The sequence below is a fragment of the Manis javanica genome, chromosome 4, assembly GCF_040802235.1.
Source record: "Manis javanica isolate MJ-LG chromosome 4, MJ_LKY, whole genome shotgun sequence".
Lineage (NCBI taxonomy): Eukaryota > Metazoa > Chordata > Mammalia > Pholidota > Manidae > Manis > Manis javanica.
This window is the reverse complement of record NC_133159.1, coordinates 74,081,334-74,153,422: the sequence shown is the minus strand read 5'-3', so window position 1 is coordinate 74,153,422 and position 72,089 is coordinate 74,081,334. Positions and strand designations below refer to the sequence as shown.

At 38.1% G+C, this 72,089-nt stretch overlaps 1 long non-coding RNA gene across 3 annotated transcripts; it reads left to right on the top strand.

Moving 5' to 3' along the window:
• Window positions 1-22,032: 22,032 nt before the first annotated feature.
• LOC118971362 (uncharacterized) lies at window positions 22,033-61,928 on the top strand. 3 transcript variants are annotated; one of them, XR_005059770.2, is made up of 4 exons: window positions 22,062-22,145; window positions 53,514-53,664; window positions 57,159-57,378; window positions 60,803-61,928. It is a non-coding gene; the product is annotated as an uncharacterized lncRNA (long non-coding RNA). The 3 variants fall into 3 exon arrangements; XR_005059771.2 differs by lacking the exon at window positions 53,514-53,664 and having other exon boundaries at window positions 22,033-22,145; window positions 60,885-61,928; XR_005059769.2 differs by lacking the exon at window positions 53,514-53,664 and having other exon boundaries at window positions 22,033-22,145.
• Window positions 61,929-72,089: the final 10,161 nt, after the last annotated feature.

The window sequence follows — 72,089 nt, the reverse complement described above, 5'->3', positions numbered from 1 at the left end:
CACGTGGCATTTCCCACTCAGAAAGTGCCACCTGAACCTAGGCTGGGGAATGGCACATAGTAGGTGCATAATAAATACTTGTTGAATGAATGATGATAAAATAAACAATTGTTTCCCAAGTGTTATTACTTATCTGGTTGTGTTTCACTTGATTTGGGGAAAAGTCTGTTTGGTCAGGACCTAGCTAGGATTGCAAAGAGAATGTGGTTTAGGCTGTGTATCTAATCATTCAGCCTACATGGATGTGTGCTCACTGTGCACCAGGCATGTGGAGATGACAGCAAACCATGTGGAACTGCTACCCTTGTGGGGCTCGCAGTCTAATGAGACGAATCAGACATGTGTTTCCTCTCTGCAGACAGGTTATTTATGTTTTAATGCCCCAGTGTCTTCATATGTCAAAAAAAGTATAATAAGAGCACCTCATTAAATTAAAGCACTTAGAATACTGTGCGACATTTAAAAAGCACTATATAAATGTTTGTGACTACTTCATATACTGCTGTGAGGATTAAATATGAAAATGCATGTAAAGAGCTGACCACGACATTGGCACATATTGAGTACTTCATAAATGGCAAATATTATTATTGCCCATTAGGAAGAGCTTCAAACATTACAGCAGGTCTAAACTTGGTGTGGAGGAGGTGGGAAGTGGTAGGGAGTGGGTTAGGGGGAGAGTAAGCTGGGTCTCATGCAACTAAAGTTTAATCTGTTTTCTGATTCTTAGATGCTTTGAGCAGCACACACACACACACACACACACACTTTTAGCATTTGTAAGGGGTTCCCGTGTCCCTGAATTAAATCTCCCTGAAAGTTGAAATCCATTCTCCTGGATTCACTCAGTTATTTTAGTTGGCTCAGCTAGAAGGCAACTGTAGGGCATTGCCCAGGAAGACCAGGATGCCGTGCCAGCTAGAGTACTTCTGTGTGTTGGGGAGGAGTAGCTCCTTTCTGTTCTTCAGGGATTTTCCCCATCCTCACAGCCTGTCAGCATCTGCAGAAGGATGTCTTTTCCTTCACACTTATGCTCCTTTCCTGTATCAAGTGTTTCTTATTCTGTATTGCCCTGTTCCTTTGGATCCAGTGAAACCATTAGAGATCTACCATTAATCATTCTTAATTTTATTCCCTTCTTCCTTTTCCACTGGACTTCTTCTAGGGCCTCTCCTCCTGTACGTAATCACTCCAACCTGTTATTTTTCTTTCTCTGTGGGTTTCTTCCTGCATCTGAATAGCTCACTCATAAACAGCATCATTGAAACTCAAAATAAGTAGATGTACAAGTGCCTCTGTACTTGAAGCTTCCCATCTGGGCACATCCTCATCGTCCACTGAAGCACGTCTATGACTTAAGCTTCCACAACCCTCTTCAGCTGCAGAGAAACGTATGCTCCCTTTTCCTCCCTCCCCTCGCTCACCAGTGAGTATGGTGCCCACAGAGTCACACCCAGGCTGCCAAGCAGCCCCAGGTCAGCCACGCACCCCGCAGGCACCTGTGTAGCAGAGCAGGAGAGTAGTGTTGGGATGGCAGGAGGGGCGGAAGGAGCGGTAAGAACATAAGAACACACATCTGAAGGGCCAAACATAGAAGAGTGGACTTAGTAACAGTACAAATAAAAAGAGTTATTATGAGCAAGATTCCAAAGAGTTGCTCTTTGTTTTCACAGGAAATAGGAGAAAAAACGTGGCCTTATATTGCAGCGGGGGAGAGTTTTGCTAAACATGCAGGAGAAACACTTGACAGAAGAGGTGAATTATCCCAGAAACAAGCACCAAGCCAGTTCTGAAAGCTGTATCATACAATGAAAGATGATCATTGTTGAGCGGTTTAGAAAGAGATTTTCCTGGAGCTTCGGTTGGGAGTGGGGTGGGGTTTGACTAGACAAATAATATGTAATACTAGAACTGGAAGGTGCATTAAAGGCCCACAACATCTGTTTCACAGGAAAGGCACAGAATACACTTGCCCAAGGTTACAGGACTAGTTCCTATTTGACACTCCAGGCTTTCTAATTCCAAGTCCACTGCTCCTCTTGGAACCCCATTGTAACTTAGGGATGGTGTCCCAAAGATGGTTGAGATTGTTTTGTTGTTTTAGAGGGAGGAAGAAGATAAAAACAAAAATGATGGGTGGTTGGATTCTGGTAAATCCAGGGTGTGTGAAGGATGACATTTCCTTCCTGGGGAGAAGGAACTGTTAACATAACAGGGAACCATCAGCCCTGAAGGCGACTACTAAACCAGGCCTGTGAAGACTTGCACTTACCTCTTCATTCTGCTGTTTGAAGGGCTGGGCTCCATAGGCAGAGACAGAGCTGTGCTGAATAGCGGTACTTAGCATTTGCTCCTCCAAACACATTCCGTAGGAGGGCGTGGGATTTCACAGCAGTGAGAGCAAGACTATTCCCAGCAGTACCATATGCTCCCCACCATCAGGAGCGGCGGTCCTGGTCACTGGACTTGGCAGGCAAATCAGCTGAATGGAAATTCTGAAGACCACAGTAGGAGTCTTCCCTTTGTGGGTTTTGGGTGGTGAAATCTTCAATCTGTTCCTCAGGCAGAAACCAGAGTGAGAAATAATTCCCCACAAATCGTGTGTGTGTGTAGGAGCATTAGTATATGTTATTTCTAGAAAAGTTAAGGGGAAACAAAGGATCAGCCTTTATCTGGTACCATCCCACAGAGGTAGGCAGTCACACCCTGAATGCAAGAGAGGAAAAGAGAAAGAAAGTAAAAAATGGAGAAGGGTTATTTTTAGTATAAACTCCATGTTTTCAGTTTTTTTTCTCTAAGAAAAAAAGTTAAGATTCAGAAGAATTTCCCAAATGCCAAGACCATTTAATAGCAGAATTACAACTGACGATAAATGCAGCAGTTTTTAAAGCTTGTCCTTTCTCTGTTATTAACTTTGTTCTTTCAGTTGTGCCAGAGAAAGCACAGGAGACAGAAATTGGCAGAAATATGGGTCTGAAGAACAGAAATTCAACTCAAGTGAAAATACCGTGAAAGCCTCTAGTAAAAAAAGTCTTTGGTTTAATAGCACAACTTTCATCATCAAGAAAAGGTTTATTTGAATTAAAAGTAAAATTTAGGACAGTCTATTAGCTAAGCATTAGGAATTCTGCACACGTAAGGGCTATTTTGTATTTCCAAAGTGGTTTGCAATCATTAGTTAATCCACTCAGCATGCTTAGTCTAAATTGTGTTATATGCATATAATAGATAAGGCCGGTGGTTGGTGAGAGGCAGCATGACACAGTGGGCTGAGTAATGGACTGGTAAGTCAGAGGCTGGGAGTTCTCATCTGAACCACCCCGTTAGTCTGCAGTGGGAGCCAGGCCCCTACCCCAGGACTCCAAAACAAGGATTCAACTTGTTTAAACAATAAATACCTATATAATATTAAATATAGTTTCCAACAGTTGTTGGGAGGCCTGGAGTTTTAATTTTCCATTAAGTCCCTGGGGCATCATGTGGGCCCATTCTCAGTTTTCCAATAGGTAAAATATAGTTTAAAGAGCCAATCTCTCTGACCTGTCACCATTGCAGGACAACACCGTGTATGGTGGTGAACGAGGATACGTGTATAGGTTAACCGATACCTTCTTTCTACCGATATCTTCTTAACATAAGGGAAACAGTCTGGAAAGTTTCAATGACTGAAAAAAAATCAGAGGTGTAATTTTCCTTTCTTTCTTTTTCTTTTTGTCCATCAATAATTGTCTACATTGTTATCCGAGGTTTGCCAACTTCAATTTTTAACTTGATAAAAAGAATCCTCTAAGCAAGATGTTGCCTTTAAGTGTTCTAATGTAATTTGCTCAAAGATGAACCAGGGTTCGTGCCCAGCGGAGCTTGTCCACATCACGCCTGAATTACAACCCCATCGCCTCCCTTTATTTTCATTTGTTTGCTCCCACCCTATCCAAACACATTAATATGTGGCTCAGTAATGTATTCCATATGTTTAATTAGCCATCACATGAAATGTAGGAAGGCGGGACTTTTTAAGTGCGTTCTCCATTTGCTCCCAGCCTCCTGACTTCTAACTCAGATTCTCTGGTGTCTTCATTAATTTGTTTGTTTTTTGTTACTGTTGTCTTTAATTCTTTTCACAATAAAGAGTCTGTCCAGGCTAAACTTTCTGGCTGTTTCAAGTTCTAGATTTCCTATGGGTAATAAAAATTTAGTTTGGTCTAGAAACAGCTTAAATTGATTAGGCCCTATCTTACACGCGTGTAGAATGTAGTCACTGCTCAATAAGGATACACATAATAAAATATTACTTAAATAAACTTGCGTTAAGAAGTACCCTTTTGTGATGTGTCTTGATTTTTGAACTGCATTTAAATGCCCATTTCCAATTTCTTCCTAAATAACTTGCTCAGTAAGATTTTAATTTCTTGAAAGATGTCTAATATGTCATAACTGTGTCCTGCTGATGTCAAAAAAACAAAACACAACAAAACAAACACCTTACAGTACTTCCTTTGAAGGCAATTCTGAAATTCTTTATGTGCACTAATTTATTACCAGTAGAGCAGCCCCCAGAAGCGCCCCCCCCAGAGCATATAGCCAGCCTCGGGGTGATTCACTCTGGCGTCACTGGGAGACTTCACGCAGCCAGGACTGCAGTGGTGCCAGTTGCTGCCTTCTCAATGACAAAGCATGCAGGCTCCACGTGTTAATCTAGCCACAAAATAGGAGACGGCTAAGTCGCCTGGAATGTCTGGCTGCTGGTTGGCAGACGCAGCCCTTTCTTCACCTTGGATATGCTGGGCTCAGGATGCTTTCATAGTAATTTTCCGATGTCTTCCTTGATCAGTAGACTGCAGCATTTTATCATTTTGGGGATTTTGTTTTCTTCATGGGCTATTACTTCCACTGAACTGCACTTAACATCTATTAGCTTAGGTCTCCAGAAGATCAAAGTCCCTCTGTATCTGATTATTCTGCTCTTTGCAATTTGTGTCTCCACCTCACCCTAACCCCCCTGCCCACCAGCCCAGGAGCCTTGCACGTTTACAGATTTGGTTTCAATGTCTTCCCCTAAGTCATTTATAGACATAAAAGCATCATAAAGAGGGCATCATGTCTCTAGAAAAAGAAGACCAGAGGAAAAATGTGAAGACAGCAATAGTAATTATTTCTATCTTAATATGAATCTTTTAAAACGTGTTGAAATATTTTTCTTTTTTAAACAGGGTGGGCGAGAGAAGGTGGCAAAAATGCTAATGTCATAGATGTTAAATTCCTGTTGAGATTTATTCTCTTTTATAAGTTATTCACTCTACTTCCCTTCTTTTCTCTGAAAGCCCTGCCCTGTCTCCCCACACTTTAGTGATAAAAATTTGCATTATCTTCTTTGGGGAACCTTCCACAGGGCCAGCATTCCATTCATTTTATGATTTACTATGAACCTGAATGACTAGTTCTAATGGAGAATTTTATTTCTTTCTGAACTTTTAGTAAATAATAATCATCCTCTAAATTTGGTCTCACGGCTGTGATGTACCAAAGATCCTCTATCAGGTGTTGACCCAGTCTCAGCAATAGACCAAAGTGGGTCCAATCAGAGCATTTGCACTAGCCCTAGAAAGCATGTTTTTAGAAGCCACCTAAGAGGCCCAGTACACATCTATCAGCAGACATGAAGTGGGTGCTTGTGAGTTAAGACAGCTATTAAAAACTCAAACTATGTCTGGAAGCTGAAAAAATTAATTCTAAGGAAATTTAAATCTGAAGAGATTATTGAAATAAAGACCAGGAGCTTTTTCTGCAAGGATATTTCCTTATCAGAAGAGCTCAACACTATTTTCCATGGTGAATACAAGAAGCCAAAGCAAGAGGGACAGGAAAGAGAGATGAAGTGCGGGCTACAACATAGCTTCTCAAACTCAGATGGGTATCCAGATCACATGGGAACCTTGTTAAAATGAAGTCTGTGATCCAGTAGCTCTCAAGTGGGTCCTCAGAGTTTAACCTGCTCCCAAGTGCTTCAGATGCCTCTAATCAGGGACCACACTTCAGCAAAGAGTTAGCGTGCCGTATAGCTAGTCTGACTGTAGAACAGTCTTCTTACTCTACCTAGCACAGGGACCATCTCCCTGAGGGACATTAGTCTCTGGGTAAGGATGCTGAGAAACCAAAGAGCAATGGTTCTCAAATTTTCCTACTGTAGGAAATTTCGTATATGTAAGAACTTAAAAAAAATGCTCAGGCTAAACCCCATATTAATTAAATCAGAGTCTCTGGGAATAGTACTCTGGCATCAATATTTAAAAAAATTCTCCAGGTGATTCCAATGTGCAGCCAACTTTGGGAACCAATAGTTTAAAAAATAGTACTAATTAGAATGACAACAACAGCCCATGTGTGTTGGCTGCTTTTGTAAAAGTACTAGGCATTCTGACAAATATATACACCCTTTTTCATTGGATCATCAAATAAATCCCTTTTACAGACCAGGAAAATGAGGCATAGATTATATAATTTACCCCCAGCTAAAAAGCTGGTGGAGCTGATATCAGAAGACAGAAAGAGTGTTTACTCCTCTGGGAGTAAACATACGATGGAGGAGGAGAGAACTCGTTAGCTTAGTATACCTGTGAATTCATGGTTTTCCTTTACTTGTATTTTTTAAATTTTCAGCCAACATTTGGTAGTGCCATGTTTAAAATTCAATCCCTTTCTCTCACTGCACCTTGTCCCCTGCCTTCAAAAACCCAAGCCTGTGCTAGATTCTTGAGCTGAGGCTGTCTTCAATTGCAGGCTCCTAGGGCAGACTTGACTCCAAGCTTTGCTTTGTCTTATTTCAGATTCCTTTGGCCTTTCTTGCCCCTAACTGGGCAGCAGGGGGAGCTATGGCTACCAGGAAAAAGAGCCAGAAAAACTGCCCCGAAATTGATATTCAATGTTCTTCCCTTAAAAGAAAAACTTCTTAGCAGCTCTTCACCCCAAAGCCAGTGCCTATTGCCCCAAGCCCCAGAGGCCAGGCAAATAGTCCACAGGCACACTGACAGCAGAAAATTCAAAGAACCCCATGAGACCAAGAGACAACCGAGAAGGAGCCACGTGGGTACAACAGTCAGTACAGACAGGATGGTCAGTCAGTCCAGAGAGGAGCTGTAAGAAGTCAACTGCATCTTCCTGAATGATGCTTCTCATTCAGCAAGGATTGAGCGACTAAAAATATGTACAATATAAATGTGAGCTTTCTTTTTAAACTCTGCTCAATGACTTGAATAGGAGTTTTTGTGTCTAAATATCATATGTTTTTTTGTCTTTAAATATCATATATGTTCATTTAACTCAGGTAGTACCTATATAAGAGAACATAGGGCTGGGTGAGGAGTTCAAATCCCTGTCATGTCAAAAGAGTTTAGAGATAATACAAAAAAACCATGGAAAGAGAAAATTCTCCCTCAATTCACTACAGAGCAGGGTACCTATTTACCCTAAAACATAAATTTAGAGAGGCTGCTTCTCACACCTGAGACGATTTTCTTTTTTTTATTTCCCAGAAACTGGCTCAGACCCTTCAATGTTGATGTTCCCAGAGGAGATCAAGGCATGCTGCTATGACCGCATTAAGATGTGTAATGTAACTAGGACAGGAAGTAAACATACCAACTCTTGCCGTAAGAAACTCCTGCTCTTCCAGCTACTCCGAACTGTGCCTTGTTTACCTCCTCTCCTCATCCCTGATACAGGAAATCACAAGGGAAAGGGTGCTGAGTGTCCAATGCCATATACTATTCACAGAGAAAAATCCCTTTAGAATTCTTAGTTTACCCTTGGGTTTGGGGTTTTTATGTGTCATCTCTGGAAAGAATTGAAGAATGATGGAATCAGAACATTTTCTCTTGAACAGATTTTGGCAACTATGATTCTAGGGGCTTTTAATTCATGTGTTGACATGAATTGATGAAGCTCTTGGACAATCGATATGTAAACTTCATGAAGGGCATCATAGTGTCTCTGCAATGGATTTTCAGAGTGTAGTCTATATGGCTTTGAGTCATTGGAGCAAGTGCCAGCAGAGTGATGTGAAAATATATTCAGTGCTTATTAACCTTAATTTCACTTACTGTATTGTTCACAAATGTGTCCTAATTGTGTGTGAGCTTGCTTCTCTTCTCCTGGATGCACTCAATCTAGTAAAGGAACTGGGCTATCGCATTGCAAGCAGACAGATTAGTAGTGGCACAAATGCATGCAAAAATACACAGACAAGGCTTTGCTCTGTAGTCAGAACCTCCCTGGTAATTCTCCTGTGTCCTTGAAATTGAGTTGCCAGCTCACTTACACCAGCTAAAGAATCTGCTTCTCCTCACTGAGCTCTGTCTGAAAGCCCCTGCATTACTTCACTAGCATGTGAGTTATATGCTCCACTCCAGCTTCATTGAATCTATCAGGGATCCTGAGCCAGACTGGGACATTGGAAAACACATACACGTCCTGTCTGTGGGAAAACATTTCACTTGAAAAAAAGGGGAAGTGACAATCTCACTAAGGAAGCTGAGTTTTTAAACAGGATTCTTTTTTTTTTTTTTTTGAGTTTCAATGACTAAGGAGGTTTACGTAATGCTGAAAGCTCAAAGGAAAGGTGATCTGTGGTTTCAAAGTCTTTCTAGTCATGGCACAGTTCAAGCTCACCATTCAGTAGGATCAGAGGCCAAGGAGCCATGGGTAAGTGGTCAGACCTGGGAGTTGTCCTTCCTCTCTAGGAATAGGAATTGTAATTCTGCATGTTTTATTTCCAGGTTGAAAAAGAAAAGTGGTGGGCAGTTTTTCCCTAATGTCCTAAAAAGCTGCCTGAGGTGTGTAAGCATGAAAATAAACTTTGTTCAGTGATAATCTGAAAAGGAAAATTGAGACTTCATTAAAATTTGATGGAGAAAACACACTTGCACTCTCCCTGCCATCTTGTCCAAAGCAGAGGAAGGCTTTCTACAGGAAGCAGGAGAGAATCTGCATATTGAAGGGCCATCCAATGTGGAAACTGGGAACACATTCAACTGTACCATCATTTTACTCCTGTGTCCCCAAATGCTGGGTCAGTAACTCTTATAAGGGCATCACACAAATAAATAATTTGATTTTTCTTTCCTGGGCGTGGTTTCTGCCCTTCACACCCCACAATGAACAAATGAACAAGTCTGAAGGGTGAGAGACAAACTAGGCTTCTTCAGGAATTGGCTCCTATCCCACTTCCCACTTTCATGACTACCTCTTTGTCTCTTCTGTTCTCTACTTGCACTTTTAGTTCATTGCTAAGTCTACCTGCTAGATAAAGAAATCAGATTTCTCTCTAATTCACTTTCTGGGGTGGGCTGAATTTTCACAGATTTGAAGCAAAGAAATTATTTGAAAGCTCCCACCAAATTTGAAGCAAACTCCTAAGTGAGGGCTGCCTTTCCAAAGCCTTGGCCGACCTGAGTCGCTCCCCAGCTTTTCATGGCACTCTGGTTAGCAGGTGTGACGGGTGCTGTTGATTTGCTCACTCAGCACTTTATTCCCAGCCCCCTCTTTCCTTGCCCGCTTTCACAGTGGAAGCAGGAAAAGCTCTGTCGCGCTTTCTCAGTGGCTGTCCTGGGATCAGGGTGGAGGGGGTGGGTGGGGTTTGCAGTTCTGTTGATGGAAGTCCGAGGCGATTATGGCACTGCCTCTGGAAAAGTGCTTTTCTTCCTAAAAAATGGCAAAAATGAAGCTGGCACCATCTATTCTTAGTTTTTTCCTGCCGAATGTAGGTACGGGTCTTGAAGGTACAGCTGCTATTCAGCCTTAAGGAAATGCTCAGACTATCAGTGAAGATTAGCAGTAACTCGGGTTCTCGGTGCTCGGTTGAGTTACCATTAGCTCTGTGCATCTCATATGTATGTCCTAGACTGCCTATCTGCCAATTTCTTATGTTATCAAAAAAATAAATAAATAAATAAATCATTGAAACCAGAATTATCAGGTATTCTATACTTAGAGATGAATATGTCCTCAATAGAATAAATAACATAAAAGCCAAACTCAAATCAACCCGCCACTCTCACCCCCGAAAAAGTTCTATCTCATTCAATTCTATCACATTGAAGCATCTGTGGTCACATGATCCATCATGTTCGCATTTCTGCCATTTTACAGATAGGGCAACTAAAGGCTGGGGCTCTAGCACAGCTTCAGCGAGGTCACACTGCAAGCCGGTAAGAGCTGGGGAACAGAGCCAAGAGCTCCGTAATCCCAGGCGAAGCCTCCTCTGCTTCGTCTCTCCCCCTCAGCTGGGAAAATGTCACAGGACTTATCAAAAACAGCCTGAAGCTAGATTAGGTATTTTAATACCCAAAGCACTTAATTACTAATACAGTTTAAGGTACATTAACCTAATTGGAAACTTTCTGCATATGGCATAGGCTTTTTTTCCCCTGAAAAAAATGAATAGTATTTTTTCCAACTTTTCTACTAGCCTGCCTCTTCTTTATATGTTATTATTGGTTTTCAAAGTTAGAAAGACTATCATAGCTGAGTCATTGTCATATTCTCCTATAGAAGAACAACTAAGATTTGAAAAAATAATAACAACATAAGAGGAAAAGTAAAGATTAAGTTGTACCTGATAATTCTATGTCTTAAGCACTTAGCATGCTGGGAAGCTGGCAGGATGCTGTCATCAGAACCCAGGGGTCATCCTTGGCTTCTCCTCTCCCTCACATCCCACAGGTAATCAGCACACGTCCTGCTGTGTCTGACCATTGCTTGCCATCCCCAGCAGCTCCCTGAGGCCAGGCCCTCGACATTCTTCTCTGGATAACTGTGATGGCCATCAAGCCGATCTCTCGTTTGGCTCCAATCTGTTCCCCATGCTACAGTTGGAGAGATCCTTGTAAAATGCAAATCAGATCTGTCAGCCCCCAGTTTAAAGCATTCAGTGGTTCCCCATGGTCCTGAGGATAAGTCCAAACTCCTTGCTATGACTTCAAATGCCCTTCGTTACCTGTTTTATGTTCTCCAGTCTTGGTGCCCCAGCTGTATCAAACTCTTTGCATTTCTCTAGACTGGCTATGCTTTTCCTCCCCCCTAAGCCTTGGCAGAAGCTGATCACTGCAAGAAACATCCCCTTGCTCTTCCTGTCTCTTCCTCCCACCAACTCCCAAGCTAACTTCTGGTCGTCACCCGCTTCCCAAGCACCGCTTCCTGTGGAATCCTCCCCTGGCCACCTTCTCCCCAGACTGGGGTAAGGGCCTTGACCAATGTGTTCCCATAGCAACCAGGTACAAAAAAGCACACTGAGATACTGCTGAAATTAATGTTTATATCTCTATCTTCCCGGAGGCATGGGGGCAGCCATCTTGAGAGCAGAGAATATACTTTGCTTACCTTTGCATCATTATGTCACCCAGCACTGTGACATTTACAAAACAGATACTCAGTGAATGAATAAAAGAGTGGACAAACTAATGTTGCATCAAGAACTAAGCAAAAGACTCACAGACAGGTGGGCCGGATGGCCTTTTATGTTCACAAAGTCACAGAGAGCTTGTTTACCCTGCACTTAGTTAGGAAAGCGCAAACACTGTGTCGCAGGTTAGCCTCAGTTAACAAATTCCAAATGGAGGAAAGGGCAGAGGCTGACCTATGCTGTCTGAGAAGGAATGCATGTGGGATATTCTTGCAGGTCCTCACACTCCTCACGGAGGTGGAGTGTGGGAAAGAGGGATATCAGGATGCCAATGGTCATGCAGAGTTTGGGGCTCCTCTTTCTCCTTGCCTCTTCTTCACTTCTCCTTCATTCCTTTCTTTTAACGCCATCATCCTAATGTTTTTAGCAGCAAAACCAGAAGTGCCCAGAATCCACTTCTCCTTTACAAGCTGGATAACTTCATAAATTATCCACACACAGATAACCTGTAGACGCTAACGCTGACATTTCGCACTAGAACATTATGTATGAAGAAGCAGTAAGTGGGGAACAGATGACATTTCTCTGCACTCTCTCCTAATGTACCTTGTTACCTCTAAGTAACAAAGTAGTTCGCATAGTCTGTACCGGTGTTAGCCTTCAGCCAGCAGTAGCTTAACCACAAACGGGTGGCCTGTGTGTGGAAATACCATACCTCTGAGGACCATCAGGGTCTATATTCATGACATAAGTATACCAGCTGATTAGGCTGCCTTTGTTTCTCCACAGGCCAGCAAGTATGGCAGCCTGTAGGCATGGTAGCGTGTGTTAATCACAATTCTGAGAGATGGACCTCAATGTCAGGAAAGCTGTAAGTGAAACTTTCAAGAAACAGGCAAACTGCCTTTGAGAGATTGATTATCTGGAGCTGGTTTCTGAGCACAAGGGAGGAACCCATGTTAGAGTGAGTCAGTGAATGTCAGAAGTGGGCTGCATATGCATTTGGGACAACCATCTTCCGTATATCTTTAAATTGTCCATAGTAGCTCCCGATTTGAATTGCCACAGCCAGCTTCGGATAGGAGTTGGGGTTACGGGGAGGTAGTCTCCTACAAGTATCTCAAAAGACCGAGACATGGTCAAAACTAATGTCTAGAAGTCCTTTAAAAGCAATATAAAAGATAAGAGTAATGGCAGTAACAGCTCCAGGGTACACAGAGCCCTCTTGCCTGGTTCTCCATGACATTTTATATTCCGTCAATCAAGAAAAACATTTATTGAGGGTTTAATGTATGCAGGACAGACATGACATTCTGTGCTGTGAATACTATGAAGTGAATGACAGAGTCCTTACCTTCAAGGAGCTCTCCCTCTAATTTGCATGGTAAGAGATTTACCCAATGCATTCATACAGTGACTGAAAAAAAAATTTCCTCAGTGAAACAAGCAAACATAATGGGAATCAGAGAAAGGGCAAAACACACACAGCCAGTCAGGATGCCCTGGAAGGCTCTTCGGAAGTCTAGTCAGCTGATCAGCCTTTGCTGGAGTAATAGGGCTGGCGCAGGGACTCACCTCTTCCCCGCCCTCCTGACACCCTCCTCACCTTCTGTACGCTTAAGACTGAGGTCTAAGTGGCTGTCATCTTTAAAAATCCCCTGGTGGGCACTAAGAACATGTGGAAACAATAACCAACTTCACTAACTTAATACTTAGTGGAATTTGGGGCCTCTGGGAACTCTGCTATCTTTTATTTTCCTATAGGACCAAAATATCCCTATTCTCTACTCCCACCTGAGGAAAAGTGTCTGTTTCCCTCAAAATGATAACTTGCTATATCAATGCTCCTTCTAAAGGATACTTTGTAATTAATGCTTTCACATGCAAAGGATAAATTGATAATATCCACATTATAAACACTGATCAACCTAATTTCAGTTCTTTTCCCCTTAGTTTCTCTTTCCTCTTAGCCCTCTGGTGCTTTTATTTTCTGTCTTTTTTTCTGATTATGGAGCATGATTAAACCTTTTGACCAACCCAGGGAACGCTTTGTACCCATATCAGAAGGCTTTGTTCTTCCTCCCTGGCTCTTAAGAAGGCCTCATAAAAACCTTTCAGCATGGGAGCCCTCCCTCCCTTCAAATCCTTTCTCACTTTCCCCTTCACTCTCCAGCTCAGCTACTTTGAAAGTTTTGCCCTGTGGCAGAGGATTTTAACCTTCTGAAGCTTACCTGAAACTCCTATGTGTGGAAGAAGGGGAGCTTATGGTCTACCTTTTCGTTGGTGTTATTTTAACCAGGTTGTTGTACAAGGAAGCAGAGTGTCATAGGAAGGGTAGGAAGCTACTGCCTTTTGACATTTATGCAAATTGGCTTTCTTCTAGGCTCCTGTTGACAAGATTCTTACACATTGCCTGTCCCACCACTCCTACCCGTAAGTGCATACATGGACTCCTGCACTCTCACGAGCACACGCACACAGTTTTGCCTCAGGGATGAGAGTTGAGGTACAATCAACGGTAAAATACCCTTATTCCTGAGCATAACGATGGCAACTGAGGAAAGGCACCAAAGCAGCAAGGCATAGAAGAAGAGCACAGACCGTGTTTCCTTTGTTGTTCCCAATCTACCTGATGTCTTAATTTCTTCTCCTTTACAAGAGGACTGACACAAGTGCCTGCTTCACAGGTTACATGGATTAAAGTCTGTAAAGCACTGAGAACAGAGCCTGGCACGTTGTGAGTACCATAAGTGGTTAGGAAATAGATAAAATAAATATCTAAGTCCAGAGCCCAGCACATGATACGTCCTTGACATGTTATTGAAGAAGCTCTATTATTGGCTATTCCTTTACAAACCTCTCAACGTCCCTCCAGGAGCCATTAGGGCAGAGCTCTCTTCTTGAACCACTGCTGGGCAGTGCTGGTTCTCCATTCACCACCTTCTCCATGTGGTGCACCTTTCTGCAACCTCTTAAGGGAATTCTTATATTGAAGCAAGGATTATCTGTATCAAACCTGGGGAGCACCTCTCTGTTCTGAAATGGGGCTAAGGCTTGAATAAGTCCAACCTGCAGAAGTGTAAAGACACTAGATTTCTTCCTGAAGCTATTAGACGATTTCATTGCAATTTTTGGGGGCTAGTGATTTACACTAAGAGAAACATTTTCTATTGTGACCCAGGACACAGGCACACGTCTGTGGTTGACATGAAAGCTTCCTAAAACAATATCCCTGCTATACACAACATGCTTGGATATTTTCTCTTTCTTCTATTTCATTTTTTAAAAATGCTATTTATGACTGTTCAATTGATATTACAACCCACCAATGGGTTTGACGCACAAGTCAGATCAACAGTTTCTTCAGGAACGGGATAATGATAAGAAATGGACTCCTATAAAAGACTCTAGAAGTTCTTTAATGGAAGAAAGATGACTATTGATTTGGGTTTGTGTATCCATGTTCCATTCTCCTTGAGAATTCAAATTGCAAAAATAAATTCTCAGTTTCAGGTGTGCTTAGGAAAAAAATGCCTTTGTCTCATAAAATAGAAGTAATGGCACACCAGGTGTCATTCTGGGGCACACAGGTGTCTGTAGGACCACTCATTTTATTGAGGATTATCCAACTGAGTCTGAAAGGCATGACCACATAATGGAGTACGGGGGGAGCTACTACAACTGCTTCTCTCGGCCTTGCTCCTGATTTGCAAAAATCTTTGAAATACATGAATACTTCAGTCTGCCAGTGCTTTTGGCAACTGATAATCAAAATAATTCAAAATTGACATCCCATTCCTACTGGAGAAGTTTCCATGGCACTCTGGATTCCCATATAGCAAAAATCAGTAATGTCTTACTTTTGTTCAGTGCTGGGCAATTTACAACATATTTTAATGCATATTATCTTAGCCTCTTAATAATCCTGTGAGATACTGGGCAGGTACTTTCATACTTTGTATTTGTGACTGTAATGCCTTTTAAGACTTAATGGTTTCCATTTTCATCATAAAGAGGGATCATTTTGAAACATGCTGTTAGCTAATAAACAAGAGACAGTGTAATGTGGAAAGAACACTAGATTTGACCTCAAAGAATGAGTTAAAATTAATAGTGTGCTAATTACCATGTTTGTGCTCTGTGGAATTTCTCCTAAGCATATCCTCATGTTACACATAGCGATAGAAAGGCATAAGTCATACTCACAAGAGGAGGATTGATGTGGTAGAAAGTAACATGAACTTGTTTCAAATCCTGTCTCTGACACAAGCTGTGTCAACTTAGGCAAGTAGTACAGCTTCTCTGAACTTTAGTTTTTTCATATGTAAAATAAGCATTATAATGAAACTTCACTGGCCAATTAAAATGTCCTTCTAATTGATATACTATACCTGCTTCCAACTGTCTCTAATTTATTCAATATAATGCCAACTCTAAAAAGCAAATCTAAGTGACTTTCCTACTTTGAAACCTTCCACTTTTCCATTCTCTACTGCATTTCCAATAGACCAAAATCTTTGCCTTGGCCTCCAAGGCACTGTATGAATCAGTCCCTGTCCATCTCTCCAGCCTTATTTCATACCACTCCCTTTGCTTCCATCACAAACACTGAGCCAATTCTGGGCTTCATTGAATTCTTTGTGACTCCAGGCATTTTGCTCTTTAGAGTCTATATCACCTGCTGTTTCTTCTGCTTGAAATGATCACTCCATCATGACCCCAGTCCACACTCACTCTCCCACTCACTCTTAGGTCTCAGTGTAAATGTCACTGCATTGAGGAAGACCTACTGAACTCCTAGATGAGTTCAGGTCCTCATGTTCTATACCATCATGGAAGTCTATTCTTGGTCTTTAGAACTCACAGATATAATTAAACCATTGTTTGTATAAATAGTTGTGTAATGGGCTCCTCCCTCTGGGCTTAAATTCCCAGAGGGCAGGAAGTCAATCTTATTTGTGGCCGTTATCTCAAGGCATGGTCTCTGGGGTCACACTCTCTTCACTTGAATCCTTCTACCTGACTAATCTTGGAAAAGTTATCTCCCCTCTCTGTGCTTCACTTCTTTTGGTAAAGTGAGGGATATCAATAGCACTTATTCACACAATAGCACTTATTTAGAAGCTAAAATGAAAAAACATATGATAAAGTGCTTTAGTCCAGTTCTCAACACACAGAATAATCGAAGCCAGCTATCATGGGTGATAAATATTGGTCAAATTAACAAACAAAATAGTTAATTAAATGAGATAGAGCTTGTGAATAACCATAGACACAGTCTGGAATAAAAGTAGACAATAAATGTTAGTACTTCTTTCCTTCAATATTGAAAGAATCCTACAAGGGAAGCTATCATAAAGAGTTGAAAGAAAAGTTGAATGGACAGAGTTACAAGGGAAAGAGGTGAGAGTTTGTTAGTCAGTCAGTCAACTCTTAAACTGCTCGCTGGTCACTTCTGAGTGAGATGATCCTATGGACTCTTACCACTGAGTGTAAATTCTGGCAGTGGATTGGGAAGACGAGGGAGCCTGTGGTACACTGAGGCTTTGGGACCAGGTTTGCAGTACGGATAGCATGTGACGCTGGCACAATGTGAGAGAGAGGCATCCAGGGCCGCTGGGGCTTTATGATTGATACAAATGACGGCTTGGAACAGTAGTAATAGGAAAATCTGGAACTCAGCAGATCTTGGAAGACTGGAAGTAGGAAGTGGGGAGAGAACAAAGGGAGTCTGAAGAATAAGAAGTAGAGGTAATGGAAAAATCTTAATTTCTATAAGGACCTGTAAAAGAGAAAGAAGCTTCTCGTAACAAAAAGCGCAGAATGAAAGAAGAAACCATTTTTGCCTGGGCTACCAGAGACATTCCCTTGCAACATGAATTAGCAGCGAGTATGTTCAGAAACTAAAAGAAAACTGGATGATTTTCACAGGTGTTAAGATGCACTGATCTTGCCTGGTATACAGACATGGATAGGGTTTGACAGCAGGACTCACTGGGGGTTTGAACTGAAGATCATCGAAGATCACAGCTCATCAAGGAAAGATGGAGAAGTAAAGGGAGAGCCAAAGAATTGCCTATAAGGATTGAATGTAGAGAAGAGTTTTAAGGAGGCAGTTGATGGTTAAATAAATAAGCAAATAAATAAATTTTAAAAAATACATAAGAGATCAAGAAAAGAGATCTTTGATGTTATACAAGATTCAAGATTGAAGTTCACATAGTCACCCCAACCTAAGAGAATGTAACAAGTGTATATGACACGGTTTTGCATCTGATAAGATTCATGTGCATTCTCTCCAATCAAATCTTCCCACCTAGAAATTGATTCTTGAACTCTACAATAAGCCCACAGTGGTGACTTGACTTTTCAAATACAGGATACCATTTAGCAGGCAGAAAGGAAGGGGTTAAAGAAGCATGGTTGCGACACAGCTGGGAAACATTAACAATTAAGTTCTTGTACAGAAACCCAGCAGGAAGCTGACAAGGGGCTGTAAAGACACAATGGCCTCTAAAAAGTAAAAACTTGATTCAGAAATGAATGAGCTGTCTTTACCAGTGAACCTTTAGCAAAACCTAAACCCCCTAATTAAAAATGAGCAGATATTGGTTAAGAATTTATATTATGCCTAGCCATAAATCAGGATTCTTAATAGGGAAGATAATGAGTAAGTTAATAATATCTAGAAATATATATTTTTAAACAACATAAGATATGAGAATGGTCCTGAACTGATTTAAAAGTTCTAGTTGGTGAGTCAGCGTAAGACACCATAATGCCTTCAGCCATTTGTTTCTTAATTCTGTTTCTATTTTTAATGCTAATAAGTTTGATTTTGGAATTATAGTAGTAAATCTAGTACTTTATAGGTAAGATTATCTCAGAGTTTCCAGGCCTCATGCTTTCCAGTTTATTTTCTCCCTGTCTCTGATCCCCTCAGTTCAAAGACCCCAACTTCCTAGTGATTCCTCTTGTTTCAGTCCCACCAGGATCCATACAAGACACTCACGTTTCCCTAATATCCTTAATAAAACTTAATTCATGATAAATTTGCATAAACCTATGTGTTACTTTAAGTAGTTTACCCCCAATATTCTGTGTTAATTTTCTGAAGAATTCCAACCAGTCATCATTTCTTCTTTCTCTTATCACCTGTAGTCCTCACTTGTATGCTCCATCTCTACCAGCCCTATTGATCCAATGCGGTCTGGCACTTGATTTCATGCTGTCTTTGATCCATTCAGTTCTCTAATATATAAAGTGTTACCTTCTACTAAAGATTACAAACTACTTGATATTAGAGATATGATTCGTTTTTATCTTCTGTACTGCTGTATACAGTGTTATTTGTACAATAAAAGTTAAAATTAATAAGTCCCTTTAGAACTGAATTGAACACCTCCACATAACTGAAAATTGCCCAGGCTGCTTCAGAAGGTAGAGAGGAAGCGAAAAGTATGTGAATATATAAAATAACAGATCTGGTCAAAAAGGCTTCTCTGCTTAGTGCCCCTAGGAGCATATAATATAAAAAGTCAAATGAAAAATATACAGCCACCATAACTTACATACAAGACTTAGGACAGAATGAATCTGAGAAAAAACTATTTCCTTACTTGATCACCATCACTACTGTTGAGCACACCTAACACAAAAGAGGAACTCAATCATATGTGTTGGATGAATAGATGAAAATGATCAATTGAGAATCAATGATAATATTAGTAATTGGCTGGATTAACCAGGGAATAGTTCCCAAACAAATTGGGAAAAGTATTATTTTAATATTGGGAAGGGATATAGTTTGGGGTTCACAAAGAATGAGACAGCTTAGGCAAAAGTCATGGCTTAAGCAATCATAGGGAAGAGAAGGTCGTAGAATTCTTTTTTCTTTTTAAGAGAGTCTTATGGGATGATGCAAGAAGGATTATCATGAGCTCCAGAGAGTTCTGAGCATTGGATAAGTGAGTATAGAAAGAGCTAGGAGTAGAGAATAATTTAAGTTGGTAGAGTCAGAAGTTTGAAAGGCCATCAGAAAATCACAGCAATTGGTAGAGATTAACTCAGACTGACTGTCTGGATAGTCTATCAGAAACAGAACAATATGGGAAAAAAGTAGGGGGAGGTTGCTTTGGCTATATGCTGTAAGGCAGTATCATTTTCTGGGACTTACTAGTAAGTCTTCTGTGATATTAACTCAAGTTGGTAAGTCCCTGCAGGACTTGGAAGGCATTTTACTGCCCTCATTTGGAAGGTGAAGCCATTGACATCAAACCTTAGGAATGTGTTATTTTGTTCTCTTAATAATAATAATAATAATAAATTTTCCCAGACCTAGCAATATACAAATGCAAGTCACCTGGACTGAACTGTAAGTGCCCTGCAAAATGGATGGTCCCAAAAATGATTGGCCTTAGATATCTGTGCCGGTGAGCCCAGCTCTGACCAGCCCAACAGAGTCATCTGACCAGTCGTCACAGCTGAATAAGAACTAAAAAGTTAAGACAAAGGATTCCCTGATGATTAGGTTGTGTCAGGAGCAAAAAACTACATAAGTAGCCCCATTTCACTGGCACCAAGAGTTACCCTGACCCTTCATCTCTTTGAAATGTCAGTTAGAATTTTGTAAGCCCACAATAAAGAGGATGCAACTACACTAGGTGACCATCAATTCATAATGAATTGGCAAGATATTCTGAAAGAGGTGTAAGTAGTGCTGATGTACAGCACTTCTGGGATGAGATTTTTATCTTTTTTTGAGAGATAGCCCAAAGTTTAGCAGGATCCTTGGCTGGAAGGAAAATGCAACCTCAAATCTCTATCAACTTTGATTTAAATTCATTTTCTGCATGAATTTGACACACGTTTGTCAAGGAAAAAAATATTCCATAGAAACATTTTTTTTTAATGCTGTAGGTAGGAATTGTCTGTGCTTCCTAATTAGACCCTATAAAAAGCCATGTCCCATGTGCACAAAAGTTCCCTTGGGTTACCAATAGCAGGCCTCATAGGAATGTCGGGAAATTCAGGCAGAATCTCTGGGGCCAATCTTATGCCATCTGCTCAGTATCCTCAAAAATGCTATTCCAGAAGGCAGTTCTTCGAGTTCTTAAGCATCTTTTTGACTTGACTCAGTGTGGTTGATAAAAATAACTTTCTTCATATTTTGAATCACAATCCCATGCACACTTTCCTAAAAAAATTGGGCAAGATTTGTCAGTCTTTCTAGTCTCACTCATTGTCTGTCTCACAAACTGTGCTTAGCTCGAAGAACTCTCCTTTCTTAATGACTGTGTATTAAGAGATGTTGTCATCTTGTTAAAGAGTGTGCCAAGTGGACGTCTCCCTTTGATCACTTGTCCTCTCTTTCTGTGGACTTAAGAGTTGAAGCAGCCTCTATTGTCTGAAAGATAAGTCCGTATCTGGTGAACAGAGGAGTTCCTGTTATCAGGGTAATAGCAATGTCTTTAACTATTTATTATCTTCTTTCCATAAACTCAACTCAAATATAGAAGGAGGCGGGCAGAAACCAAAATCATGTCCTGTTAAGAGTCGCAGTGTTTTCTCTGAAAGAACATAGTCTTTATTAAGGACTGAGAAAGGGTACTTTTCCCTTTTCCTTTAGCATATGAAATATTTACTTGTTAGGCTGCCACTGAAATAACTTTTCCATGGAGTTACAGCAGCCCAGCCCATCAGTGTGCTGGTTAATTAAGTGTGACCTAAACCAACTTGACTTGAGCTTTGCATTAAATGCACAAAACCCATTTGAGCTGACCAGCAGCAGAAGTGGTACTCAGAGAAATTGGAAAGGATTTCTCCCAAATGCTTTCTACTTACTTACAGCACTCAAGTAATGGTTGAAGATTAGCATATGACATGACAGATTACATTAAGTCATGTCTTTCCAGTGCTTTATGACAGCACTATCACATTAGCTTCTTAGCACTGGCACACTGAGGCATGCAAATGTTTTCAGACCCTCTTATTCAAATCTACAAGCTGACATGGCAGCCCTGATATGATTATTAGTCATTTGAGAGACTTTAATTCACGTCATCAGATAACAGGTTCTGCTAAAAGGTTAGAGAAACTGTCTGCTTTTAATGAAGCTCTCAAAAAGACCCTCAAAAACCCTGTTACACACCAAGAGCCTGGTTTGACTTTATTGACAAGACCCCCCCACCCTTAGATGAACTTGAGTAGAATAACTAAACAGGCATTCAGGCACTAGAAATATAGTCTATTTTTCAGAGAAGACCATGTTGAGTGGTCAGTTTTCTCCTCCCTCACTGCGCTCTATCCAGCCCATTCTAATTTGACTGTGGCCTCCAGTACATAGCATGGATGACCCCCAGACATTTTTAAAATCTGATATCCAGTGTGAGTCTAACAGGCATACAGGTAATTATTCTCAGAACATTCATTGCAGCTGGGCACAAGCACTGCCATAGCTCACAGTAATGGGTTAATGGAATCTGGCCAAGCATGGCAGAATTCAGTGGTGATGTGACTGAAGATCACTGGCATTTGTAATCCAGTTTGTTTGCTGCAAATCGGTTTGTAGTCAAATGTTTTGTTTTATAATGCAGTGATCTGCACTTAGATGCCCATAGAAACCCTCTTTTCAAAGGACTTCCACATAGATCAATGGTGTTTGGCTATGATGACCACGCTGAATGAAGATGGCGCTGGGAAGATGAGCCGGTGTGTTGCGGCGAGCAGAACCAGAGAGGGACCTCTGCAGGTGAGAAAATATTTGATGAAGGCACAGAGAAAAATATTTCTGGAAATCTGGAAAAGCGAATGCAGATGCACTTTGTGCTTTCCTTTTCCCTTTTTTTTTTAAGGTTTGAAACAGTGAGTACTGAAAAACTGTTGCTAGAAGCTTCTGAAGAATAGACAGTGAAAGTGTTGCACAGTTTCTAAAGTCTGTTTTTTGTTCTTTATTTTTCTTCTCTTAGTGGTTAGTATCAAACAGTTCACTCAGATTTCTGGAGAAAAGAAATATATTTACAGTTTAAAGTAAACTAATTTATAGCCTTTCTACTATCTAAGAACATATTTAAAATTGTTTACTTGTGGTTGATTGCATTTCTCTCTAAGCATAGTTGTTAACATATACTGCCTTAACTGAATTATGAATTTAATGCAATTCATACCACCTTTTTCTCCAGCTTTCTTTTTCTTGTTTCTCATCAATTCAACAACTGTTTTTGACATCTTCTTGTATATATTATACCTTTTTTTTTCTTGTAGTTTTTCTTCTAACCTAAATTACGATGTTTTCTAAAGTAATCTTGGCTGAAAAGGCAAGTAAGCTACCAAATTTAGAGACTATAAAGGGGCATTGATAAACTATCGTGCAAACAAGTTCTGATTTAACTCTGAGCTGCTCTAAGAAAATGGTCTGAAGAAAGCAAAGAAATCAAGGGAAAGGCATTAGATTACATAAATCAGACCATTCTCTTTTGCTGTTGACCCTGCCAGCCTGTGATCACCCTGTGATCCTGAACTTTCAGACTACTAGACAAAGCATAAATGCATACTGTGTGTCTGACAGAAGAGAATTCTCTGGAGAATTTCCATGGCCATCAGGAAAATGCTGCTGACGCTCCCCTCCCAACTCATTGTTTCCTGCCACTCTGACCCACCAGGCAAGAACTGGTGGACATTTCAGTTGTGCAACCCTATAGTATCTGCCCTAAGTTAGACTCTGTTCAGTCTAGAAGGTCAAGCCAATGCACAGCCTCTCCATTCAGGCTGCAAAGCAAGAAGGTGAGCAACCCTCTTTTTTACAGGCTGATTTGTTTTTTCATGAAAATTCTACTTTCTCCATATTCTGAAAGTATATTATCAGGCCTATTCCTTAGTATCTCTAAATTCACTTTCCATTTTGGTATATGTCTCCCATCTTCTAAGGCTTTCAAACACACCTTATTTTGCTTCTTTCAATTAGAACTGGCCTCCTCTTCACTTTCAATCAGATCATTAAAAAAAATCTTCATTCCTCTTTTCAGTGCTCTTCTCCAAAATGCAATTCCTCTAGATTCCAAGTACCCCAAAGATGGTGGTGCCATATTCATCTTTGTATGCCCACCACCTAGTACAGTTCCTGATATATACTGCATGTGATCAACAGGTGTTCAGTGACAGAAGGAATGAGTAAACAGAGAAATAACTTTGGAAGGTATCATAACTATACAGAGAGCCATATACTCATTCCTGGTCATATTCTCCTTTACCACTCCTAGTAAGATAGTGTTTGTCTTTTGATGGCCCCATTTGCCTCCCTGTGAATCTCACTTCCTGTACGTATGTATGTTTGAGTGTATGTGTATTGCATGTTAACTTCATTTTTAATGTTTCTTTCATATCAGAGATTTTTGACTCATAGACACTTGCCCATGGACTGTAGTAAAATTATGAGCAATGAGCAACTATCTACTGCTAATACTTTACTCTCCTCTGCCTCCTTGACATGGTAGCCACCACTAGAACTTGGAGCTGGTCACCTGTACAAACTCCCCTTCGATTCTGGCTCCCAATCCTCCCAGTATTTTTGAAAGAAATGACTTAACAAATGTCCTGAATGTGTTCTTGGCTCACCTGCTTATTCTGTGGGGCTTGGTTACCAAACTGGTTTTCTGGTCTCCAAAACATATAAAGAATATACAAATAATTTATAAATATCATGTGGATACCAACATTTAACATCCCACAAAATTTGCACTGGCTTACACCAATTTCCCAGCACAGTGTTCTCCCATTTCTATTTCTCTCCAACTCAGAGTTTTAAAAGAAAACAAACTTCTGCATGCAGAGATTAGAGCCCTTCCATAAACACATGTTCCTATCAAAACCAATCAAAATGGAAAAAAGAAAGAACAGAATATTATACATTTTTCTTTAGATCTGATGTCTGATTTTCATTAGGCTTAGCCTTATTTCTTTTTAGATCCTAGGCAGTGACCCAGTATTTATTTTCCTGGCTGGGCCCTGCTCTTGCCAATATTTCCCTGTGGCTCCTGGAGGCCTTGCTGAGGAGTTCAAGGCTCTCACACTCCTGTTACTCTTCTGCTGCCCCCTGGAGACACACATTTGTCACGTGTATCATTCATTTCATCTCAGAGTTACTTCGGAGTCCTTTCTCTCCTCCCATTCACTACTTAATTTCTCCCTTTCTTATTGGATTTATGACTGAACACTTTAATTTATTCTTCATATAATGTCTTTGTAACTCGTTTTTTCTAGTAATTTACACTGGGCCATATGCTTTCCGCTGCTGCCTTCTATTATATTGATCTGTAAAGCTTCTGGGGGCAGTGATTAGCATGAAAGAAGCTCTGCAAATGGAAGTGGTATCAGAGCTTATTTTTCTCTTTCACACAAAATATATTTTAGAATTTTCCCAGTGGTATCAGATGTCCTTTAATTTTGCAGCATATTGTATGCTTTCAGTCATACATATGCATATGTGTGTATATATAAATAAATAAATATATATATACACATATATGTGGATTATATATATATATACTTATGCATGTTCTTCATGCATAAAACCCATGTATATCTATCTGTGTGTACATATATAAAACCCAAATACCTTTTCTGAAACTCAAAACAAAACATTATTTTTTTTAAAGTGGACATTGGCTTGAAATTAATATAGTCCTCAGATTCAGTTCACTAGTTGTATTTCATAGACAGGATCCACAAAGTCAAAACTTCTCCTAAAATTCTTTATAAAAGGAGCTTGAACCACATAGCAGTTAGGCTGTGTGCAGAGAGGATCCTCTGTTAGATCCATCTGATCTGTTTGCATAGGTCATATGAGATAATAAATAGCCCAGTACTTTGTTGACCGTAGACACGGTACAAACACCAACATAGGAAATGTACTCTGGGGTGGCACTCACCTCTCTGAGATAGATCTTTTTTGATCTCCTCATGCATAAAACAAAAATGACATTAATTCCTAGAAATGTTCTGAGGATCGTGGGATAAAATGTGTGTGAAAAAAGTTTATCAATAGAAGAGAAGTTTACAAAACATTGATAAATATTATTTAAAAGGTAAAATGTAAGATTCATATTCTTTGTTCTTTGTTCATATTCTTTGTTCTTCAAGTTTCACAGGGACTAAAGCATGTTCATTTGAATTCCATAAACAAAGCCTTGGCTGGGGTTATTTGTGCTAACAAGTAACATGCCATGTCAACTTAAAGATATCAATCAACCAAAATTATACAGTGCAGCTTTTTCTAAACAAGACCTTAGAACAAAATCGGTGGCTTTCTGTACTTGACACACTGATACAATCAATAAGTAGTCCTGCAATCCTTAAGTGGTCTTTCCTGGGTCAGGGTGTATTGAATGCTAGGAATTTTGCATCTCCAGGTAAATTTAAGAATTAACCCTAGGCCCAGTCCATAAATCTAAGATTAACTTCCTCAAATCAGAGGGATGCCAGCAAAGACTGGAGAATTTTACTGGGGAAGCCAAAGGGAAAATTGGGACAATAGTTTAACTAGGCCTCTGCCACCAGATTCCAATATTACCGTGAGACAGTTTCCTCTGTGAGTTTATCAGAGAAGTGGACTGAACCATAGGTTCACCAAGATTATCAGTGGAAACCTGAATTCAAATGCAATGTACATGAAAGCCCATTTTATAAAGCATATAGATGGAATTGTTGAAATTCAAATAGGGGTGGGTGTCTGAAGCCCTGCTCATCCTATACCTTGCCAGCACCCCCAACCCCAACTGAGAGTCCACAAGGTACCTCAGAAAAAACACTGCAAGAAATGACTTGGCTTCTTCCGATGAGGCCTTTTTCCCTCTGTCTTATGTCATCCAAGAACTGGCTCAAAGTCTTTTCTGCCTTCTCTCCTCCAATCTCAAACTTTGCTCCTTTATTCTTATTTTGAGAAATGTAAGTGATAGAAAAAAATAGAAAAACAATCGAATGCTTATATTCATACCACCTACATTAGTACCTTTGTCTTATTTGTTTATAATATTTTTAAGAAATAAAACTTTACATATATATATTTAAGAGTATATATTACACATAAATATATAATGCTACTTGCATAAACTAAGTAATAAATTATTTAATTAAATATTAACTAATATTTATTTATTTATTTCTCTCTCCCCAGAGGCAACCATTTTCATGAATTTGCTGTGCATCCTTCCCATCTATATTTTAATACAAAACCAAAACCAAAACTATATATGCTTCCATACATAATACATGGTATTTTTTGCTATGATTTTATAATAGATGTAACATTCTGTTTCTTGGTGTTTCATCCTGCTCATAATTATATAAATGAGATATAGCCAGGTTAGTTATTTTTTTAACCTGCTCTATAGTTTTTTTCTTTGTAAGAGTATTCTGTATTTTATTTATGTGTTTCCCTCTCTCTGAGTTTTTAGGTAATTTTTTCCCCTCTATTCAAATAATCCTAAAACATACAGTTTCATAGGTTTTTATAGCTATCTTTCCACTCTCTAAGAGTTTCTCCATATTGTATACTTAAAAGTGGTATTGTTGGACCCTACAGTGTTTACTTCACACAGCTTACTAGAGGATGCCAAATTCTCTCCAAATGTTGATAGCAATTCATCTCTCTGAGTTCTCATTGCCTGTATTTCATATTCTTGAACGTTTAAATTGTTTTGCACTTTGATTACAAAAAAATACTATAAATGAGTTCCTAATACTCGGGGATTATAGTTTTTATTGGGATTTTATAACTTGTACTTCCTTGATTATCATGACTTAAACATTTAAAAACATCTTATGGACACTAAGATTTTCTTTTCTATAAATTGTAATTCTTTATTTTGGCTTATTTTTTAAATTTTGCTATTGTATTTTCCTTAATGTTTTTAAAATTTCTTTATATGTATTCTGGAAGTTAATTATTAGTTGATTATCTATTATATGTTACAAATATCTTCTCCAGTCTTTCATCATTATTTTATCTTTGTATTACTAGTGTCTCCACTTTACAGGCAAACAAACAGACTACAGGAAACTTGAAATATGAATTATAAAAACTCATGTGGAAGACTATAGGTATGTGAATAATCAAGAAAATTTAAGATAGATGAGCTAGGAGGTGGTGTGGCTGTTCTTGAAGCTACAGGAATGAGGTTCCCAAATTTTTGCTGGCTATCAGAGCCAGGGCTAACCTTAACTTCTACAGAACACCCACATTCCCACATTCCTTGCCACATGGCCCCATCCATGCTCAAACACAGTAATGGAGACTGTACCTTGCATCAAATCTTCTTCCCTTTAAGTCTCTGACTTCAGGAAGATCCCAGTCCTTTTAAAAGCTCACCTGATTAGGTTAGGTCCATACTGAATAATCTCTCTATTTAAGGTCAATAGATTCGAAACCTTAACTAGATCTGCAAAAACCTTCAGCAGCACTTAGCTTGGTGTCTGATTAAATGACAAGGAGAAGGTATGTGTACACCATGGGGCAAGAATCTTGGGGGCCATCTTTGAATTCCACCTAATATGGAAAGTCATTTTTTGCTCCCTTGCAATATGATTCCCTTCAAATCCGTGGTTCTCTGACAGGGATAATTTTGCCCCCAGGGGATATTTAGCAATGTCTGAAAACATACTAAATTTTCAGAAGTAGGGGAGATGGTGCTACTGGGATGTAGTTGGGTAGATACCACAATTCAGTGGCCAGCCTCCCACATTGTGAGGTGGAGAAATGCTGCCTTATGTCTACATTGTTTTGCTATAGACTCTTGGTTAGTATTTGCCTGATCCATCTTCTTCCATAACCTTACCTTCTACTGCCTCTATCATTTGTTTTTAAATTAGTGTCTTGAAAAAAGCATATATATGGATTTTATTTTATCTAATCTAAGAGTCTGTTTTTTACTCCATGAGTTTGTTACTTGCATGAGTTTTTACTCTTTTTATATTTGTTCTTCTCACACACTCTTGGATTTTTGCCCCTGTATTCTTGCTTTCTGTTGGATAATAAGGGTTGCTTATTTCTTTTTCCCCTCCTCCTCCTTTGAAAGTTAAATATTCCAAGTTCTTTCTTTCCCTGAAAAGCTGTCCTCAAAGCAATATTTTTCTAAACAAGTTAGAATAAGTCAGTATCTTTTTCTCCTGAAGAAGATAAAATTCCTAGAATATTTTAAATTTTCCTTTAAACAGCAACTTTCTTAATGTAAAGTTACTATATAATCTTTCTTGTTTTCTAATGAATGGAATTAACTATAATAGAAATATTTGGAACTATTATTTTATCATAAAAATTATCATTCCTTATTATGTGTAAGTAGTAGTAGTAATAGTATGTTTATTATGTTTGTAGTCATTTCTGCTTTAGATTTACCACTTGGCTTTATTGATATCCTGACTCATCTATTTTCTTTTTTTTTTTTTTTTTTTTGCATTCCACACTTTCTTCCTAGTATAATTTTACCCAAAGGAAGTAATTCTGAAGTAGTTCTTTCAATGATGTCCTGTGGGTAGCACACTTTAGGATTTCTGGGTTGTCTGTTAATATCCCTATTTTAAACTCATCTTAAGTGATAGTTTATTTTGTTGTTTAATTCAAGGCTATGACAGTTTTTGCTCAAATGTTCAAATATATTAATAGGATTATTTTTAGGCATACATGGTTGCTGCTGATGAGTCTGTTGCTAAATTTATTGTCATTCCTTTTGGGATAATCTCTCTTTCCTCTAGTGGCTTTTATGATTCTTTTTTTCTTTATCCATGATATTCTATAAATTCCCTATAGTGTTTCTAAGTGAAGGCTTATTTTTAATTCTACCAAGCACTCAATGTGTCTTTTCAATTTAAATTCCTCTTTTTGTCACATCTGAAAATCTCTCAACTGATTCTCCTCAATTATTTTCTATCCATCATTTTTTCTGTGCTTTACTTTGAAAACTCCTACCAGAAGTAGACACACCTCTCCCTGTTCCTCCTGCTCAATATAGCTAAGCAACCCTAGATATCACAGCTGAGCACAGTTCTGATGAGCACAGAAGACTGACAGATGAAGAGAGAAGGGAGACTGTTTAGGGAGCTCAGGACCTGAGAAACATCATCCATGGGCTATATTTTTACCATACAGACACACACACACACACACACACACACACACACACACAAAAGATTGGTTTCTGGAAGAGCAACTGGAACCCCAGAAACACCAAGGACTTACACAAAAAATCCCCAAGAAAAGCCAGCTCTTTCTATCTATAAGAGTAGGAAAGGAGCAGCCTAGCAAAACAGAAAACTTTTAGACAATAATACCCTGCTCTAGCCAAACACCCAGGAAAAATCTATGGCCTAATGCTCACTCCTCCCAGCAAAAGCCTAGTAAGGAGTCTAGACTTACACCTTTGCCTGAGGTGTTTCCCTGCCCCCCCACCCACCAGGGTGATATAACGCTAAGTGGGAAGCCAGAACTTTTCACCCAGGGATAGTAAAAAGGAAACGCCCATCTCTGTGATGTAAGTGGAGACCATGTTGGGAGATTTGACTGGTCTCACCACCTGATAGCAATAAAGCACCCCTCCCTCCTCTCTGTGGTGGTGTCAGAGGAGACTAATGGTGAGTGAGGATTTTCACCACCTCTCAGAGGTAGTGAAGTTTACCCCCCACTGTAGTGTCAGTGAAAGCCATGTGAGGAGTCTGAATGCCTATCCTTTCCTAGCAGTGACAAGGATCCCTCATCTTGGAGGCCCAGGAGAGTACCTGACTTCCACCTTCACATGGCAGTAATAACAAAATGTTTCCTTCCCCATTTGTGCAGCATCAAAAACAGGCCTGCTAAAACAGAAGACTGAAATAAAATTCAGAGTCTCAAAACATAAAACCCAGAATTTCCAGGGTACAATTGAAATTCACTCATCATTCCAGAATGAAAGAAAGCTCAGTTTGAATGAGAAAAAATAATCAACAGATGCCAACACTGGGATGATACAGATATAATTATCTGACAAGGACTTTAGAACAGTCGTTAAAAGAATGCTTTGAATGAGCAATTACAAAGAAGCTTGATACAAATGAAAAAATTGAAAGGCTCAGCAGAGAAGAGAAGATATAAAGAAAAAGAAAAAGATATAAAGAAAAAATTGAAATTCACAATAACCAAAATGAAAAAAATCAATGGATGATATCAGCAGCAGAATGGAAAGGGTAGAGGAAAGAACCAGTGAACTTGAAGATAAAACCGTAGAAATCACCCAATCTGAATAGAGAGAAATAGACTAAAAAAAAAAAAAAAAGTGCCTCAGGGATGTCAGGGACTACAGGAAAAGATCTAACATTTGCTTAATCCAAGTCCATGGGACAGGGTAAGAGAGGAGTGAAAAAGTATTTGAAAAATAACAACTGAAAATTTCACAGATTTAGAAAAAAGAACCCAAAAAACAAAAATCTATAGATTCAGGAATCTAAGAAAACTCAGAACAATCTCAAAGAAATCCATGGCAACACACATGCTAATTAAACTTCTGAAATCTAAAGGCAAAGAAAAATTCCTGAAAGCAGTGAGAAATAACATTATACCTGTAAGTGAAAAAAAATTTGAATAACAGTGAATTTGGATGAGCCAAATCATTAAAGCCAAAATCAAGAGTGCTAAATCATGTTGCAAGTATGAACCCTTGATATGATGTGATGAAATGGCACTTTACCTCTGCGGATTTCTTCCTAAACTTCATGACCCTTATTTAATCATGAGAGAAGGATAGACAAATCCCAATTAGGGGAAATTCTACAATATAATCTGACCAGTGCTCCTCAAAACTGGTCACAAAAAAACATGCTGTGGGGGCAATCAGCTCTCCCAATCTTTCTCGTAGCTTGAGTGTTATTGGGTCCCACAGATTTGAGTTGAGGGTTGTCACCAACCCTTTTAGTCAGATGGACCAGAAGACACTCCCCATAATTGGGGGCTGTGATTAAGCTCCTTGACTGGGCATGGGAAAACTGGGCAATAGGACTGCTAAAACTCTTCATTTGAATATCCAAATCAGACAGATATGAACCCTGCCAAGCTCCCCACCAAGTGCCCCTGACTTGTTTCTATGGCCAGGATCCTAGTTGACCCTAAACTACTTAATGATGTAATTGGCCTACTGCTAGGCTAATGCTTCCATACCCACAGACAATGAGCTATTATTGATGGAGTCACTATATAAAGAGGTCTGCCCAGTGCTCTGGGTGGAGGCAGAAATAGAGATGGATTATGGACCTACAGGCTTCTGAATGCAGATATGATTCTAGTGCTTGATCTATCATCATGAAAATAAAGCCAGGTATAAACCCTTTTACCCCAAGAGAGTTTTGTTGTCTTTTTTTGGTCTCACCAAATTCAGAGTGAATCTGCCCAGGGCTGAAACCTTGAGGTGAGACATTTGACAAGATCCATGTAATGGTGTTGAAATCCCTTTCCTCCTTCTCTGTCATAGAGTCCCAGTGGTTGAGCTCTGCAGATTACCCTGGAATCCCGGTAGAGCAATGTGGGTAAAATTGTAATATTTCCAGAATATCTCGCCTGGCTTTAGTACATCTGCATATCAATAGGTGTTCAGAGGTGGAAAGAAGTGTGGCTTTAGTGAATTTGCATATCCTCAGGGGTGGAGAGAAGTTCATCTCCATATCAATAGGTAATTACCTGGGCAATGGAGCTTATCTATACGTGAGAGGTGAAGGGTGGTGCCAGTTTTGCTTCCGCTGGAGCAGGAAAGAGAGAAGGGCCTGGACTGTAGTTTGTAAGCAGTAAATGGATTTTAAACTTTATTTCTTCCTTTGATTGATTTCAGTTTTTAGAGGTATTTTGCCCTTGGATTTCCTCTTCCTGGATTTACAAGCAAGATCAGAAGAGGTGCTATGTATGACAAAGTGATCCACAATACTGGGGGAGATAGGTTGCCCCCTGAGTTCTATTTTCCTGCTGGAAGAACTGTCAGTTCAGGGGAGACCTCTTCATTTGGTGCAGCACTGGCCTGGTGGAAGGGCAATGCAGTCAACATACAACTGCTTCTCTTACCCTTCCAATGCAATCTGTCTTGGTTTGTATGGTACAGAGGGTGCTTCCATCTCTCCTCTGTGGGTTCTAGAATTCTCTCAGTGGTGTCATTGTGGATAAAACTAACACTTCCAGAATATCTCACCTGCATATCACTAGGTGTTCAGAGGTGGAAAGAAGTATGGCTTTAGTGCATTTGGGTCATCCCTCAGAGGTGGAGAGAAGTTCATCTCCACATCAATGGGTAAGCAACAGGAGGGCTTATCTGTTATCTGTACCCGAGAGGTGAGGGGGAGGGCCAGTTTTGCTTCTGCTGGAACAGGAAAGAGAGACACCCAGGACTGCAGTTTGTGAGAAATAAACGGATTTTAAACTTTATTTCTCCCTTTGACTGATTTTGGTTTTTAGAGATATTTTGCCCTGGGATTTCCTCTCTGGACTTACAGTTATGTTTTCAAATAGCAGTTAGTTGCCCTTCTAGTGAAGGGGAGCAAAGTCAGGAATGGCCTATGTTACCATCTTGGTGACCTTGATTTTCTGAAATGACTACATTGTTATCTCCACTTCTTTTTTATCCTTTCTCATGTCTATCTAATTGCTTATTTTTAACTCATAACCTCACTGTTGTAATTTATCTCTCTTTTTTCTAATATCCTGGGAATACATTTTTCCCTTTTTTGTACATTATCTCTCATTGATAGCATAATTCCTCATATTCTGATTACTATTTTCCATGTGTGGCCTAGTTGTGGTAACCCTGGTCCACTAACAGGTAGTTTTATAGTTGATATGTAATTAGGCCCTACAGTTTTCAGAGTAATGAATTTATGTTTTTTATTCCCATACCATATAGTTCAAACTCAACCCTAATCCTTGAAAACTGATTTCTACCCATCACAGATTATCATTTATATCTGTGGGCCAAGATGGGAAGCTGCCTTTAGGCTTCAATCTAGCTAGAGGATAGATATATTCAATTCCCTCTTTTGGAAGTTAGCTTGTTTTTGGCTCCCAACTTTAGACTATGATACCAATTTTACTTTCCTTTATATAAAAGGTACATTTTCAACTATTATTAGTATATGTTTTTAAAACCCCACTCTCAAGTATTTCCTTTGTAAGTTATTTAAACTACTTGGACTTCTTCTCTATACCTGAAGCTTTCCCTTTCTTACATTCAAGGTCTCAGCTATATGTTTTTGAAAAGAAAAATTCCCTATTTAAATTGGCATTTCTAAGCACTTGGAAGTGTTAGAATAGGCAGCTAGTTAGACATAAGCAGGAGAAAAGGGCCAGCCCATCACCAAGGAAGACTGCTCTCTGACCTACTCCTAAGCCCTCCTCAGTTCCCAGTTCCACAGCCAAGAATGCCTCGCTTATCAGGAGGCCCAGAGAGTCAAGGACACCTAGACTGTCAGAGGCCCAAGACTACAGGGGTTTCCCTGATTACAGGGCGTGTACCTGGTCCAAAGACCTTGTCTGAAAGTAACCCCATCTCATTAGAATAATGCCTAAATCTAATTAGCATTGTGGTTTTGGCCTCCCTGTGGGCTTCGCTAAGTACTTATGGGTAAGGTGTCTGTGCACTGAGAAAAAAGTTATACAACCTAGAGCTGTCAATCAACCTGTCAATCAAATGACATAAGATGTGGGGCAGGACTTCCTGCCATCTTAAGAAAAAATAAAAACTTAATAACCAGGCTTCTTCTGGTTTCCAGACTCTCCACCCTTCTTGAAAGTATACTTATGCTTTGCTTAATAAACTCCTGTTCTTTAAGATTATCATAAGTCTGTCTTTTGATTGGACTCTTTCCTTTGAGAAGACAAGAATCAGGGAAACACAACATGGTCTGGTAACAGAACAGAAGTGAAGGGTTTTTAATGTGATCTTAATATCACCAGTTTGTCCCAGAATGCTTCCATACGTAACCTTCTACCATGCATTCCTGGCTGTATCTGAGGACTCTTTTGTCTTTTAAGGCAAGAATTGCAGATCATCAAACTTTGTGCCCTTCTTGACATCTATAATATCTCTTGGCCCATAGTAAATTCTTACAGAATAAATACATTAATTAAAGGATTAAATAACTGGACAAACATTTTCTTGCCACACCTAAATACTTCTGTTTAGACATACAGCCCATATAAGATTTATTTCCTCTAGATATCTGAGAGTCTGTTAATCAATTTGTACATGACCACAGAGAGATAGAGATTAATAAAAACATCACAATGAAACATTCACAAAACTATGAATGCTATCCACTCATAAGTGTCTATACCATGGCTCAGACTGGATCCATATTTTCAACCCAGTAGCAATCTAGAAGAAATTGTCTTTATTCACTAATGGCAGAGGGACATTGGGTTTCACAGGTAGTCAAGAAGGAAATTCCAGACTCAGATGAAGAGGCATCTGAAAAACTTAAGGAGATATGGAAAACAATACAATAAAGAGCTAATTCTGTTTATTTTTAGTGGTTGTGAAATAGAACTTGAACAAATATCTATGTCACATTCCCTGTAATCTTTCTTTTTCCCTCTCAAATATTCATTTCATAAATTGTACTAAAAGTAAACCCAAGGGTTTGGTTTCAAAAGCATGCTGAGAGCCTCACCCCTTTCCCTCATTTTATCACATAAAATAATCTTAATTTGGCTCAAGATTATTCTGGTCCATACAAGGTTGCCCTCACCTGACTTAGGTAACCTTTGTATCCTCATCTGCCATTATAAATGCTATTCTGTTCTCTCTAATTTCTTGAAATTGTCTGGGTAAGTCAGGCATCCGTTATGTCTCTGCCCTAAAGCATTTCACTCTGGAAAAAGAGATGTTCTCTCCTCCCCCACTTTGTCTACAAACACCTACCCAAAATTTCAAAGCTTAACCTGTCTCTTGTTGCTTTCTTCCTGGGAAATTAAATATTCCTTAGAAATCTTCCCCTTAGACCCTTATTAGAGCCTCTAATTTAACTATTTTAATATGGAATTATATTATGGGTCTTTCTTGGACAGTAGGAGAAACATTTTAAAAGACATATATTTTTAAGTTAATACTTAGTACCAGGTATATACCCAATAATATTTGATAAAAAAAACAAACAATTTTCAGAAACTTTATACATAAGGACATTTCTCCAGGGATTCTGACTCTCTAATGAGTAGGTGGTTGACCTAGATTGATAACTCAACATCATAAGTAGGTCCCTTGTTTCTTTCACTAGGATTCTTGGTTGCCTGATTCCTGTACCTGCTCATTTCTGCTTTAGCTGACCGATGAGTATTTGGCTTACCACCAGAGCAACCATATCATCTATCACAGAATGAAAGGAAGCACTCTCAGTAATTCTGCTAAGACAACAGGAATAAACAGGCATTGTCCTGAGCAAACTGGGATATATGACCACTTTACCTATTGACTGCTTAACCTAGTGTATTTTGCCATATATTTACAGCCCAGCATATTTTTCTAACTGGAAGTCATATTCTTTTATAATAATAACCTCTACTTACAGCACACCCCTTATAGACTAGACTCAATACTAAACTACTTCTTTTTGACAAATGAGGAAATTAAGGTTGTAGACCAAGTGATTAGGCCAAGAGCACCCAGCTATGAATTGGTAGATATGCGGTTTGAACATGGGTCTGCCAGGCTCCAGGACACCTTTCCTTTTTGCCATGTAGTCCTTGTTTTACACCACAGCAAAGGGTCAAATAAATTCCACTGAAGTAGGCAACTTTTATGACATAAAATCTCCCTTAACATAAGTGATGTATTTGCTAGGACTTAGAAACATTTCAGAGGATTGAAAATTTTCTATTATAAGACTTAACTTGAACATTTTAGATATTCATTTCTCTCTGAAAATATTCTAGGGCCTCCACATCTGCCTATCTTTTCTCTCTGTCATCCTTACCCTTTTTGCCCTTCCTTAGCCACTCTTTTCCCCTACTACTGAAGTTCTTTGCATGACTGAGATTCCATGCATCTCTTATTAAGAAAACAAGCTTAGGTGTTGATTCAGGTCTTCAGTATGCTAATATATGGAACTCACAGCAATTTGACACTCCACACCTGATGAACTAGAGGTGGGGTAAATGGTAGTTGTTATATTTCCCTAGGTTGTTATAAGGTTTAACACTTACAGAAAAGAGTGCAGCTCCAGGGATAAGACCCATTTTTCTAGGGGTTAGAGAACCCCTGGGCTTGATTTAGATTAATCCCCCCTGTTAGCAGCACTTATTACTCTTACAAGCAGGGTGCCCTCAGTGCTAGAGTTTCCTGCCAAAAGGGAAAAAGCTCAGGGACCTGACTCGGTGGTCACAAATTCCAGGTGTGATGTGGGAGAATGTCTTAGATAAGAGACAATAAAAGTGGTAGGAACTGTGAAAAATCTATTGTACAAGAGGTTAAAGGGGACAGATTAACTCGGTAAACTGTCAGCTCATTTTCTTACTCTGCTATCATGAGTTTTAACTAAAAATTAAAAAAAATCTGTTTGATCTCCTGTATTGGAGGTGTATTTCAAGGACTGTATCTGTCCCTGAAATCTACAAAGCGTGCTTCAGCTATAAATCTCTTTCCTTGAATGTACACATGCAATTATCTTAGAGAGATCTGGCTTCCATAAAATGACAATTGTCATTCCTGGTCTTGCTTTCCTTGGTATAAAGATAAAGTTTATGTTAAAAAAATAACTTTCAATGGCTAGGTAACAGAGAAACTTATGTCATTATCATATTAAATGTCATATTCTTAAGTATCTTCTAGCAGTAAGGAAAAAACAATTGTTTCACTTAAACTTTATTTCTTCCAGTGGGGCAGCACTGAAAAGTCATCAGTGAAATTACTTTACAAATTAAATGTTGCAAGATTCTGTGGATTGCAAACATTTTGGATGTTCATGCATCCTGACTGTAATGTTGTTTCTAATTACAAGTATAATAGTGGTATAAGACAATGAGCTGTTTCCTCCAAGCTGCCATGCTATTGTCCAAAAATTGTATAATTCTGCCATTGCCAGACTCAGTTTTCCAAACCACCGCAAGCTCTTACTATTTAATGTCTGTGTTGAGACCTGGTCGTGCTTTTCAAATATAAGAGCTTCAACTAAAAGCAAGCTTTAAAAAAATAAAAATAAATAAAATAAAATAAAATAAAATGTAAGTCCACACGGTAGGATTTAATAGTCATGGCAGACTTCTGCATTTTGCATTCGCATAAGTCAGGCCATGATTCTGCAGGTCAGGGAGTGTGTCTGACATATTCTGTAACACATTTTAGATAGTAAACATTTGTTAAAGGAATTAATGATACTTGTTATAACAACCATGACAGGTAACATGCATTGAGTACTTATATTCTCATTGTTGCACATACATCATCTTGTTTTTTCTCATTAAAATTCCACAAGAGATTTTATAAATGAGAAACCTGGAGCACAGAGAAGTTTAGTAACTAGCCCAAGATTTCAGATGAAGTAGGTGATTGAGCAAACACAGGAACACCTCTGGCCTGAGTCCAAAGCCCATGTTACTGTATTACAGTGAATGAATATTTTGATGTTCCTATGTTAACTAACTTTCAGCTTGATAGTTTTTGTTCCAATGTTAATGGTAATAAGAATAATAAGCCGTGGTTGTTACTTTTTTTTAAGTTGTTATTCTGTGTCAAACTCAGTAGGATGTACTTGCCATACTATCTCATTTCAGTCTTTCACCAGATGAGAGGTTGCTGTTATTATTCTAATAATACTGATAAAGTGATGAACGGTCAGAGAAGTCAGAAACTAGCCCCTAGTAATACAATGTAACTGCCAAACAGAAGGTCTGATAAATACATAGGCATACCTCATTTTATTGTGCTTCACAGATACTGTGTTTTTTGCAAACTGAAAGTTTATGGCAACTCTGCATTGAGCAAGTCTATTGGCTCCATTCATCTGAGAGCATTTGCTCACTTCATGTCTCTGTGTCACATTTTGGTAATTCTTACAATATTCAAACTGTTTTATTATTATTAAAATTTTTTATGGTGACCTGTGATCTTTGACCTTGATGTTACTATTGTTTTTGTTTTGGGGTGTCATGAACAGTGCTCAGGTAGGACAGCAAACATAATGGATAAATGTTGGGTGTTCTGACTGCTCACACCAGCTGTTCCCGAGTCTCTCTCAGGCCTCCCCATTCCCTGAGACACAGCAATGTTGAAATCAGGCCAATTAACACCCTGACAGTGGCTTTAAGTGTCCGAGTGAAAGGAGGAGTGGTCAGTCTGTCCTCTTCGATTAGGAGTGAGGAGGGACCATGTTCTGAGTGCAAGGTCAGAGTTCTTGAAGGACATCACAAGCGCTGCTCCAGGGAACACATGGATGATAAGAAAGTTAAACAACCTTTTGCTGATATGGAGAAAGGTTTAGTCATCTGAATAGAAGATCAAACCAGTCACAACATTCCCTTAAGCCAAAGCCTAATGCAGAGCAAGGCCCCAACTTCTAGGAAGGCTGAGAGAGGAGAGGAAGCTGTGGAAGAAATGTTGGAAGCTAGTAGAAGTTTGTTCATAAAGTTTAAAGAAAGAAGCCATCTCTGTAACATCAAAGGGCAGGTGAAGCACCAGGTACTGATACAGGAGATGCGGTAAGTTATCCAGAAGGTCTTGCTGAGATAATTAAAGAAGTGGCTACACTAAACAACAGACTTTCAGTGTAGATGAAACATCTTTCAACTAGAAGAAGATGCCATGTAGGCTTTTCATAGCTAGGGAGAAGAAGGCAATGCCTGGCTTTAAAGCTTCAAAAGAGAGACTGGCTCTCTTGATATAGAGGCTAATGAAGCTGATGACTTGAAGTTGAAGCCATTGCTTGCTGACCATTCCAAATATCCTAGGGCCCTTAAGGATTATGCTAAACTTACTTTATTAATGGAAATACAAAGCCTGGAAGACAGTACACCTGCTTATGACATGGTTACTGAATATATTAAGCCCATTGTTGAGATCTACTGCTCAGAAAAAAAATATTCCTTTCCAAATATTACTGCTCACTGACAATGCACCTAGTCACCCAAGAGCTCTGATGGAGATGTGTAATGAGATTAATGCTGTTTCCATGCCTGCTAGCACAACATCCATTCTGCAGCCCGTGGATCAAGGAGACATTTTGACTTTCAGGTCTTCTTATTTAAGAAATAGGTTTTGTTAAGGCTATAGCTGCCACAGATAGTGATACCTCTGATGGATTCAGGCAAAGTGAACTGAAAATCTTCTGGAAAGGGTTGACTGTTCTAGATTGCCATTAGGAACATTTGTGATTCATGGGAAGAGGTCAAGCTATCACCAGTAGCAGGAATTGGAAAAAGTTGATTCCAGCCCTCATGGATGACTTTGAGGGGTTCAAGATTTCAGTGGAGAAAGGAAGTGTAGATGTAGTAGAAATAAGAGAGCTAGAATTAGAAGTGGAGCCTGAGGATGTGACTGAATTGTTGCAATATCAAGATAAAATTTGAATGGATGAGACAGTTGCTTCTTATAGATGAGCAGACAATAGTTTCTTTAAATTCCACAGGAAGACACAGTGAAAACTTGGAAATAACAATAAAGGATTTAGAATATTACCTAAGATTAATTGATAAGGCAGTGGCAGAATTTGAGAAGATTGAGTCCAATTTTGAAAGAAATTCTACTGTGGGTAAAATGCTGTTAAACAGCATCACATGCTACAGAGAAATCGTTTGTGCAATGAACAATAATTAATGGAAGATTCCATTGTTCTCTTATTTTAAGAAAATGCCACAGCCACCCCAGCCTTCAGCAACCATCACACCAATCAGTCAGTGGGCATGAACACTGAGGCAAGACCTTCTGCTCTCAAGGGGAATACAATTCATCAAAGCTCAGATGTTGGTTAACATTTTTAGCAATAAAGGATTTTTTAATTAAAGCATATGCATTGTTATTTAGGTATAATGTTATTGCACACTTAATAGACTACAGTATAGTATAAATATAACTTTTGTTTGTTAAGAAAACCACAAATTCATTTGACTTATTTTATTGCAATATGTGCTTTATTGCAGTGGTCTGACACTGAACCTACAATATCTCTGAGATATGCCTGTATATATGTATCATTTATTTTAAGGAATTAATTGCTTCATTGCTATTGTGGAGCCAGCAGACAGGCAATGTGGACACTCAATAGAACTGACACAGTGGAATAGGCAATGGATTGATTATGAAGACCTGTAGTGTCCACTAAATATTCCACCAAGCTACATTCAAAAGAAACTCCTCATTGACCCACATGGATAGTTTTCTAACTCTGTCTAGTTGGTATCACCTAGATTTGGGCAAGAGAGGCTTTGAGTCAAGGTCCTGCACTTCAGAGCACCTTTCCGTGGCTGTAATGATCCCTGTGTGCTACAGCCTGAGGTCTCTCGGGATGATGCAGGTGTATCCACCAGGAGCCTGTACCTGCTCTCTAGATTATCTAGGTAGCCCAGGCTCTGTATTTCTTTGCTGAAATGGTCTGAATCTGAACAGTCCTCTTCCCAAAGCTTTACCATCAAGGTCTGTACCACAAGGCCAATTTGCAGAGATGGTGAATAATGTTTTTAACTGTAGGCTTGGTGCCCACAGAATGCACGTGAAGTCCCACTGTGGAGGGTGATACTGGGAATGTAAGAAAATGAGTCAGTAAGAAAAGACTGTAGGCAGGATATCAGGCAAGGGGGCCAGGAGCTGGTCTACATCATTCCAGAATTTTCCATCACAAACTCTGAGAAGCCCAAGAAGTCTATATTTGAACATGTTGATCATTATGAATATATATTTGCAAAGTAGGAGGATAGAATATGTTTTACATAATGATTGTTTAGTTTCATTTGTAAGGGTTCAATTTAAAGATTTAGATGTATGGTCTCCATTTGCACTTTTGCCCTGGGCTCCGTAAGTGCTGGGACTCTGAGGAGATGAAGAAGCTCAGCACACAGGGTTTGGGCTTACCAACCTCATCTTTAATCAGAATAGTGCTTTTATTTATTTCTTGTGTCAGATTTTTTTGGAGAAATAATTCTGTTAGCTTAAAAATGTTTAAAAATCATAGAAACTTATGATATTAAAACTTAAATGGATTTTAGAAGTCTTCTATTAAAACTCCCTGATTTTACTAATGAGGAAACCAGTAGTCATGGAGGATGAGTGAACTCCAGAGTCCTTGCCTGCTGTTCTTTCCTCCTGATTATGGTTGTGGCTTGTTTTGCCAAATTCTAGGGTGGAAGCATAGATTAGCCAAGCTTTCTTTAAGTTATCCAGTGTATATTTTCAGATATCTCCTTACACCTCTTTCAGTGGCTCAGTTCTCTCCCTTTGCACCCATATCTACTGAAATTCAGGTGCAAGAGGGCTCAACCATTTAGTATGAATAAAAATTATATGGTACTGCTACCAAGAGCAATGGCAGTTTAAGCCTATTCTCTAATATTACATGATGCATTTCATAAGCAAATAAGGGAAGCAATTTTTGTGTACATTGGATTTAAAGCAAGAGGGGTTTAGAGTTTTAGATATTTCTGATATTTGTACCCATCAGGCTCCCGCTGGAGGTGAAGATTATTAACATAAGCTACCAACAAAGAGTTGGAGTTTGTCACTTCTTTTTATCCCTTCATGTTGCAGAGAGAATCTAAGAGCAATAATCCCACTTAGCAATGATGTCAGATTTGCCATCCCCCTATCTGTGAAAGAGTTGACCCTCACTGAAAGATTTCTGGAGGCGAGAGGAAACCTGTTGTCCTGAAGATCTTCAGCTTTTTGCAGGAGAGACCAGAGACATAGAGTCCATCCTCCCTGGTCTGAACACACTTTTCCCAAATCCTCCCCAGCCCATTTCTCCCTTTCTGGATTTGATGCCAACCATTGCTTTTCTCAATCCTTCTCTTCTCCCTTTCATAGCTGTCGGCTTTCTCTCCTCCCTACTGCCACTTTCCACATGTGGCTGACATCTACTTTCTGCAAGGCTATGGGATGCTCATTCTCATGTTGTCCTCTCCATCAAACTTCAATCAACACACATTCAATCCTATCAGTCCTGCAGGGTAGTGATTGAACTAGTATAGGGGAGATGCTGGCATTTGTCTAAAGCTCCCATTTCTAAAACTGATGGTCTAGAATCTCCCTGTCCTTAGGCTTTGGGAACATAGCCCTTGGATGCTCTTACAATCTGGGTCAGAAGCAACTTCATTTTTGGAGCATATAGTATGGGATCTAGAAGGACATTAGGAAGAGCAATATGCACAGAGCATTGTTTCTGGGTTACAGCAAACTCTTCAAGTAGAGGAACCCTAGATACTAGTTGTTTAGTTTGGGAAATCATCTTCTGATATTCATGTTAATGTGAGTAGGTAACCAGGATCTAATTATATATGTTAGGAGAATCTGCTGACAATCATGATGCTTATAGATTCTGGGAGCTAACAAAATGGGAAGAAAGTAAAAGTATGATTTTTCTATGTAAGTAATAACTATGATAGCAATTATAATATGCTCTTTGGTTTTTATACCTTAATACTGCACCACAATGATTATGCATTTTCTTATGCATGTTTTACAGCAACCTTTCTGTATATTTAGTTTTATAATACAGTATTTTCTCTTTGTTATTTTTTGCTCAAGTGTTATAATTTTTTAATGCATCATCATTAATTGCCTCAACTTTCAAAATAATTTTAAAAACCTGAGTACTTATCCAAAGTGTAGTGGTAATGTAAGATATCCTTGACAAAACTACATGTGTAGTTGATATACATACTTTGAAATTCCATGGTATTTTGCCTACATGTATTATAAGATTTATAATATTAATAATATATGATATGAAGTAATGAATAATTTATTAAACAGAATATGAGCTTACTCTCTGAGTATGAAGTTAGTTTAGGGATGAGCTAGGGAAAGATAGGGATGCCAAACAATTGGCTTTTCTACCACATTTCAGGTGGAAAAGAACAGAACCTTCTCTTTTAGAGGGAACTGTCTGGATTATTAAATAGATTGTCAGTATTGTGATTAAGAATGTGGACTCTGAAGCCCTATTGTGTGGATTCAAATCTCAGCTCTGTTACTTACTGAACAAATTACTTAAGCTTTCTGTGCCTTAGTCTCCTCAAGGGCAAAATGGAAATAATAGTAGAACCTATATTACAGGGTTGTTGTAAGGACTAAACCTCTTTATACATTTATTTTTTTTACCAAATCAGTTGTCCGTTTTCAAAATGATAGCAGAGCTGGGAACTTAGACAGTAAGGAAGTTGTTTGATAGTTCTGACAAGGGAATGTCATACCTTATTTGTGATGAGTTACAAGCAGAAATCAATAGAATCCCATGGAAAGATTAAATAATGTTATCTGAAGGTTCCCAATTGCTACTAAATAGCTATGACCTCCTAGATTAAGTTAAAAATTATTGTGAATCTTGTTTTCTATTTGAGCAGAAGCCCAATGTTGGATTTAGTTGGGAGTATTAACAATTGATGATTGTATTTATTTTCACTTAAACATTATATTTAAGTTTCACTTTATGTATAAATATAATTTTAGTGAGTTAAAAATAGTAAAAAGTTAAAATAGCCAAAGTTGTGTATACTTATATGCATATGGATATGTGTATATATATATATATATATATATATATATATATATATACACATACAAATTACATACACAGACACACAAATGGAAACATTGAATACTCAGTCTAACAGGAAGACTTTTCACTTACACAGATGACCATCACCTAGGCACCATTATTCACTTGGTGACAGGTCCCAGAGCTGTAGATGTGGTATCTGAAAGGAAATAAACAGTTTTACACATGCAAACTACAAAAAAACCCCAAAACTAAAAATGAGAGCTGTTGTCACTTCTCCAGCAACTTTCCAAAATTTTTTTATTCCACTTTATTAAGTGGGCGGAACACTGGGAATTCTAGATTCTAAACCTACCTTTGCCTCTGACCATCTTTGTGGCATTGGGTTGGTGACTTCTGCCTCTCTGAGCCTTATTTTCTTCAAGGGGAGATATGACTAGCTGATGCATCTTCTGTCTCAAAGATTATATGACTTTGAATTCCAAATATGTGAGGAGTTTGAAGGAAGGTGGAGTCAAATCAATTTTGCCTGGAAATGGAACTTGTGTGACTTGGAAATAAATGTATTGGAAGAACTGAAATAAAAATATAAACTTCAGATTAAATTTTAGAAATTTGTAATTATTTCATACCTTTTTAGAATGCTATGGATGCTTACCCAATAATTTCTAGTTTTTATATATATTTTTTTTACTAATACCTGAAAAATATACAGAACTTGGCTAACCATGAGCAACTGTCATCATTCATATTATGTTTACTACTTCTCTTTTTTTGAATGTTGATGTAAAAGGGAAAAAAGCTTTCCTTTTCATAAGTGCCATAGCTTGATATCTGTGAGTCCCAAAATACACTACAAAAGAAAAGCAAAATTTAAGACTGGTTATTACTTAAACTTAGTTTTTATTGTTTGGGTTTTTTAAATTTCTGGGTTTTATGCTCTGAAAACCTTATTTCTTAATAACTAGACAAGATACTGGAATTTCATGGCCCCAGATGTTTTATGGCCTCCTAATTGAAAAAACAAATTCTCCATATTATATAATTACTATATGTCAGACACAGTGCTAAGCACTTTTTTAGTCCTCACCATAACTTATAGTCAAAGGTACTATAAAAAAACATTTTTCAGATGAGGAAACTAGAAGGTAGAAATTTTAGTCACACAGTGTGTAGATGTCTGAGTTGGAATTCAAAACTTTTATCAGCTTGGCTTTAAACTATATTCAGTTCTTTAAATTCATAATCATTGGCAAGGCTATAAATGCTTAGTTTCCAATAGTTAGTTTTAATGTGAATACTTACCATGTTCCTGGAATATTTTATAGTTGATGGATTTAGTTCTTCCTTGCAATATATGTGTGCTTCTCATCTTTGGTGCTTTCAGATGTGACAAGGGAATAATGTCCTCTGACCAGCGACCACATCTCAGGAGTATTTTATTTAACAAATGCTATCTGAGTGCACTCATTATGGACCAAGCACTAACCTTTTACAGATATCAATTCAATCAATTTTCATTCTAATAAAATGAGTAAATATCATCACTATATCCAATTATATAGATGAGAAAACTGAGCCACAAAACACAAAACAGCAGGACACTTACTCAACATTGTAGCGACATCCCACATACAACATTCAGGTAGTAAATGTCTGGAACTGAAACTCAAATTCAGTCTGGGATTTTAACTAGTTGATAAGTTTTTTTTTATCAGTGTTTTATTTGTTATTTATTTATTTTTTTAAATTTTCAATACTGTTTTCTCACTTCACAGTTTAAAAGGTTTGAGCTTAACTAACTGCGCTGGCTATGGACACATATTTGCCAGCTCTCACAGAACGAGTAGTGATCTCACACAGGAATAACCAGAAACATTTCCCACAACTGAGAATCTGCTGCATACTAGGCACTGGACGTATGCCACAGACAACACAAGTTACAGAAATACAGCTCTATTATTCTTTTTATTGCATTTGGTTAACATTACAGATGGATTTGTGGTGATCTTCTTAGACACTTTTGCAGTGACAAGAATTCTAAGATAGAAAGCGACACGCATGGAATTCAACTTCAAAGTTGGTTTGTGCTAGTTACTAAGAGCTAATTTTCCCCAGCATGGCAGCTTTTCCCCAAGACTTATACTTGAAGATTGAGTCCTCTTGGCTCCAGCCCATAGATGAGCTCCTTATTTTAGAAAGCTCAGCTAACACGAAGGCTATCAGCTTGCTGTTGGGTGGGGGCTCCTGAAAGGTGGATAAATTTGGTAATATTCCAACTATATCAATTGCACACCCTCACTTTTTCTACCCTTTACGTTCTTTATTCCCCATAGGGTGCCTAAGAAAACAATCATGTTATATTAGCTAAGCTTTATGGAAAAACTCAACTAACATAGTTAATACACTGGCCATGGGTTCATTAAAAACTGCCTTACAAAGTTGGCCCTGAGACTAAGCAATATGAGGAGGAAGAAGCAAATTGTATTGAAAATCAGGAATTTCCAGCTGTTAGAATGAAACACCCCAAAGGCTGTGGAGACTTAATGTCTCAAGAATGGAAAGAAAGTGCTGACAGTATTGCATTTCTGATGGCACCCATGGTTAGGAGATATGCAGGTGATCCTGATGAGCTATAGCTTTCTTCCCAGTTGGGGGACAGATGCTGTAACTGTAGTAATAGTGGCTGAGTAGAGAGACCCCAGCAAGTGTGTAAGTGAACCGGATAGAGCTTTCCTGAAGACCTGAATATGAAAGGCGGATGCTAGTGGAGGACACAGTCAATCAGCTTAGCTGGTGATGGCAGGCTCTTGCTGTGATAAAAAATATGAGGCAAAATATGAGGAAAATCTGATAAAAAGCATATTTTTAAACTGCTGTGCTTGAGACAGCATGGCTTAGTGCTTGCGCTTTCTCCATAGCTCAGTCTCAAACTGAGCTAGCGCTGCAGACCTCTCCCTGCCTGGAAAGGCTGCTCCTCTAAGACAGGCTGACATTTTTGGCCTGGTCGTCCAGAGAAGTTTGCATTGGCACCCTCCGGACTGAAACTGGACTCTGGATAAACACAGGTCTGCAGTTCCCAGTGCTGCCAGACCCTTAAACTCTATAAACATCAGCATCCGTCCTCCCCCACCTCTCTGTGAAAATGAAAAGAAAATGAAACTGCATTGGAGATTGTTTCCCTTGAATAAACACCAAACATACTCTAAAAACCAAAGTTACTCTCCTCTCTGGTATTAAAGCCCGTAATTACACAATGAAAACTAAGCCTATAAATTCAAGCTTGGAAGGTAAAATTGTGGAGAGGAAGAAACCTAGTAAAATGTGTCCACTCTGCACATGGACAGACCTTTTTCTTTTGCACCCTCTTCAGTACAGTATAAACCTCACACTGCTGTAGTGGAAACCATCACACCCCACTGTTTATGCGATGGACCTCCCTCTCATACTCAGAATGCTCCATTCAAAAGCATAAGCATTCTAGGTACAAATAAATCAATGCCCTTCAATATGTGACAGTTTATTTTGTGTGTCTGAGAATGTCTGTTTTCCCCCATATCTGAATTGCTGACTTCTTTGAAAATCAATACTGGGGCTATGGGGTCCTGTCTAATAGCTGGCCTACCAGGGGTTTACACCTGAAGAGAAGCTACGTTGTTTCAAATCAGGCCCAACTTTTGGTCGTCTCTGCTTAGGTGTCCACTGTTCTCTTAAATGACAGCATCCTCCAGGCCTCCCCAGCTTTCTGGTCACAGGACATTCTTCCTCTAGGCAGTTAGAATGAAATTCAGGCAACAATGTGTTGGCACCGACAATTAGATTGGAAACATTATGAAGAAGACTTTTTGCCTTACCTTTTTACCCTTGTTTTGCTCCACTCTGAAAGTGACATTAGTTTGCTAAACATGAGAAAAGAACCCTGAGTTTCAGTCCAGAATCCATTGAATTCAATTCATCTTTTAATACAGAGAACACTTAGGAATAGTTTGGACCATTAAAAGTAAACTTTATTAAGATAACATTTTTCTTATGCTTAAAAAAAAAGACCTCATCCTGTTTAGCAGGATGTTTTTTATGCCAGAGAGGATAAAGCTCATACAGAAGCAAAGCAAATGAACTTCCAGGCCCCTGGCCCACTTTTATCCCTTAGAATGGGATTCCTCAATTTTGTATTTAAAGGGAATTTGTCTGCTGAATTTCAGAATATTTCTTTGTACTTTTGTCCTTTCTCCCCAATCTATTCTATTAACAATATCTTTCTCTCTCTTTTCCAGAAAGATGCGATTAGGTTCTTATCTTGCTTTTTTAATGTGGCTTTGCTTCCTTAATTTAGGTCACAGCTACATCTATGCCAACCAGGGCCTTGTACGGGATCTTCTTGCCGCCTCCGTAGCTGCGCTTGCTAGATTGCAAGGTCACTGCCTCCTAGCTCTGTGTGGGGCATACCCCTTCTGCTGACCCAAACTGGAAACAATTTAAACTTCGCTTGTGGCCTCTTCTTTCTCTTCCATGTTCTATTTCTATGTGTTCTCAAGCCTTCTCTTCCTCGGGCAAAGATAGATGAGAGTCACCACTTTTTATTGTCATGGTGCCACAGGGTGTTTTATTCTGCAGAGGACAGTCTTTCACACACCTGTGAACACACAGATAAGCAGAATGGTGCATAAGAACTCTTTTATTAAGAGCCAAGATATGCCAGAGACACAGCAATGTGGGGCTATGGGCTCCTGTCCCAGATGGCTTCTTTCACTCTTTTCTCCAGCTTCTTGTGTGGTAAAGTGGTACTTCCATGTTTAAAATTTACAGTTGTCTATCACATCCTATGCTAAAATGAGACACTACAGAATCTATCCAAAGAGCAAATGTGGAGCGAAATAATAAGCCCAAGCAGATATATGCTGCATTTCTGAGTTGAATGATAAAAATAGAGTCCCTACTTTCAGATAAGCAGATATTTAGAAATTAATAACAATGAAAACAGAAGCCCTAGTCATGGGAGAGTACGAGAGTACTGATGTTAGAAGCAATTTTTGGCAGCTATGTTGGCCAAATGACAATTTCACATTTGGGTAGTGGAAGGGAGGGTGAGTTGTCACAGAGAACAGGAATAGGGTAGGACAGGAGGGTGAGAGGAAGAGAAACCAAAACTAAATTATGAGAGAAGCTCACAGACTAGTTAAGGTTTTGTGGTCTCTGTGTTACAATGCAGCCATTCAATAAGTACATCCTGAAAAGTCAGATGATTATTTAATGGGGTTAACATGAATACCAGGTTTCAAACACAAAGAACACAATGTAATCAATTCACCTGTAAATTTCAGCTGGGGTGAGCAGAGCAAATTAGGGATGAGCACTCATTGTTGTCGAACACACTCACAATAGATGGATTTGTATCTTACAATGCCCATCTGCTCATTTAAAACAGTAGATGTATTTGATAAAAATACCTCTATTAGCTGTGTGGAATTGTCTTTCTCATAGGAAAGTCTATGTAGGAAGTATATTCAATGAAGAACGAAGTTGGATTATCTTAAAGGTTATTGCCATCAGGTAAATGGTCAGGTGACAGATGAATCATCACAAGTGGAGCAGACCATAACAATGTGTAATTCACCGGAGTCAAGAGTGTATTCATCCTCCTGGATAATGCTGGATCAAGATGTACCCACATTTCCAAAACTTAGCAGTTTTGATGTGGCTGTAACACAGATTATAGTTAATTAAATTTTAAAAGGATTTTACTCTTAATTTCTTCAATACGGCTGAAGAGGTCACTTTGGAATCATTAATGGCTAACAAATAACATGGAGGAATTCTTTTAACAACTTGTTTCCAGAACTCTATTTGTACATCTTGGTTGGTTTAAAATGACCTAAAGGGCACATACAGGTTTTTAAACTATGAATCCACGAAAAAGGAATTGTTAAGAATCAAGGGAGGAACAGAGAAAAGTTAAAGTTCTCCCTTGCTTCGCAGAGAAATTGGTGGGGATGAGGGACAAACTGCTCAGTCATTCTGAATTCAACTAATTCCCTTGATGTTTACCCATTCCCACTCCTTTATTCTTGAAATATATGGCCCTACACTTGACATTTCCTCAGAAGGGACAAACAACTCTTACCTCTACTATTTAGAGCTGCAGTTTTCCCTGTTGTGTTTTCCTGGTCAATCCAACACCATCTGCTTTCTAACTTCCAGGCTTTCCTCATTCTTTTTCTGGTCTATTCTTACTCCCTTGTTTGGTTTTACTAGCACTATGTGGTATATATGTGTATATATACATATCCTGCACTAAAGGGAAACATGAGAGGGAAGGAAGATAGAATCACATGTCTGCCATTCTGAAACAGGCTCTTACAGGAAAGATTCCCTGGAGAAAGACTTCTACCTCAGTGGTAGGGCAGAAAGTGGTGAAGGCTGTTAAGAGTATAGTGCTGTGTACTTTTTTAGTAGTTCTGTGCATTTTCCATTCAGCCCCATATTCTGCCTGTTATATCAAACAGCTATTGTGATTTTTACAACTTTATTTTATTCTTTCATATCAGCTAATACAAGTACCCCAACTTCTTTAATTTTCAGTTATTAGTGCTATTTTTTTTCCCAATTAATCTTGATCATTTTTTTTCACTGACACATTTTATTGACTCTGGGTATTCATAGAACCATTTTTTGACATGTAGAGATAACGATCAAACAATTTATTATCATTTCAGGTTATATACATTTTAAGTTAATAGCAAGAGATATAAGAGATACCATAATATTCCACAGACTTGGGAAGAGATAGTCATGAAATTTCATTATAAGTACAGGATATGTTTGAGATTTTTCAAACTTATAAAAGACATATCAAATTTTACGCTGTGTAATAAATATTATAATAAACTTAAGAGTAATTTTGATAAAAATATCATTTTCAATATTAAAACTTCTTATCCAGGAATATGACAAATCACTTCATATATTCAAGACTTCCTGTGTCTCTTAGTGAAATTGTCTATTTCTGTTTTTTTTTAATATAAACTCTGCACATACTTTGTTAAGTTTATTTCTAGGCATTTTATATTTTTGTTTCCTATTAAGAATTAGAGATTTGTTTCACCATAATTTCTAACTGGTTTTTACTGAACTATATAAAGGTTGCTTTTTGTATATTTATTTTGCAAATGATCCAGTTACTAGACTAGTTCATATTAATCTGAATATGCTTCATTGATTCTTTTGGGTTTTCTAAGTAGGAATTTATAGGTAAGGAATTGTATCATAGGCAAATGATTTCCTTGTCCCAGTGTTTTTACCTTTCGTTTCTTTACCCTTCCAGTGGTGATAGTTTTCTTTCTTGCCTTGTTTTTTATCCAATGATAATGCCTATAGTATTTACCTATTAAGCATGATATTGAAATGGTGAGTTGTTTATTTATTTACTTATTCATCCTCTTTTTCAACACAGCTGAGTATCAAAAATAATAATAAAGAAAGTAAAATGAAGACTACTGGCAAATTCAATGCAATCCCAATAAAAATACTTGGTGATATAAATGATTTGAAATGTATGCAGAAAGGATCTTAAAACGGCCATAAAACTTTTACAAAAGAACAACGAGAAGGAATTTTGTCTGGCTAACAATATATATTTGTCTGGATAACAAATATATTTACAAAATGTAACAAATACAATTACAAAATTACAATAGGGTGTTCATTCACGAACTCGATGTATACTGACTATAGGGTTATTAGATTCAAAAGATAAAAATATAGGATGACAATTAAGTACATATTTGAGTAACAATGAATGATTTTTTTGCATAAGTATTTTCCATTAAATATTTGGAATACAGTTATATTAGAAAATTATTCATTATTTACTTGAAATTCAGTTTTAACTGAAAGTCCCGTGTTTTATCTGGTAACTTCTTAACTAAATACTTGCATGCATATATATATATATGCACATACACATTTATATGTACCCTGTATACCACTGGAGTACAGAATAGAGAAATAGACAAAATTTCTATCCTCATAAAACTCTCAGAAATAGCAAAAATAGATCAATGATATATAGCTCAAAAACTGATCTGGCTGTATTTGAGAACCTAGTATATAATAAAGATAGTATTTCAAGTTAGTGGGACAGCAGATAAATTATTTTTAAATACTTGGCTTTCCACTGGAAAGAACAAATAAAGCTAGACTTATACCTTACACTACGCACAAAACTTAAATTCCTGACAATAAAAAAAGTGAATAAAATTTGGAAGAATATTTTCATTTATATAGGATGAGCAAGGTATTTCTAAACAAGATGCAAAACTGGAAATATACAAAGGAAAATATTGGTAGTTATAACATGAATTGTAATTTATTTCAATAAGCCAATAAAGACAAGTAATAGATTGGTAAATATACTTGTAGCATAATATTTAAAATATTAACCATCAATATTAACATATAAATAATCCCTGAAAAATCAAGGAGAAAAGTAAAAAATGAACTAAGAATGAAAATTTCACAAACAGGAATTTTTTAAACCTACTAATAATGAAGAAAATTTAAGTCAACAATGACAAGTTTCCAGTTTTCACTTTTTAAATTGATAAGAACAAAGAAAAACATATGTAATGTTGATAAAAATGTGGAAAAATGAGCACTCCACAAAGTATTTTGGGGAGTATACAGTGATGGGGTACAATTTTTTGTAGAATACCTTGGCATTATTTAACAATATTTTATTACATGTACTCTTTGATTCTGTAATTTCACTTTTAGGAATCTCACCTACCAAAATATTTACATGTATGCACAAATATAAGTTTCAATGATCATAATTGCTGCATTATTTGCATTACAAAAAAAGATACAACCTAAATATCCACTCTAATAGGCTAAACAATAACCCCCAAAGTTACCAATGTCTAATGTCTGGAACCTGTGACTGTTACTTGCTATGATATGGGGAAAATGTAAGTTCCTATGGCTAAGATCTGCACCTGACCCTAAACTACCTGATGATGTTGTTGGCCTGCTGCTAGGCTAATGCTTCCATACCCATAAGCAATAAGCTATTATTGACTAAGTCACTGTACAAAGAGCTCTGCCCAGCACTCTGGGTGGAGGCAGAGATGGAGGAGGATTACTGCCTGCAGACTGTTGGATGCAGATGTGATTCTAGTGCTGGACCTACCACTGGGAGAATAAAGCTGGGTATAAACCCTTTTACCCCCATAATGTTCCATTGTCATTTCTTGGACTCACTGAATCCATACTGAACTTTCCCAAGGCTGAAACCCTCAGGCAAGGCATATGACAAAAAGAGGACTATAATATACATTTAACTTATAAATTAAGATGTCATTAAGTCAAAGATCTTGTGATAAGGAGATTATCTCAGATTAATCAGATGGGCTCTTAATGCAATCACAAGGGTCTTTATGAGAGAGGCGGAGAAAGGTTTGGCACACACAGAGCAGAAGCCAGTGAAGATGGAGCAGAGAGAGATTTGAAGATGCTGTTGAAAACTGGAGTGATGTGGCCTCAAGTCAAGGAATGTCAGCAGCCATCAAAAGCTGAAAGAGGTAAGGAAGGGGTTCTTCCCTAAAGCCTCTCCCTCTTGGAGGGATTAGAGCCCTGCCAGCATCTTGATATCAGCTCAGTGATGCTGATTGCAGACTTCTGATGTCCAGAATTGTGAAACAATAAGTTTCTGTTTGTTTTAAACCATCCACTTTGTGTTATTTGTCACAGTGACCACAGGTAACTAGTACACCCACCAAGAGAGGAATAGTTACAAATTTATGTTGTGTCCATATATGGTAATTTAATCATTGCAATAAATGGTGTGTCTATATATTTACATGGAAAATGTCCTAATATATAAATTGCAGTTGCATAATATTTATATTTACAACATCATATATTTGAAAAAGTACAATAAGTCTGCATGTGTGAATACATATAAATTCATAGATAGGTAATGCACTAGGTGTTACTTTTAAATATAAGTGCAGTATTTACCTATAGGTAAAATGTAAATTGCAGGTGAAGGAAGGGGAATTTTCACAGTATAACATTGTTTAGGCCTTTTGCCGCATGAATATATTTGTGTCATTTTTAAAAAGGAAAAATGTGGTAAGAATTTCCTCCTGTCTTGCCAATGGGTTTCAGCCCCAGACAAGTTCAGTATGTATTCAGTGAGACTGAAAAATGACAATGGAATGGTCTTGGGATGGTAGGGTTTATACCCAACTTTATTCCCCTGGTGGCAGGTCAATCACTAGAATCCCATCCACTCGGAGCAAGTATGCATGCAGCAAACCAGTCTCTGCCTCTGGGTCTCTCCACCCCCATAGCAGTGTCAGTCTCTGTCCTCGGCGCTGCCACCACTCCAGTCTCATCTCTGCTCTCCTGCAGCCTTGCAGCCATGCCACCGTGTCACCCAGAGCACTGGTTGGAGCTCTTTATATAGAGCCAATAGCAACATATTGCCCACACATGTGTAGTGAGCTAACCGACCTGGGCCAGATGAGAATTCTGGCCATAGGAACCTTTCACTTTATCCACACCTCCATTTTTACATTTTTGCAGATTCCAAAAAAAATATCCAATCTCTTTGAATACTTATTTAATATTTGTCTCCTTTACTAGACTTAAAGTTGCTTGAGAGTAAGAACTTCTCCTGTCTCGTTCACTTTTGTCTCCAGCTGCCACATATTATACTCTTAAAAAATGTGTGGAGTGAATGACAGGCTGTAACATCTATCTGTCAGTGGCAGTGAAAAGTGAGCACACCCACGAGATGAGGGCAAAGGCTGGCAGTACCTTAAGAAATGACAGCATAGACCTTCATTTCTTTACTCCTTCCACTTGGAGACTATGACAGCAGCAGTGGCTTAAACTGGAAGATTCCCCCAAATGTCCCACCTCTGTTTCCATCAGATAACTAGCTCACTATCATAAGCTTGGAATATTCTGAGGGGATCCCAGCTGGTCCTGCTGATTGTGATGCCAAAGAGTCTTAACCATTCAGAAGCAGTATGGTGAATCAAGCTCGCAAACACAGGGTAAATCCAAAATGGCATTTGTAGAAACACATAGGGCTCCTTTTCTGCAAAGTTTCCAGGGCAGAGTTCAATGGCTCTCCCAACCACTCAACCTCCAGTAGAAGCGCTTGCTTGAGTGAAGCAAGGGAGGAAACTGAGCCTGTTGGCCATCTTGGGTGGTCAGTGTCCTATATCCTATGTCCAACATGGACAGGGTCTGTGAGAGTGAGTGTGTGAAGGTTCTGGGGCATAATGAATTTAAGGAAAAATTAACCTAAAAAAAATTACTTAGCTCTCAAATGTCTAGTGATATTTATAGAAGTGGTGGGTTAAATTTCACTTCACTGACTTTGTCCTTTACATTGACAAGCTAGATAAGATGATCTCGTTTTAAATAATCTTTTGTGTTTAGGTATTTCTCTGGTAGTTTTGTATTACAATTTAAAAATAGACTAGCCTATACCCCTACTCATGTTGGTTATGGTATTTTGAACTTGATTTCTGAGGCTGCTGACAGTTTTTGAAAGATTTAACAACTGGCAGCAAGAAAAACTCCCATAGAATCTGTTCTATGAAATTTTTTCCCTTAAAAAAAAAAGACATCATTTAGCAGGTCATATATTGCAATAAAAATATGGTTATGCAATAACAGTTCACTAATATGACAAATCATAACATAACCTTTCCTATTAAATGTAAAAAGCAATTTTCTGAAATGAAGATATCTTTTTCCTATGGCACATTTCCCTAGTTGTTGGCCTGAAAGTTTTTTTTTATTATTATTATCAAAACAGTCATTTTGATTTGCACAGGAGATAACAGTTGTTCATGACATTTTTATTTCTGCATAAACAGATTTCCATTTTGGCGGAGGTTAATACAGTAGGAATTTGTTTTTACTTTTGGATATGCTGTGATATCACCAGTGCACTTTGTTTGGTATGGAAGAGCTAATTCATCCTTTATGCCTTTACGATCCTGTCAGTGCCGCATGTCGTCCTTAACTTTTCTAATCTAAAATAATCCCAGTGAAATCCTTTGATTGTCTGTTTGGACTTGCTCCATTCCTAAAGCAGGAATGTAATGGGCTTTATGGCACTTACTTGGGAGTAATTTATCCAGCAGAGTGACTATAGATACTTGTTTTAATAAGAATATGCTTTATGGTAAGTGGGGACTGCTATTTAATTAGCCAAAGGGAAAGTAGTTCATGATACAATCTGTTCCAATCATCTTGGACATTAAACAAAAAGTCAGGCTAAGTTATTTATGTACATGCACTTTATTGGTAGTTGCTTTGAGCAAACCTCTTCTCTGAAACTTTATAGCATTTTCTGAGTGAGCTGAATTGCAGTGGGGGAGGAATAGGGGAAGAAAAGGACACGAGAGCATTCTATAAAATTTTTGAAAAAGAAACAGAAGGTTTACTTATTGCTATCAAGGTTGTGAGTACAAACATACCAAATGGAAAGCAAGGAGAACTATGATTTACCCTCTGCCATTTGGTGCATTTGGTGGCAAGTTGCCACCGCTAGTGCCCAGATGGTGGAAGAATGACATTAGGAAGGCGTTCTGGGCCTGTTGTGTGTGTGTGTGTGCGTATGTGTCTGTGATCCTGTGTGCTTCTTTTTCTTAGATTTTCATTACCATCAACAGGAACATGTTTCTGAAAATTCACAATTAGAGTCCTATATATTTTATTATAAAAAAGTAAAAGAAATTTAGGAAGTTCAAGTAAGATCCAATCACTTTAATTATTAGAGCAAAATTAAGCATAAGGATGAATCTGAAGAAATCTTCCCTTCTTAATAAAACTAGTATAATGATATTACGATGATATAATGGATATAAGTATTCATTTCTAATTGGCCAACATTTGGGGCAAGGAAGTAACCATTCAAAGGATAGTCATATGTGTTTGTGGATGGATTAAAACAGAAAACCAAAGTATGAGAGTATATTTCTAGGATATTGTATCCAAGGTTATGGGTTGCTCAATACTTATGTTTTTTTTCTCTCTCTCTTGCTAGGTATAAACCACTCAGTCACCTATTAATTGTAAGCATAAAGAGCCCAGGAGCTGGCATCTGAAGACAAACACGGCTCCTCCACACTTTACTCCCACATCCTTGGGAAACACTGCTTATACTAGAAGAGTCTATTTCCCTATGTGCCCACTCCACTTTACAGCACTGCAGAGAGGATCACAGCTAATATTTACGAGTGCCTTTTGTAAAGTGAATGTGCAGTGTAAGTTAGCACTTGCTTGTGAAACTCCTTAAGCACAGTGTGTGGGTTATAATCATGTTTGCACATCCATGTGCAGTGCCTTCTGAACAGCTGAGGCTCCCTGAGTGGAGTCTGGGTAAACTGGTTTTCTGAGTTCTCCAAAAGGTGTACAGCTTTCTGTTCCTATTTCTTACACCTCTGTTATTTCATCCCTAGTACATATCTTGCTCTGTAAAGTGACTTTTGAAACTACAACTGAAATTAAGTGTTTAAATCACAGTTTGTCTCTGTCATCTAAGCAATGAAAGCAGTGTCTTCACAAGTGACCCATCTCACAGCAGGGGCTGCAAAGATCTGTCACTGGGACTCATAAGGAGAACACTGTGGGCCAAAGACTCTGAGGACCATCCAGTGCGTCATTGTTAAGGGTGACCCTACTTACACCATTGTATAATTTTCATATTGTTTACATGCTTAGTTTCTCTTTCCCATCAGCAGGTTTTCTCCCTTTCCTTTCTCTTCTCCTGGGGAAACCTTTTTAGCTGCTGAAACAAAAGCTCCAAAGAATGGTTGCTCATTAAGTCATACCCTAGACAGTGTGGGGAGGTTACAGAAGTTTTGGAGTTATTACTGTTTTAACAACTGACAGCCACACAGTCTGGTCATCAGGGAACAGGGAAGTGTAGTTGCCCCCTGAAATGAGTGCCTGGTTGAGCCTGTGACCAGTACTTTTAATGTAAGAAGACAGAAAGGGAAATACTAAACACCGAACTTTCCTTCACCTCTGTGGTCTCACACATCCCTCAGTGACTTGGAAACTTTTCTGACATGAGACAATGTGCAGAGCGAGCTAGTCACTCCCCTTCTTCCTCCTGAAGATGTGTAAACAGCTGGTGCATGCAATCCGCCTGACTGGAGGGAGGGAAGTAAATGCACTACTGATGTTAAACAAATACAGACTTGTACCAGGAACTCAGAAAATATTACATATACAATCTGACAAAAGGCCCTTCGTGGTCCATGATCATTTCAGGTGTTGAGTATCAAGGGTTGGGGTATCAGAGTCAATACTTTTTAAAAAGGCTGTTATTTTTTTCTTCTTTGGAATTCTTTAGGTCCTTCTGCTACAGTTTTCTCAACATGGCATCAGACAGTTGTGAAAATTGTTGATTACCATAAAGCTAGTATTCCTTAGTTGTTGTGGGTTTTAATAGTCAAATTTGATTTACCGTCAAGAGTCATGTTATTTTTAATCTACCTTGAGAAATCAGTGAGACATCATTTTTCCCTCAACCTATGTTTGTAACTCACTGACATAAGTGTGAGCTCCAGGTGGGGGTGAAAGTGAGTGTGAGCTCCGCTTCTGTTAACTACACGTTTCTTATAGCAGGCATGTAGTATTCAAAGGTTTTGTCTATGTAATAGGAAGCTTGGTTGCATAGGTAAGACCTAAATGCAGACATCTGATTTATCAAGTGACACTTATGAAATGAGTCTGAATGACACTGATCTAAGTAGTAAGTGGAGTGAATGAAAATGCAGTGTCCCTGTCCCGCAGGACAGTGTCAGCCTTGCTGAGTAAGCTACATTCATTTTCACCATGTTACATGGTAATTACTCAACCAATCTGTTGACAAATTTAATGAGTAGTATAAAAAAACTGAAAATTAAGCAAATATAGAACATAATAAGAATGAATTAGATGTGCTGATTTCTCTTTATCATCAGTTTTGTAATTGTGGCAGTTTCGGAATCCTCAGGGTTTAAAAAGAGTAGAGAAAATGTTTATGTCTATATTATTTACCATTGTGGCCTTTTCTCCACTGTATGGCTTACTTTTATCTTCCTCACCAGACTGAAACTTCCTTGCGGGCAGATCTCATGTCATTCTATTGTTTTATCCCCATCACCCTCTACAACTTCTACAACAGGATAGGTGCTCAATAACTGTTCCACACTGGATGAATAATGAATGAATAAATGAATGAATGAACACAGCTCTCAGGAGTAGAACCTATGTGCACTAAATCCTAGTTATCCTTCCCACTTTACCAGGTTATTTCACAGCTCAGATGATAATCTTTCCTACATATGTAAATATCCAGAAAAGAAAAGTGTGTTATAATCATACTCACAATTCAGCCTGAGACTGGTATAATAAAATAATTATCTTGCATGAACCTAAGTATCTTAAAAATAATCAACACCCTATGCCAGTTGGTGCTTCTATTCTTCCTGTTTAAGGTTCTTTATTATAGATTTCCTAGCATGTTTTAAATAGGAGAGGGGAAAGTATAAGTCATGGGAATTAAAAATACTAATGATTCTGTTTATATTATTGTTCATAATAATCATAACCTAATTCTTAAGATTCTGGGCTGAGAGTTGGATATTTATCTGAACTCTATTCTATTTGATTTGATAAAACATTTTGCTATTTCTTATTTTGGGAAGGCAACAAAATGTAAGTCTGCTTGAGAAGTGGTAGAAACAGTCTTTAAAAACTTAATTCCTTTTAAACCACCCTTCCATCAATACTTCCTTTCTTTCATATCAGCCATGGAAAATGGCAAAATGGACAGGGCAGATAATATTATCTCCATTTTGCAGAGAAAACTGGGGTTCATAAATTACTTCATTTGGTTTTTATGCAGGACACTACTTATGCATGACCCACAGGAATTGCTGATCTACAAAACTAAACTTAGTTTCCTCTCAAGGAACTCCCAGCCTAGTTGAGGCAGTATTGCCCTTAAACCTAGGTAACCAGGCCCCTTGCCCTGGACACCAAGTTTTAGAGACCCTACTGCCCTCTGACTGTTCTTCTCATGGGGCCATGGAAAGGAGATGACCTTGCCCAGAATCTGAGTCACCCTCCCTTTTAGGTCACACACCAGGTACCGCAGATGCAGAGCTCAGAAGTCCTCCTTGGGCTTGCGTGGGGCTCCTTCCACAGGCTCCCTCCTCCCCAGGCCTGATAGGTACCAGCCAGAAAGGCTCACAAGGTGTAAGAAAGAGAAGGCGGCAGAAAATGAAGAGTGGACAGCTCCAGGCAAAATTTAGGGACAGGCCTGAGAAGGGGAGGTAGAGAATTCAGCACTTAAGATAGTACCCGTGGTGAGAGGGATGGTGGAAGGGAACAGGGAATGCTATGGAAAGACTGAGGAAGGCCACCAAACCCCGCTGAGGAATGAGAGCCTTGCAGAGGAGAAGGTGAGACAGGGAGGCTGGGTTAGAATTATGTGGCAGAAAAGGAATGGGGTGGGGGGGCGGTTAGTAGAGGAAAAGATGTATAAAGGCACAGAGGAATGAGATCATTTGGAGATTCATGGTTGCAAATTATTCTGTGTGGATGAAGAAAAGAGAGAGGGGGAAAAAATAAGTTGAAGGAGAGAGGTGGACAATTGTTCGTAATTGACTGCATGCATTCATTTTCCTTTCTCAGGGCAATTTACATCTGATTTTATTTGGATCCTCCCCATTGATACAACTGGGCGGGACTAACAGGATGCCCTGCTTTCTTTTAGCCTAAGGACAAAAAGAATGGCAAAAAGATTGGAAACTGCTGAGATCCTTGTGTTTACAGAAGCATTCCCACAAAGAACAGCCAAGCAGTTTCTAATTTTGAGACCCTTTGGAACAGCCCACTTCCTCCCAGCTCTGAATCTGGTTCTGCAGCTTTCTTTTCCAACCTGTCAGCGCTGTACATCCTTCTGAGAAATTTGATTTTTGATTAAGCAAGCCATGTCAGTGTCTGTTGATGGAAATCAAAGAGCTTTCGCTGATATTAAAATATAAGGCCTGATTATCAAAGCCTTGAATGCCGTGCTATGAAATTTGGACTTTATTTTGAGGGCAAGGAGGAATTGTAATAAAGATAGCACATGAATGAAATGTTAAATGACTTGCCAAAATGTCTGGCCATTCTCACTTACCAGCTTCATAACGATCTGGAATTCTCCATAGAGATAACATGCTAAACAAGTGGCCCTCAATAAGACAAAAAATATTAATCTTTGTATTCCTGTTAAAGTAAACATGGCTTTCCAAATGACTTAATTTTGCTCAGAAATGAATAAATACTGAGCTCATAGAGCTCTCTATACTTTCCCTTTTTTATGGTTAGAACATGAAATAACAATTGTTACCTAGATTAAGATGTTTATAAATACATAGGAGTAGTTCTATGTATGCTTCCTGTTTTGTTGTTGTCATACACTTGTGCACATTCTGTGCATAAATTTTAAGAATGGTTTCTGTAGGAATTAGTTAAGCGAGAATAAACTTGGTCATTTTGAAAGCAGGCGTTTAGTACGATTTATCTGTCCACTTTAACCAAATGTTGTTTTTATATATTTTAAAGGAGAAAGATAATTGTGATATGTTTAAATCTCGAAATAATTTATTCATTCGTTTAGCAACTATTTATTGAGGCGCTTTAATGAGAGGTGCTCTACTCGGCACATTTTATGATGACTCACTCAAGTAGTTCTGAAACATCCAGTGACAACACAATTGTGCACCATGCATTGTCTTTCAGTCACTCAGACAATTCTGGCATTAGTCCTTTTGAATAGAACCTCAATCTCTTCAAACCTTTGAAAATACAAATGTTCCAGTGATCTGGCAAATCCCAGAGATACGTGTAACTTTCTGTCTGGGAATGTGTGTGTATCTGTGGTTTTTGCAAGTTGGGAGCCCGCAAGGTAAAAATGAGACTTTAATGCCCTTATGACTTTATTAGCTATTGTACTCTGAAGACAACAAGCCTACATGTTTTGAAATTTATAGTTTCCTGGAGCCTTTCCACAAACAGTTTTGACGTAGTATAGAATACTTGATCAACTGTCACCCAAGGCGATTTGAAGGAAATGCAGGAAATGGAAGGGTCTATTTTGAACCTTGAAAATGCAAGGTCTTCTCTTTTACCATGATGAAGAAAAATAAACTCTTTCTTTATAGTGAAGATCTATGAAACACTGAAGTTGAAATTCCAAGCTCTGCATTACTAAGATTTCTGGACATCATCACAAAAGTGCTAAGCAGTATTTGCAGCTCTTTGCAAAGTTTTGCCAGAAGACAACTTAAGTGAGAACTGGAATTTTATGGTCATGGATAGTACACCTGACACCATCTTATGGTTCAAAATGAATTTGGAAAGATACAAGGTCTCAATTAGCAAAGCAATGACGAACAAGCAACATTCCAGAAATCCTCATTCTGTGATACTTTGACATTTATAGCTGGGTGACTTTAAGGAGGATGTCTAATCTTATTCAGTCTCAGTCGACTCATCTTTAAACAGAGCTAAGAATACCTACTTCTTAAGATAACTGGGACAATTTCATGGGATAACATATATAAAGTGCAAACTGAAATTCCTGGCATGTACTGGGAGTTGAATAGATGCCATGTCCTTTCTTCTCTTTACTCCCAAGAGAAGGTAAAGCTCTTTTAATAATGGCATTCATTTTACCAATGATACAAATTAAAGTTATCTACCAGTTATTGAAGACCTACTTTGTTCCAGATTAATAATGTATTATGTCCATGTTCCATAATTATGTGAAGTAAATCTTATTATCTCCATTTTGCAGATAAAGAAAATAAGACCCCAGAAATTAGATGACTTGACCAGAGACATATAGCTAGTAAATGAAGCTGAATAAAGCTCCAAAATCCCTACTCTTTCTAAATTGTCCACACATGTCCTCCAGGAGATTAGCATTTAGAAGCTGATCAATCATTTACACAAATAACTGTAAGAGTTGCTACAATATCACAAGTGCTTAAGTATTAGAGACATGTTAATATTACCTGGGCATTTTTTTTCTTATACCTCTGACCTCTGTTAATGATAAACATTTTATTTCTTAATATTCTTAAAATCCACTGGTTAAAAAAATTCAACTTACAGTCATATTTACAAACATGCCCATTTGAATTTTTTTTTAAGGAGTTAACTTTTTTTTTTTAGGAGTTAATTTTCCCACTATGTCTTATTTGCTAATGCACACATGCTCCCCCTACAAACACAGATTAGAGGAGCAGGCTGGTGGAGGGATTGAAGCCGGTTTTTATACCTTCATTTCCTGGGTTGAAATGTTAATGTTTGAATAGCACTTGGCCTCAGGGTGCAGTCATATGAGGCATTCTCAGTTAATTTCACTATTTACTAAAGAGCCAAGAATGTCTCATCCCAGTCCTTCCACAGGGATTTTTCTTCTACTTCATACTGTTAGTAGCCTATCCAAGAAGGCTCGAGAAGTTCTTATCAATGGTTATGATTCATCACACTTGCATTTTATTGTCAATAATTGTGTATGTGAGTATATACTTAGATACCCATCTGCACCAATGAGAAGGACTACAGGTTTATTTTCCCTCATGCTTTCTGAAAAGCTGTTTTACTGCATTGGAGTCATTCTGGAGAACCATAAGTTCTATTTTCCCCTTGCTCTTCTGTTTCTACGCGCCTGGTGAGGGAGCACCACGTGTGAGTGGGAACCCTCTGCAAGCTCAGAGCTAAGCACACGGGCATGTGTTATAACTTGCCGTTTTCCCCTCTTAAAAGTCTTTCTATGCCACATTATAAATACCAATAGAAGGTTAGTAGAAAAAACACATAAATACATGTTATTTTGTTTTTAAAGACTTTATAGGAGGTTGAGATATTTTTTTGTGAGGAGAGGAACAGACAAGGAGGAGTATTATTTTTTACTTTTAATTTGATGTTGACCAATATTTTTACTGTGGGTAAAATTAAAATATACTTTTCCCTGAGTCTTTACCAAGATAAACATTTTTTAACATTAGGCATTCTATGGTATATATCTAATTTCTTCCAGGAGTCAGGCCAATGGAGAGATTATTTTTGCCTGAAGACACACTTCTCCCCACTGTCATCTAGTAGCCCTTGCTTAGAGTGACAAATTCTAGTTTAGGAATAAATGGATTCTCTTTGCTTTTTTTCCTCTAAGGAGAGAAAATGAATTTTCTTCTTGGCTATCTCAGAATGTATATGGAACCCAAACGTTGGGTTTACTCCAGGGAGCGATAGTGTTATCAATCAACTAAAAGAAATGAATGAATGATAAAACAAGTTTATGGAGAGCCTGACTGAATATATCAACAAATGAAGCTTAGGGAGAAGTGTGACAGGGTTCGATTCCTACATCAAAGAAACCAGTGAGATCCCACTCACAGCAAACGGTTATTCTGTTTCTAATTAGTAATGATAATTATGCCAGTGCTAAAATGGAAGTAATGTGAGCAGGCAGTCCTGCCAGAGAATTGAAATCTTGGAACGGTTACTTTGAAAGCATGAAATCTCCTTCTTTAAAAACTCATGAAAAAAGGTTGAACAACAAATTTGGGGAGTTGGTTTAGCCATTCTTCAGACAGAGAGTATTAGATTATTTATTTTAAAAACATATGAACTTACCTTACTTAAAAAATTAGAACCTGAGAGAGGAAACTAGAATCCCCTTTAATCTCAGAGGTAACCACTATTCTGAATTTGATCTGTGTTCTTCTAATCCTGTTTTGCTCCCTAATCTCACTGATTGTGTTTTGTGCCTTTTTGACTGAAAACCCAAGTATGATTATGGCAATAGCATTGATTTTCAGGTGTGGCCTGTAGAATTAGTCTCATTACTTTAAAGTCATAGCTTGTATAATTCATTTTTGTAATACTGTTTAGTATTTCCCCAGGCCTTCCAATACTTAAAAAGAAACACACAACAGGGGAATAACTCCTGAGGCAGCACTCAGAAAGTGGGAATTCTCCAATCACTTATTAAATTGGCCTCCTAAATCCTGAGCGGATTTAGTAAGATGGAATTTCAAAGGACGTTACAATGTACTGAATACCATTTTACTTAAAAGAAAACTGGAGTTCAGCAAATTAGATCTAGTGGGGCTCCTATGGGAAGCCTCCATTTTCTCCTACCTCTCCTCACCTCCCCCTTCTCCTAATATCTTGAAAAAAGAGCCAAACATCAAACTGAAGATATCATCCAAACCTTTGTTCTTGCTTACTTGACTTTAGCCACTCTCCTCTTTTATGATGCTCCTCAGTCAGAGAGTTATTATTAGGATTTATAAGTAGTCTCATGGTAGACTTAGATTTTTTAGGTGTTTATAACTGTCATAAAAATTTAGTGTGGCATGCAAGGGCTCAACCTGGCAGTAAATTTTACAATAATACTTCTCCATATTGTAAAAGAAGTTGTTTGTCCATCTTCCAGGAGTTGGGATAAGGGTGGAACAGAACAAGAATTTCATCATGCTAGGAAATTTTTTGACACTGGAAAGAAGCTGCCTTGTTTTGCAAAAAGTGTTCTAAGTGCCATGAAGAATGGTGATATATGGCAGCATAGATTAGAACACAAAACAGCTTCTGCATTTACCAGCTATTTCACTTCAAGCAAATTACTTGACCTCTCTGTCCCTAAAATTCCTTATTTTCACAATAGGGATAATAACAGTAACTGCCTTATAAGGTTTTGGGGAGTAATGAATGAATTAACTTATGATATACATTTAGAACTGTGCTGAGCACATGAAAGAACTATGTGTTTGCTATTTAGTATTATCTTAGAGAGCTGGCTTAATTCTCTAAACTCTTGTCCAGACATCCTGACTGATAATGAAGTAGTATTTTGAGCTGTGTAGAGGCGAACATAAAACACAATTACTGTAGTCATTATGCATCACATGTAGTCAGAAAGTGACATGGGAGTGTAGGGCAAGAAGCAGCACTGTGAAATGTTGTACTTAAGGGAGATGCAAAGCTGGATCCCAGGTGGGACAGAGGATGCACTTTGGACTACAAGGTAGCATCTCTAACAAAGATCATGGTTTTGATCTAGGTTAACTTGAGTCTCAAGCAGATGTTGGTCTCAGATCTTACTTCCCAAAGGGTCTTGACACTTAAGATTAGGTATGGTTGACTCTTCAGAAAATCTGAAGTTTCTTTTAAACAAGTTTTCTTAAAGATAAGAATCAGCTTAGCGGGTGGACAGGGCACTTCCCTAGTGGAATTTTGGCAGTCTGACTTTTTTAAGAAGCTGCCCTTTGAGCTCTATGACTGTTGAATGTCAATCTCTTTTCTAAAGACCACTGTAAAGTTTTAGTACAACATATAGAAAGAAACCGAGTCAGAGCATAATGCTTCTATTTTCCACATTTGAATGGTGTCTGGTTTCCTTTTTTCTCCTCTAATCCATGATTTGTGTGGTGTGTGTATGTGTGTGCTATGACTGTGTGTGAATCTGTTTATGGGTTGCACATTTATTCTTGTAGTGAAATTACTGGGTAAGAAGAAAGAGAATTGAAATTTACTGACTGCCTGCTATGTCCTATAGTGGGGAAATTATACATTAGCTCTTTGATCCTCACAACTTTGAGAGATAAATATTCTTATTCCCACTTAAAATAAGTGAAAACTAATGTTGAGATAAGAAAAACTTGCAGAGCTAGTAAGAAATGGAACCTAGATTTGAGCAAAGGTCTGCCTCCAAGCCCCCTGCCCTTGCTCATCATGAGGAACTCATTTGTGAGGTATACATACATTAAGGAGTCAGTAAGGTGAGAAGTCATGAAAATAGCCGTACAGAATAGAAAGATGGAATTTGTTTCTGCTTCTCCTTTCATCCGTCTCCCTATCATCCTCCTCCCCAGTCTTTCCCTCTGATATCCATTTACCTCATTCTGTCCTAAACTCACCAAATCCAAATTCAATACTCTTTCAAAACCTGATTGACTAAGTCTTATTTATTAAGACCATGCTTGGTGACTAGAGCTAACCTGATAGATCAGTTTATACTAAATCTATTCATCTCAACTTGCAGTGATGTGTTTCTGGCCATTCCATCCAGGCTACTCTGCTGTCCCAAACACCATCAGGACACTTTAACATTGAGCATGTCTGCCTGAAAAAAAACCTGACATGAAGCAGAGACAGAAAGTAGCTCTCATGTATTTTCCCATAAACAATTTCCACAATAATCAGTGTGGTACCATTTCCTCTTCATTTTTCCTGAGCCAATGACAAGTTCTTATTTGAAACTTTTTGAGGCTGAAGACTGATAACTTCCATGTTCAGGTCCCATTTAGCATTTCTTCCCTTCTCCACTTCCTCCCTTTATTGTGTGTTATTTGTGAACATCCCTTCATCCCAGTGCATTACAGGCGTTTGCAGACAGCACTTGGCGATTTTAACCTTTGAGGCTTCTTCTTCAACATCAGTGTTGTGCATGAGTTGCAGGAGAGCAGAGGGTGGAACCAGGGCATTTCATGGCCAAAAATTCCTGACTTCAAATTCTTTCCCTGGTGTTTATCTACAGTGTTATAATAGAAAGATTATTAATCTTTAACAAGTTTCAGTGTCCTCATCTATAAAATGGGAAGAATAGGAAAACCTAGCTCATGAAGTTGTTGTGAAGATTCAATAAGACAATTCATACATTATGTCAATAAAACTGGGAAAGAAAACACTTCATACAGTATCTGGCACATAGTAATTTATTGTTATTATTTCTGGCCGAACTTTTGAAATTGTCAAAGCTAATAGAATCAGGCCTGTGGACCTATGCTTTATAAAAGCTGAAGTAGAACATTGAGTGTTACCTGAAATGCATATGGTGAACCTAACATTGGCTCCAATTTGTTCAATCTGTAATATAACTTTATTACCTGAAGGGAACTTATGAAAATCATGTACATTCTTGAAACAGGTTAATTGGTCATCATTATTTAGTTATATTTGCAAATAACTACTGAATACTTCCTATTTACCAGGTATTATACATCACAGAAATTATGCTACAAAGGTGCAGGTTATTAAGCATTATCAAAAAGTTATTTGGAGGATAATGTTCATTTTATATAAATATTTGTTATTCATTAAAATAAATTGAATGCCATGTAAATTGAATTCAGGGAGTAAGAGTTTTCCTTGATACAATTATAAGATATAAGTTTTCTTGTTAGAAAGAAGAATTAATTTTCAGTCTATGGTCAGCTTGGTGACTCCCAAGTAATTTTTACTATTTGGGGCAATTCTCTTAAGTCAATGTGATATGAACTATAGTGTATTGTTATATAGATTATAATATATGGTAACACTCCCTCTAATTTACAGTGTATGCTGCAAGAACACAGAGATTTTTGTCTGTTTGTGCACTCCTGAATCCTCAGCACCTAGAACAGTTCCTGATATACAATGCCAATGAAATGTTTTGCTGCTGTATGCCACGTTTTGCGCTGGAGTCTACTAACATAGATAAGAAATAACTCCTGCTAAGAAGGTACTCACCATAAACTGGGAGAGGAAATACATAAATCAATTAAAGTGAAGTGAAAGATATACACTTGGGGTAGAAAATGGCAATTCTGCCTACAGAATTTGGAGATAAAAAATTTAGATTTTCAAGTTAGTAGGACTTTTACAGATAAGCATAAATGCAGGTTGGAGGACCTTCTAGGCAGAGAGAAGAGCCTAGAATCAATGGATTTGTAGAAAGCCATGGTGCATCCAGTCCATTCAAATAGTTTGGAATGATGAGAGCCTATGGTGTGAAAGAAGAGTGTCAACGGGAAAGCAGGAGATAAGGGCAGCAATCTTGGAAAGTCTTCGAGCTCTTGAGAAGGAAACTCTTAAATCTTGCAGTCAAACCAATGTGGGGACCATTAATGTGGAGTTATTAAAATGGAATGACATAATTTTTGTGTCTTAAAAGATTTTGTCTCTTAAAAAGATTACTCCAGAAATAGCATAACGATTTTTTGGATGTTAGTAAGACTGGAGGAAATCAGCCAGCAAATTCCTGTCATTTAGGTAGAAACAACAAAAGTATTAACTAAGGCAGGGTCAATGGTGGCAGCTTGGAGAGATTTTGAGAGGTAGAATAAAAGGAATCTCTGACAGGATTGAGGCAAGCAAAGAAGGAAAGGTCAATGTTTTTTATTTGGGCAAAGGATGGATGGTAAAACCATTAATCAAAAACATAAGTTCAATTTTGGAAAAGTAGGAGTTTCATGTGGAGCTGTGGAGCTGTCCAATAGGTGGTTATTACACATGTGGGTTTGTAGCTCAGAAGAGAAATTTAGGCTCATGGTATATTTGTGTTCTTCAGAGTTTATAAAATCATCCAGAGAAATAACTAAAAATTAGAAATGGTATGAGCCTCTAAAGAGTTAGATTTCTCTGAGAAATTGTCCTAAAGTTGTCTCTGCCTCCAGTGAGGGGCCCTGCCCACACACACAAACAATTTTTTATACCCCCAAACTAAAAGGATGAAAGGAGACCTTAACATTAAGATCACCTTAAAAAAAAAAAAAGAAACACATATGAGACCAAATTTCAAGTTTATCAATTAGGACAGAAGCCTCCATGTATAGACATGATCCATTGTACAAGAGGATCCATTGAGGTACAAGAAAATAATGCAACTTCTATGTGCTTGTTTACTGTCCATACGAATAATAAGAATAGAGTTAACGTTTACTAAGGTTTAATAACAGGTTAAAATGGCCCTCATGCGGTCCATGTTTCAGAGGACCATGTGTCATCTAAGGGTCCCTGGAACTAGGGTTAAAATTCTGTAAGGTAAAATGGTTAACAAATTTGCCTTCAACTCATTTGTTTGTTTACGTATATTGTGGTATATTCTAGCTAATGTAGGACCAGTGATGTGTATTCTCAGTTTATTTTATCAGATTTAACTAAACTAACTCTCCTAAAATGGAAAAGTGGTTCATGAACTTCCCAGCAAAGAAATAGTGCTGATTGAAGATAGTATCAGCAATGCAAGCACTGATGAGTAGAAGAAACCTATAGAGCTGACATTTCCAATCACAGAATAAACTCTACAGAAAAAAACAATGAAGATTTATTTGGATCTTACAATATTTTTTCAAAATAAGTAAAAAAATCAAATAAAACTACTTGAAATAAGGATATATAATCCACTATCATAGCAATAAACCTCAAATGCTAAAATTAATGTCTATTTTGTTCATCTCATTCTTATAAATTTATATCTCATGTATATATTTTAATATACTCAGAGAACATGAGATACTATAATTAATAAAATACATATAAAGAAGGTTGGGTTTTGGTATCTTGAATTTTATGAAGGTAGGAACGAATGCTCAACAATTTGGAAATCAGTGAGTTAAGTAGTGAAAGAATATTTTGAGTGGAGTTACAGGGAGTCAAAAGGGGTTGTCATTGCTGACATCCTTTTTCCATATTAGCTGAGAGAGGGGTTCCCTGAATTTCTCTGTGTAATATATACTTGAAAAGAAAGCCACAATCTCCTCATAACACTATTGATTACATTACTGAACCTAAATCTCTGAGCCATAACAGGCCACAAAGGCAAGAGAAGAAATTTTAGCAATGTGATGATTTTATTAAATGTTTGAAAGTTTTAGTGCCAGAAATTACAAGTGCAATCATTGGTCCTAGTTTCACAGACCATTAAGCAAACAACCTGTTTCTGTTTAGACTATTCTATGTGATTCAAGTAATATAAAAGACTTTCATAACAAGAAATCCATGAAGTTCACTTATCAATATGCTTGCATTTAATCATGTAAACTTTCACATGAATAATATAGCTATATATTGCAAGCTGGTATTTACACTGAAATATTGCCATCCTTAAGATCCATGAACCTTCCCATAGCCTTCTGCTGTTCTTTGTGATCAGATAGGGCAATCTTTATTAGGAATTTTAACCAACAGCATGTGTGGGTAAACCCAAAATGGAAACTGTAGTGTGAACTCCATTTACTTTCAGTGCTTGAATTGCATTGGTAGAAGGCAATTCCCAGAATGTCAAGGGCTAAAGGAAAATGGTAGCAATACAGTCAGGAAAACCAAAGGTTAGCCTTTCAGTGACTGTTTCAATGATTGAAGATAGAACCAGCAATGCAAGTACTGATGAGTAGAAGAATGATTGTTACTTATACATACATATTAATATCTAGGAATTAGAGAACTATTAATAACTAACCACAAAATCTGAAGATAAACATTTAGAATACAGTAAATTTGCATTTCTTTTAAGGAAATCTCTTTTCATAACTTTTTTGGGAAAAAGACTTACAACACTCTATAAAGCTTGGGATAGAAAAAGTGGCATATTACAAGAACTTTAGGATTTAAAGTTTGGTGAGTACAGGTAAATCCTAATGTAGAGAAAAATACAGCAGTAATGGTTCCTGTCTGTTGTGGTAGAAAAGGTAAAGAAGCTAAATAAAACTTATAAAGAGCATAGCAACAAGAATGCTAAGAAGCCACCTTCACTGATTCATTCTACTTATCTACCATCAGTGACACATGCAAGGAGTTAAAGGAGAAATTTTACAGTCATCAGCAGGGATTCAAAATTTTATCTAATTGTAGTTAACTTGCCTCCAAGTCTGCTCAAAAAGGTAAAGTAAGCAATCTCTCTAAATTAAGGACAAATAGTAAACCTACGATTTGGACTTAATTTTTCCTAGGCCCCAAGTTCTGTCCTGGACAGGTCTAGCAGTGAATTATGCATTAGGAGAAAAGATCGTTCAGGAAGAATCTTAACCATTTGACCAAATATGAGATCTGTAATTACAAGCACTTAATCTCACCAAGGGGAAGAAAAATGGTTTATTGAATTAAAAATACTGTCAAGAAATGAATGAAGGAATATGGGTGCAAAACAGAGTAAGAGCAAGCA